At 41.8% G+C, this 72,089-nt stretch overlaps 1 protein-coding gene and 1 long non-coding RNA gene across 2 annotated transcripts; one reads left to right on the top strand and one right to left on the bottom strand.

The window, feature by feature from the left end:
* Window positions 1-19,290: 19,290 nt before the first annotated feature.
* On the bottom strand, window positions 19,291-26,507 carry SEC61G (SEC61 translocon subunit gamma). Its single transcript, XM_007981281.3, has 4 exons — window positions 26,406-26,507; window positions 24,736-24,835; window positions 23,122-23,224; window positions 19,291-19,455 (listed from the first exon to the last, which is right to left on the bottom strand). Exons 2-4 carry the CDS (start codon window positions 24,827-24,829, stop codon window positions 19,446-19,448), a joined length of 207 nt encoding a protein of 68 aa, XP_007979472.1. The 5' UTR covers window positions 24,830-24,835; window positions 26,406-26,507; the 3' UTR covers window positions 19,291-19,445.
* Window positions 26,508-26,560: 53 nt separating this feature from the next.
* On the top strand, window positions 26,561-69,616 carry LOC119620636 (uncharacterized). Its single transcript, XR_005237186.2, has 3 exons — window positions 26,561-26,774; window positions 48,661-48,778; window positions 69,316-69,616. It is a non-coding gene; the product is annotated as an uncharacterized lncRNA (long non-coding RNA).
* The last annotated feature ends 2,473 nt before the right edge of the window (window positions 69,617-72,089 follow it).

Raw genomic sequence — 72,089 nt, 5'->3', positions numbered from 1 at the left:
GCCACCACAGTATCACTTTGTATACTTAACATATTTTATTTTATTTTTGAGATAGAGTTTCACTCTTGCTGCCCAGGCTGGAGTGCAATGGCACCATCTTGGCTCACTGCAACCTCTGCCTCCCGGGTTCAAGAGATTTTCCTGCCTCAGCCTCCTGAGTAGCTGGAATTATGGGCGTCCACCACCACACTTGGCTAATTTTTTGTATGTTTAGTAGAGACGGGGTTTCACCATGTTGGCCAGGCTGGTCTCCAACTCCTGATCTTGGGAGATCCACCCGCCTCAGCCTCCGAGAGGGCAGGAATTACAGGCGTGAGCCACCGCACCAGGCCTACTTAACATACTTTAAATGAATATTCTCTTTATTTATGTTACTTGAAATTTCCTGGCTATGCATTCACAAATTTGGTCAAAATTTATTCTGCGTTTTTGTTATTTTATCTGCTATGTTGCCAGAAATGCAAATACTGTGCACGTTTAATTATGAATCTTTTCTACAACATTGTTAACTATCACAAAGATAGGAATTACATCAATTTATTAACTCTATCCCCATCTTGTATCCCAGAGCTTGATAAATGTTTTACAATGAACAAATAAATATTACCACCCTAGGGTACTTGAGTGCTTCATGAAAGCAGACATCAATTCTTTCTCTTCTTGTAAAAGCACGCCTTTCATCTCATCAAGAAATGAAATCTATTTCCCTTCTCTTGGATCTGGGCCAGTTGTGTGACTTGCCTTGTCCATTAGAAAACAGTGGAAGTGAGGTTCTGGGACTTCCAAGCTTATGTTTTAATATAATTATAACTTCTACTTTCTTGTCCTGGAGCTTGGCTATTTGAATATAAGGAAATCCATACTAGAGTACTAAATGAATGAGACCACATAGAGAGAAGTCCTGTAGAATGAGAGCTCACCTTGGATATTCCAGTCCCAGCCAAGCTTTCTGCATAACAGACTTCAAATATGACCATCAGAGAAACCACCCAACTGAGTCCTAGCCAACCAATGAAATTGTGAGAAATAATAAATTCTTAGTGTTGAGGCAACCAAATTTTGGGGTGGTTTGTTACATAATAATAAATAGCTGACACACTCAGATAATGACCAGTAACTGGCTGTGCCACTGAAAAAGACAACTGGACAATTATCTTAAAATTAACATCATAATTTTTAAGGAAAAAACCCCTAGAAAGTAGAATGACAGTCTTTAAGCTGATGTGACTAAAAGAAAAAATAATTTAAACAATTATGAATGTTTTAAAAATTGATTCTAAAACTCAGATACATTGGTATTTGGAGACTGGTTTATTCTTGGGTTAAAAGGTGCACAAGTAATCATCTTGACTTGTTCAACCAATTTCTGAAAGATTTACTGAATTTGATGCGAGTTTTCTCACACTTACATCACATCTTTGTTTTATACAGTTCAATTTCTTAAGTAGAAGAAAACAATCTATAGATTTCTGGCTGAGGAAACCCACCAAGGGCTTTCCCACATTCTAATCAATTCAGTTCTTTACCTACAGGTCTTTAAACTGGCATTTTAAAATGATACCACTGTAGTACTGATGCCAAACAAAGGCTTCAGCAATGATCATCAAAGATTGTAACTTTTCGTGCTTTTGACATTTCATCGATTCTGACTGGAGATTGTACCAAAAAAGTGAAACAAATTCTAAAGTGTTAACTGATTTTATTACAAGCATAACACATTTCATATTATAGCACAATAATTTTTGTTTTATGATTGTCCAGATCAAGGCAATATAGCTATTTGCATGCATTTCAACAGAAATGCTCACATGATGGGTTAGGTTGCATGGAAGAGAATGAGTTGGGAGGAGGATCACACCAAAATTAAAGCGCATCGTAGCTTTATAGTTGGTAGCTGCTGTTTCTGCAAAGTTTCTAAAAAATGAAGAACTGTTTATGTGATGGATTACGTTTATTGATTTGTGTATGTTGAACCAGCCTTGCATCCCAGGGATGAAGCCCACTTGATCGTGGCGGATAAGTTTTTTGATGTGCTGCTGGCTTCGGTTTGCCAGTATTTTATTGAAGACTTTCGCATCGATGTCATCAGGGATATTGGTCTAGAATTCTTTTTTTGTTGTGTCTCTGCCAGGCTTTGGTATCAGAATGATGCTGGCCTCATAAAATGAGTTAGGGAGGAGTCCCTCTTTTTCTATTGGTTGTAATAGTTTCAGAAGGAATGGCACTAGCTCCTCTTTGTACCTCTGGTAGAATTCGACTGTGAATCCATCTGGTCCTGGACTTTTTTCAGTTGGTAGGCTATTAATTACTGCCTCAATTTCAGAGCCTGTTATTGGTCTATTCAGAGATTCAACTTCTTCCTGGTTTAGTCTTGGGAAGGTGTATGTGTCCAGTAATTTATCCATTTCGTCTAGATTTTCTAGTTTATTTGCATAGAGGTGTTTATAGTATTCTCTGATGGTAGCTTGTATTTCTGTGGGATTGGTGGTGATATCCCCTTTATCATTTTTTATTGCATCTATTTGATTCTTCTCTCTTTTCTTCTTTATTAGTCTTGCTAGCGGTCTATCAATTTTGTTGATCTTTTCAAAAAACCAGCTCCTGGATTCATTGAATTTTTGAAGGTTTTTTTTTTGTATCTCTATCTCCTTCAGTTCTGCTCTGATCTTAGTTATTTTTTGCCTTCTGGTAGCTTTTGAATTGGTTTGCTCTTCCTTCTCTAGTTCCTTTAATTGCGATATTAGGGTGTCGATTTTAGATCTTTCCTGCTTTCTCCTGTGGGCATTTAGTGCTATAAATTTCCCTCTACACACTGCTTAATATGTAGAAAGCTGAAACTGGATCCCTTCTTTACACCTTATACAAAAAGTAATTCAAGATGGATTAAAGACTTAAATGTTAGACATAAAATCATAAAAACCCTAGAAGAAAACCTAGGCAATACCATTCAGGACATAGGCATGGGCAAGGACTTCATGACTAAAACACCAAAAGCAATGGCAACAAAAGCCAAAATAGACAAATGGGATCTAATTAAACTAAAGAACTTCTGCACAGCAAAAGAAACTATCATCAAAGTGAACAGGCAACCTACAGAATGGGACAAAATTTTTGCAATCTACCCATCTGACAAAGGGCTAATATCCAGAATCTAAAAAGAACTTAAACAAATTTACAAGAAAAAAAACTATCCTATCAGAAAGTAGGCAAAGGATATGAACAGACACTTCTCAAAAGAAGACATTTATGTAGCCAACAGACACATGAAAAAATGTTTATCATCGGGCCAGGCACGGTGGCTCACGCCTGTAATCCCAGCACTTTGGGAGGCCGAGGAGGGTGGCTCATGAGGTCAGGAGATCAAGACCATCCTGGCTAACACAGTGAAACCCTGTCTCTACTAAAGATACAAAAAAAATTAGCTGGGCGTGGTGGCAGGCGCCTGTAGTCCCAGCTACTCGGGAGGCTGAAGCAGGAGAATGGCGTGAACCCAGGAGGCGGAGCTTGCAGTGAGCCCAGACCGCGCCACTGCACTCCAGCCTGGGTGACAGAGCGAGACTCCGTCTCAAAAAAAAAAAAAAAAAAAAAAAAAAAGCTTATCATCACTGGTCATCAGAGAAATGCAAATCTAAACCACAATGAGATACCATCTCACACCAGTTAGAATGGAGATCATTAAAAAGTCAGGAAACAGCAGGTGCTGGAGAGGATGTGGAGAAATAGGAACACTTTTACACTGTTGGTGGGACTGTAAACTAGTTCAACCATTATGGAAAACAGTATGGTGATTCCTCAAGGATCTAGAACTAGAAATGCCATTTGACCCAGTGATCCCATTACTGGGTATATACCCAAAGGATTATAAATCATGCTACTATAAAGACACATGCACATGTATGTTTATTGCAGCACTATTCACAATAGCAAAAATTTAGAACCAACACAAATGTCCATCAATGATAGACTGTATTAAGAAAATGTGGCACATATATACCATGGAATACTATGCAGCCATAAAAAACGATGAGTTCACGTCCTTTGCAGGGACATGGATGAAGCTGGAAACCATCATTCTGAGCCAACTATCACAAGGACAGAAAACCAAACACTGCATGTTCTCACTCATAGGTGGGAATTGAACAATCAGAACACTTGGACACAGGGCGGGGAACATCACACATGGGGGCCTGACATGGGGTGGGGGGTAGGGGTAGGGATAGCATCAGGCGAAATACCTAATGTAAATGATGAGTTAGTGGGTGCAGCAAACCAACATGGCACATGTATACCTATATAACAAACCTGCATGTTGTGCACATGTACCCTAGAACTTAAAGTATAATTTAAAAAAAATAAAAAGAAAATGAAGAACTGAAGTTTTCTCTAAACTCAACATTCATTATCTGATTTTGTAGAAATAAAGTATATCTATCATCCATATCATTTGTGTTGATGATTGCTTAAGCATGAAATAAGAGAAAAGAGAGCAGAGGGTCACTGCTCATTGCCACGTACAGGTTAATGAAATCCCTGTCTTCTGTGAGTGCTTTTTGCATGAAGCTGTCTTTTGGTCTTTAAATAGCTCTTCCAACGCAGCTCTTCTGACATTATTCTTCCATTAAATCATCATCAAGGTAATTGTATCCTATTGATGAAAGAATCTATTGATGCTCTATTTCCTTTTTATCAAGTAAAGGTCACGTTAAGTGAAACTCACTGTTAAGCAAATAGCAAATAAATTGATTCCGGTAATGAATGTCTTCATCTGTATACACCACAGAGAGGAAAAAATGAAATTGCAAATATAGATTTAAAATTAGTTTAACATAAATGTAAAAATATGGTAGTCTCTTGAGAAAACATTGCATAAATGAAATTCAGATGGCAGTGGGTTTCAAAGTATGGACAATTTTTCATCACTATAGAAAACTTGTACTGTAAGTCCAGTAAAACACTGATACTTTTCTGTTGGTTTGAACAGTATATTTATACAACACTAAACAATTTAGAAGAATAATGAAGGATTATACAAATTTTCTTTTCTTTACCCATACAGTGTCATAATACTTATTAGGAATTTTATCTGGACTTAATTAACCAACCTTCTATATACACACATACACACACAGTAATTCTTGAAGCTCAGACTTGATTAATTACACTTTCTACCAAATCACGAAAATATCTCTTTCCATAAAATGAAACTATTAGAAACAACCCTAAATTTTGAATAAGGATAAATTTTGAGTCTTCTAAGCAAGTGTGAACCAAGGAATCAATTATTCCAATTCCCTGTTATAGGCACAGGAACATAAAGACAATAGTACTCTTCAGTAAATATTCACAAGCTTCTCATCATATATGCGAATCTTAGAACCACTGCATATATTTCACACAACAAAGAGCCATTGGGAGTGCTGTGAGATGGGCCTGAGAGTTGATGCTGCCATGGGGAAAGGGACTGCATGGACAAAAGGTGTGTTCCGGAGAAACGGATTCAAAGAGGGGCCTGGATTTCTCTCTTGCCAGAATGAAAGCTTTGAGAAACCAAAGATCAGCTGCACAGCACAAATTATGTGAGAAGAGGGGTTTCGATATGAAGACAATGTTAAATGTGCGGTGCTAATGGTAGGAAACTAACTCCACAGAACCCTAGAGAGCGTAGGAATGCCTGATGCCCAAACCATTTTTTCCACAAATGACAATGTGGTCTTCATAACTCTGCATTTGACTCAAGAACCAAAACCATCTGGATGTCTGTATACTCTTTTGAAACCAGACTAATGGTTTCTGACATGCATAGTTATCTGTGCCCCAATTATAAAAAGGTGTGTGATACCATATAACATTAAGATTCTAACATCTACCAAGACCCTTATCTTTCACGGAGGATGTCACCAGTAGTCATAGACCCTACAGAAACACTCAAGGCCCTTAAGCAGCTGCCCAGAGGCAGGCTTTTCTGCTGGGAGTGGCAGCTTACTTTCAATAACATGAAGTTTTAAAGCAAAGGCCTAGTCTAAGTGGGCTTGCATAGTGGGGAGGGGGCTCTTCTCAGCAATCGTTAGGCCCTGATTTAAGAATTTTTAACCAATGTAATTAGAAAGTATGTGTAAACTGGGCATTCAGAGTTGCGGGATTAAAATTAGTTCAAAATTCTAAAAATAAAGACACAAAAATCTGTTATCACACAATGACAAGTGTGGGTAATATTCCACGGTGGAATGAGTAGAAGCTGGGGGTTTTAGGGAGAATGGCAAGCCATGGCAATGAGGAACAAGGCAAACACCTGCCCCACCTCCAATCTTCCGTGTTCTTGTGGGTTTAAGGTAGGGACGGGAACTAGTGGAGAGGGCAGTGTGCTCACTGTACACTTCACACTTCTTATAAAAAAGTGTCCAATCATGTACTCGCAAAGAAAATGGCATTTCCCTCTGTTCCTATCAGAATACTGGTGGGATGGACAGAAACTCTGTCTATCCTTGGACAGCATCCATTCCTAAATTGCCTTACTAGAGCTCTTTAGTTACAAGGAAGGGCAACCCACTCATCCCAGCTCAGGTGAAGGGATCTGTCTATTGTCAGGAAGACTGTCAAGTTACATGGAAACATAGAAAGCAGCAGAAACAGAGGTAGGCTCCACAGGAACTAGGAACTGAGAACTGAAGCCGAACTAGTCTGTCAAAGGCCCTGTTTCCCTGCATCTCCCCACACAAGGCACCGGGACTCACCAGGGAAGGAGAAGAAAGGGTGACAAAGGGCCTGCCCTGGGAGCAGAAAACCACACACACATAAATGAACTCATGTTTACAGAAAGCCATGATGTGGGTTTTCATGAAAGGAACAGAGTTCTAGAGTAGTACACAGGAAAGGACACAATTTCATCCATCAGTCAGGGAAATTCTCCCCAGAGACGTGACTGTTCAACTGAGACCAGAAAAACAGCCAAGGGGAAGAAAGAGAGGAGGCATGGGAGACTGTTTTGCACCACAGAGACTGGAGCAGAAGAAAGCCACAGCGTTGCAGCATGCCAGACGCCCCACAACTGAGACTCACTGACGCGCGTGGACCCTCCACGCAAAAGCTCCTGGGCTGCATGCCTAGGATCCATCTTCTCCGAGAAAACTTAACAAAAATGCCCCCTCCTGAGTTCCTAGTGCCTTCCTTAAACATTAAGTATCACAAAGTACTATTTAGGGTCTCCAATCTTAGGATTGTGTTTTTTTTTCTAGTTAGTTGTTTTTAATATTGTTTTTACTTACAAATCTGTAACTCTACCTATTCAAAAATAATAAAATATTCATTTTAAGTAAACAAAGTGTAGCAGTGAACCAAATTCAGTGTGAAGTAGGCAGTGGCTCTTAGCCCTGTCTGCACATTAGAATCACCTGAGGGAGGTTTTTTGGTTGTTTTTTTAAATTAGAGATTCTCGGGGTACATGTTGTGAAAGAGGTTACATGCGGTGAAAATAAATCTTGGGGCCCCCAAATCACTATGCTAAAGGGATAAGTCAAGCTGGAAACTGCTTAGGGCAAACCTGCCTCCCATTCTATTCAAAGTCACCCCTCTGCTCACTGAGATAGATGAGTATCTATCTGTTTGCCTGCGTTGGAAAGGCTTATCAGAAACTCAAAAGAATGCAACCATTAGTTCCTCTATCACCCATCTGTGACCTGAAGCCCCCTCCCTGCTTCCAGTCTTCCTGTCTTCACTTCAAGTTCTCCTGCCTTTCCAGACTGAACCAATGTACTTCTTCCATATATTGATTGATGGCTCATGCCTCCCTAAAATGTACAAAACTAAGCTGTGTCCCAACCACCTTGGGCACATGTTGTCAGGACCTCCTGAGGCTGTGTCATGGGCACATCCTCAGCCTTGGCAAAATAAACTTTCTAAATTAACTGCGACCTGTCTCAAAAGTTCGGGGTTCACATTTTGGTAACCATGGGGGGATTCTGAGTGGAGATGCCCCTGACCTTTGACAAATCTCACATCGGTGCTTGGTACCAGCATGAGCTAACTTTATGGCTCAAATCAAAAGGACAATTTGCTGATGTCTGAACACAATCCCTCCAGAGAATCCCTGATCTCACAAAATTTGAGATCTAAAGTTTATTTTGCTGTATAACTCCTTTTTTTTTTTTTGAGTTCTGCTTGCTTCCAACCCAAGGAAGACAAGATTTTCCTGCCTCTGTGATGATGGAAGACAAGCAACTCCTTTATAGAGTTTGAGCTATCTTCCAACAGGGAAGATGAGTTGTTTGTTTTTTTTGTTTTTCCCTGCTTCTAAGATGGCAGAGAGCAGTCTACAGCCTGAGACCCATCACTAGTAAGAAACTGGTTTGGGATTCTGTCTTGGAAATTCCCTTCAAATGACTATAGGTAGCATTTAACAACCAGCTTGTGTTAATTTCTGCTTAGAGGGCTCAGAAATCATATAATTTGTGTGATTATGTTCGTTTAGCAGCATTTTGTCCTAGCTGAAATATAGTAAGAAGATTTTTTTTAAAGTTTTTTTTTTTTTAAGCGTCCAGTGGTTAAAATTCAAGATATATGTGTGTGTGTGCGCGCGCATGTGTGCATTTTTGTATTTGAAAGGCCTTCATGGTTTTGTTTTTAAAAGCTAGCTTATTTATTAAAGATTTTACTCTCCTAGGAGTTTGTCTTTCTTTTTGAGCAAAAGTTTTTCTTTTTCTTTTCATTTGTCTGAATTCTGTTTTCACCTTTTTTTTTTCTTTTTGACTAGTTATTGCAACAGAGGGTACTCTTCGGTTTTTAAGAAAGAGTGTAATTTTATGTTTAATTTGGCTCAAAGAAAAATAAAAGTGTCTCCCTCTAGCACCACCAGACCTTTTCTCTCTGTACCTTAAGTGAGGTAAATTCTGCTGTTTGATTTTCACAAACTGAGTTGTTTAAAGTACAAATTTAGGGCTACTTAGCTGACAACTGCCTAGGGTTGTGAAAGAGGTTATCAAGAATCTGAAAGTCTAAGCTAGAGAAAAAAAAAGGGAGGTGACTTTATAAATCTATAAAATGTACTTCCAGGCCAGGCGTGGTGCCTCACGCCTGTAATCCCAGCACTTTGGGAGGCCGAGGTGGGCAGATCATGAGGTCAGGAGATCGAGACCATCCCGGCTAACATGATGAAACCCTGTCTCTACTAAAAATACAAAAAATTAGCTGGGCGTGGTGGCGGGTGCCTGTAGTTCCAGTTACTCGGGAGGCTGAGGCAGGAGAATGGCGTGAACCCAGGAGGCGGAGCTTGCAGTGAGCCGAGATCGCACCACTACACTCCAGCCTGTGAGACAGCAAGATTCCATCTCAAAAAAATAAATAAATAAAATAAATAAATAAATGTACTTCCATTGGCATGCCTAATATGTCTTTATATGTATTTATGTGTTGTATACAAAATGTTTCACTACTAAAAATATATAAAAGAGCTCTAACTGGTTTCAAGAAAAATAAAAGCACTTAAATCAGATACTAAAAAAGGGTGGTCACATGCTTTTTCATGTTTATGCAACAAGTAAAATCTTTTTTCTTTTGAGACGGAGTCTCACTTTTGTCTCCCAGTCTGGAGGGCAATGGCACGATCTCGGCTCACTGCAACCTCCACCTCCCTGGTTCAAGTGATTTTCCTACCTCAGCCTCCTGAGTAGCTGGGATTACAGGCGCCCGCCACCATGCCTGGCTAATTTTTTTGTATTTTCAGTAGAGACAGTGTTTCACCATGTTGGCCAGGCTGGTCTCAAACTCCTGACCTCAGGTTATCTGCCTGCCTCGGGCCCACAAAGTTTTGGGATTACAGGCATGAGCCACCGCTCCCAGCCAAATTTTGTTTTTTTTTGAGACGGAGTCTCACTCTGTTGCCCAGGCTGGAGTGCAGTGGCGTGATCTCGGCTCACTGCAACCTCTGCCTCCTGGGTCCAAGTGACTCTCCTGTCTCAGCCTCCTGAGTAGCTCCAGGCTGGTCTCAAACTCCTGAGCTCAGGTAATCCACCCACCTCAGCCTCCCAAAGTGCAAGGATTACAGGCGTGAGCCACCGCACACGGCCAGTAAATTCTTTAGTAAATACACTAGCTTTAAAATTATTCGTAAAGAAATATTAGAGGTTGGACACGGTGGCTCTTGCCTGTAATCCCAGCAATCTGGGAGGCCAAGATGGGCAGATCACCTGAGTTCAGGAGTTGGAGACCAGCCTGACCAATGTGGTGAAACCCCATCTCTACTAAAAATACAAAAGTTAGCCAGGAGTAGTGGCATATGCCTGTAATCCCAGCTACTTGGGAGGCTGAGGCAGGAGAATCGGTTGAACCCAGGAAGAGGAGGTTGCAGTGAGCCAAGACAGCGCCACTGCACTCCAGCCTAGGTAACAAGAGTGAAACTTAGTCTCAAAAAAAAAAAAAAAAAGAAAAGAAAATTAGAAATATCTTAAGAATTGCCAACATACATTTTTTGTTTTGCATTTATTAATCAAACAATTTCATACTTATCCCTGATAAATACTGTAAGACGTCAAAATTTGTCATAGGGGTTTCAAAACTATAAACCCAGCCCAAAACAGAATGATATTTGCTTGTGTAATTTTTAATAAATAAGACATTGATAGGGGTTTACTGAAAATAGCTGCATCTTGAATTTAGTAAGATTACCATAACTTCTAATCCTGGGGCTTTAGGCAGTCTAGTCCATTGGCAGTAAGGAGGTTTGTTTTGAGAAAGCACTGTTATCTTTGTTTCAAAGCTATAAACTAATTTCTTCCCAAAGTTGGTTCAGGTGATGCCCAGGAATGAACAAGTACAGCGTGGAGGTTAAGAGCAATATGGAGTCAATTAGGGCAAATCTTGTTTCATTCTCAGTTATAATTTTGCAGTGGCAGTTTCATAACTTTAAATTCATGATTATCAGGGTTTTCATAAATAATCTATGTAAACAATTAAATGTAATGAAATAAATACTTATAGATAAACCGGTCATAATTTAGAATATAAAGTTATATTAAGTTAAATAATAGATACTTCATTATTGGGGTATTTTCCAATAAATATATATTGTAGGAAAACGTTCTTGCAAAAAAAAAAAGTGTGTCCTTTTTTAAAAAAAAGTTAAAAATTTTTGTCTAATTCAAAGCTTAAAGGTTATACATAAAACAATGTAAAAGGAACCAGGAAATAAACTCTCTAAATTAACTAACACCTGTCCCAAATTTTCAGGGTTCACAATGTACAGATTTGTTGCACACATATACTGTGTAATGGTGAGGTTTGGGCTTCAAGTGGACCCATCACCCAAATTATAAATGTTGTTCTCTAATTACTACCTAAGCTAAACTTCCATTTAGCTCTTAGACCATTAGACTCTTTGTGGCTGGCAATGTAATACTGCTCACTATGACAACAGGAAGCTTTTGGCTAAAATAATTTTCATTTCATTACAGGGGAGCTTTCTCATGCCCTGTCTTTGCAGTCACCTATGCTTCTTTGTCTTGCATTATGCCTACCTACACTGAGACCAACACCAGACCCTCTCCCTGACATCCACTCTTACGGTGGACCTTTCATTATGATACAAACTGGCTGGAAATTCACTGAAGCATTTTTCAGTACTACCTTCTCTAACATGCAAGGGATTTTAAGATTAATATAGTAACCATTTGTGTTCATTCGCCAATAAATATTTGAACCTCTATCCTGTGTCAGGCACTGTTTTGTTTGTGGAACGCATCCATGGAAACAACAAAGATCTCTGCTTTTGTAGAGTTTACACCCTAAAATTGCCTCTTACAAAGTTAACAGGGATTTTTATAACAACAGTAGTTATAACATACCTGTGTGCCACCCTTTCCACATTTCCACCGCATTGGGGGGGTCCAAGGTCGCCATCCTAGGAGAGCTTATGAGTGTTCTGGTTCTTTACAAAAGTGTGAGAGTTGTCCTCATAGCGCAGGTCACATGGGGGCCAGGAGAGAGTTCAAGCACAAATAGTCAAACGCCTGCCAGGTAACACCAGGCATTATTCTGAGGGCATCCATAGAAGGCCCACACCCCACAGGAGGCAAAGCCACACAGTTTTTCTTCCAGAACAGTTGGTGTTATTCCCTCCACATTCATTCCCTGCAAGGAAATGGTCTACAAATACAGGCTAAGCTCTCCCTGGGTGCTTCCCTGGTGTGGCCCAAGAAGTACTGGCCTCTGTCTAAGAGGGAGCCTCATTCCCCCCCTCACTTCCTACCAGGTCAGACCTCCTTCTCTCCTAGCCCACACCCCAATTCCTATAGGATCCACTGGTTTCTTCCCAAACCCAAGAGCAGGTGAGGATGACAGCGGTCTCTTCCTTCCTCTACACACCTACCTCCTTCTAGTTCTACTGTTATGCCATATACTATCCTGTGCCTTCCTATCCTCAAGATTTACCTTTGATTCTCAAAAGGTCTGTCTTACACGTTGAATAAAACTTGAACTTTGACTTTGTACAGCTCCTTTTACTCACTCCACACTAGTCCCTTCTTCAGCAGGCAATGTATTGCCTCTGACTGATTTGGGAAAAGTAAATTTTCAAGTCATCAGGTAAAAAAGCACAAAGTTGATTGTTTCTTGATACTGTCTTATTGTCACAGCTTCTCTTGAGGCAATGTGCCAAGTCTAGGAAACTTTGAGGAACAAAACATGTATCCATCCTTTGAGACACCACCATATTACCTCTAGTATCTGCCTTTTGGAATCCAATGTATCCTAAAATTTTCCTCTACAATATATGCTCCTCAAGAAAACCTTTCTCACCCCACCCGATACACACAAGCTGGTATAAGTATTACGAATACTCTCACGAATGCCTCCAATGCAGGAGCCAATGGGCTCTCGATAAAACTAAATCTTCTGTCTCCTCTAGCCTTGTTCCTCAAAGTAGCATCAGCATCGCCTGGAAGTCCATGCAAGTTCTATAGAAATGTGAAATCTCAGCCCCCTCCCACACTTCCCGAACTGGGATCTGCAGCAAGACCTTCAGGTGGTTCATCTGCACACTGCAGTGTGGGAAGCTCTGCTCCTAGCACGACCAGCACATGAAGAGCGGGCCTCAGAACCACAGCCCCCTCTGTCCTCCAGTCTCACTGCCTTGCCTCAGTGAATCTCACTATGTTGCCTCACTACACTCAGGAAAAGAAGGGCAAAAACCATCATGCCCTTAATTCCTACTCACTTCAGAAGACCAAGACTCCTGACCATCCCTCATAAGCCGCTCTCTTATTTCTCTTTTTCTGATTCCATCTTTCACCCTTCCTTAAGTCCCGAAATCCTTCCACGCTGCCCTTCAGAATCCATGGTCAGTTATAGAGAATCTCAAACACTTCAACCTCATTTCAGAACATTTCCTTTCCACTTATGCTGTTCCAGCTCCAGCACTGTATAGCCTGTAGCCCTATTCACGGAGACTTCATTCCCTCTCCCATCCTAGTCACAACACTGGGGCTGGAGGGCAGGCAGCTTCTCCTTGTTCCTCAAAGCAACTTCCAGATCATCCTCTTCTCACACCTCCACCCTCCAGTTCTGACACGTGTAGCATCCACTACCCCTCCTAACAGTATTCATCTGAAACAGCACTCACCTCCAGTCATCGTACCCTCACACCATGCCCCGGAAGACTCTGGCTCCTGGCTTGCTGTCCTTCTTTCCAACGCTACTTCTATGGTAATTCACAGTAATTTAATATCCACAAACATAATCCTTCTCAATACAGTGGCCTCCCAGCTTCTTGACTTCCTCACCTCCAAGATTCTTGATTTTCAACCTGCATTAGCTACTGAATCCCATGGTCTTTCCAATGTTATAACTGGTCATTACCAGTAACTACAGGCCCTCCATAATTCGAATCCAAGCATTGTACTTTGCAACCAGCAATTCTACCTTTCCAGTTAATTCTCCTTAGGACCTCAATTTAAACAAACCTGTACCTCTCTGGTACACAGTCTATGTTGCCCCTCACCCACATCTTGCCTTCTACTTCTCACCTAGCTTGAATTCCATGGAACTACTCTATCACTCTCTGACATGTGTCCTCAACCTCACTGTCTCCTCCTGTCATCTCCTCCTTGGAAAGAGTCTGATTCTGTACCCATATGCTCCTTCATCAGCAAGAATGAGTTACTCCCACTGCCACTTGAACCACAGACTCCCTTTCTTCTCACTCCCTCCTTATCAATTTTCCCTCTCAGACCATTCCTAGCACCATAAAAACACACTGCTAGTTCTCTCATATTAAAAATAAATCCCCTCTCAACCTGAATACCCCTTTAACCTACTGCCCTTTACAAAAATCACAGGAGCAGTTTGTCCATACTCCTTAACTCCCCATCATTGTCTTTTGAACCACCCCAGCCAGGCCCTCCAGATTACAACCAACCTCTACATTGCTAAGTCTGTGTCAAACCTCTACCTTTATCTCACACACCCTATCAGCAGCATTTGGTTCACCTGCTCACTGATTCCTGGAAACCCTTTCTTCTGGCTTCACGATTCGCAAATCCGTATCTCTAGCTGAAACATCGCTTTGGAACTCCAGACCAGTACCTCCAACTGCACATTCAACCTCTACTTCACTAACAAGTATTTCAAACCAGCGTTCCCCAAACCAAACTCCTAGCCATTTTCCAACATCTACCCTTCTCCTCATCTTCCCCATTTTAGCAACTGCAATCTCACCAGGCTTTCATTGTTTGTCAGTGATATGTATGTAATTATTCACAAAGGAGAACTATTTTGATGCCTAGTTGATGCTCAGATGCTTTGAGATTGAATTAAACAAATTAAAGTACATTTTCTATTTTTTTTCGAGACAGAGTCTCACTCTCTCGCCCAGGCTGGAGTGCAGTGACACAATCTCGGCTCACTGCAACCTCCGCCTCCCGGTTTCAAGTGATTCTCTTGCCTCAGCCTCCCAAGTAACTAGGACTACAGGTGTGTGCCACCGCGCCCGGCTAATTTTTTGTATTTTTAGTAGAGACAGGGTTTCACTATATTGGCCAGGCTGGTCTCAAACTCCTGACCTTGTGATCCGCCCGTCTCAGCCTCCCAAAGTGCTGGGATTACAGGCATGAGCCACCGTGCCCAGCCACACTTTGTTCTTTTACGCTGGCAGGAGATGACCTATTGTCAGTTAGAATTAATTCCTCAGAGACAAGAGAGGTTCTGAGTAAATAATGCATTGGTACTTGCCTTAAAAAAGAATCAGAAATACAAGATTTTAATTTTACTGACCTCTACCCTGCTCTGCATGGTTGCCCGAGCTAAGCATTTAATGATCTTAGAATGAGAATTGTGCAGTCGTACTTCAGAAGTATTCTTTTCTGAATGAGGCTGTCCACGTTTCTGAGTAGTTACCTGCAGCTAGTTACATGGGAGCATTTTCTACTACAAAAGTCATAATACAACAAGCTAGTGACCTTCAGCTGGGCGTTAGCTGAAAAGATGAGCTGTGTGGCTGGGTAACGTTTCTCAATCTCAAATGATGTTAAGAATCACCATCTAAGAGCATTTGTATAAAGCAAAGAATCCAAGGCTCAACATCTAGACATGCTGATGTGGTAGATCTAAGGTGGGGCAAGTGCCCACGTGAGTCCTGTATTTCAGAAAGGTGGAAAGCACTGGTCTGTGAAGAGGAAACTGGGCAATCCTATAAGCAGCTGACAATAATAATAATAATACACACAAAAGTTACAAATGTTAGGTGAAAATATTCACACAGTAAAAATACTATCATTGAGCATTCCTTCATCCCGAAACACCATAAAGTAAATGAAAACACCTGCCAAAAGAAGACAGGCACAATGTACTAATAGGAGAATGCAGAGCAAGAGTCTCTTACTGGAGGGGTAGAAATTAGCACGACTTCAGAAAATGATGGGCATTACCAAGGCTGAATATGGACATACTTTTGACACTGCAGTTTTACTAAGGTATGAGAACAAATGAAATGCTTGCACAGCTATACCAGAAGACATGTATACCCACATTCTTAGCAGAAAACTTAGAAGAACAATTGTTAAAAGCAAAAAGCTGAAAACAACCCAAATGTCCATCAGTAATAAAATAAATGAAAAAGTTAGAATAATTTCGTAACAGAAAGTTATATACCAGTGCAAATAAATGGACCACAGTTGCTGCAGCTACGTTAGCAGCATGCATGAACCTCAAAAATACTATTTTTAGAGAGAAGGCAAGTCACAGATGAATACGAACGCATGATTCCAATTACATGATGTTAAAAACAGGTGAACAAAAACGTGTTGTTCACATACCCATACATGTGGTACACAACCTGAAAAAAAACGAGATGACTTTGCTTGCAAAGAAGAGAAACTGGGGAACTGCCACAGGAAGTGCATTAGTATGTTTTGCTACAGGTATTTACAAAATAGAAAATGTTTAAGAAATTCCTTCAGGTGATTCATGCATGGTGAAGTTTAGTAAGTACTGTTTCACAGTACGATGTGCCAGTTCTCATATATGCTAGGAGTAGGGCGAATAAGAAAAATCTACTTATTCTTTCCTACTTAAGAAACGCAACTATTGCTTGTGAAGGTTACTCTGCTCTGTCACCAGAGTTCTTGGTCAGCCCTCATTTCATTTGCATGTATACATACAAAATATTCATGTAATACCTTATCCACTCACGTGTCAAGAACCAAGTAAGTCATCAAAATAATCAGCCTAAATGTATGCTATAAACAGGAATTTACAATCATCTTATGTCAAAAAGTATTAATGTTCAGAATCATCTTAACCAACAACATAATACACATTTGCCAGTGGCAAACCTACATTTTAGAATTTCTACCATAAGTGTTTAAAATATACATGTATATAGGTGCATGTATGTAAATATCTATATATACATACATATATGTAAACATATACAAGTATACATGCACTTGCTTATATGTGCACATACAATTTTGGTCTTTAAGCAGCTAATAGCTATAAATGTGACTATATGGTCTCCTTAAGCTTAGAGATGACCAAATTTTCACTGTATTTTTTTTTTTTGAGACAGATGTCTTGCTTTGTGGTCCAGGCAGAGGCATGGTCTTGGCTCACTGCAGCCTCTGCCTCACAGGTTCAAGCGATTCCCCTGTCTCAGCCTCCTGAGTAGCTGGGATTATAGGCACCTGCCACTGTATCCAGCTAATTTTTGTATTTTTAGTACAGATGGGGTTTCACCATCTTGGCCAGGCTGGTCTTGAACTCCTGACCTCGTGAAACACCCACCTCTGCCTCCCAAAGGGTAGGGATACAGGCATAAGCCACCGCACCCGGCCTTTCACTGTATTTTTCTTTTTGAAGACATCAATTAATTCAAGATTGAAACACTGTCAACATTTCATAAGTAGGCAGAAAAATTTGTTACTGTTACTACAAAAACAGACCAGAATCTCTGAACCGCGGACTCCAAAACTGAATACTGTCCAGCCACACTAATAAGACACTTCCCTACCTTACTGAGGATGAAAGAACATTTAAACATGTGTTTTGCTAACAAATTTTTAAAAAATATTAGAAGTAGGGAAATAAAGCTCAATAACTAAACATTGAAAGAACAAATTGAAGCAATGCAATTGCTTGTTTTTAAAAAGGGGGAATAAACTCAAATTTAAATTACTGTTTGTATTTTATTTTTAGAGACAAGATCTCACTCTGTCACCCAGGCTGAGTGTAGTGGTGCAATCATGGCTCACTGCAGCCTCAAACTCCTGGGCACAAGAGATCCTCCCACCTCAGCCTCCCAAACAGCTGGGTCTACAGGTACATGCCACCACGCCAGGCTAACTATTAAATTTTTGTAGAGTTGAGGTCTTGCTATGTTGCCCAAGCCGGTCTTGAACTCCTGGTCCCAAACAATCCTCCTGTGTAAGCCTCCCAAAGTGCTAAGATTACAGATGTAAGCCACTGCACCTGGCTTTAGTTTTTTTTTTAAAAGGGGAAAGAGGATAAGTCTCCTTTTCATTTCAGACTCTTATCAGTGAATTCTTAATAAAATTCAGAACTCCAGTGTTCAAGACAGAGTGACTAATTTAGCATATCTAGAAAAGGATCTCTCAGTTTTAAGTTTTAACCGTAATTCTAGGAAACTTTCAAGTAGCTTCCAAACTATAATAATTTTGACTACCTGTTTAAAATTCCTGAGGTCGGGAGTTTGAGACTAGCCTGACAAATATGGAGCAACCCCGTATCCACTAAAAATACCAAATTAGCCGGGTGTGGCGGCACATGCCTGTAATCTCAGCTACTCGGGAGGCTGAGGCAGGAGAACTGCTTGAACCAGGGAGGCAGAGGTTGCGGTGAGCTGAGATCCTGCCATTGCACTTCAGCCTGGGCAACAAGAGCGAAACTCCATCTCAAAAGAAAAAACAACAACAACAACAATTAAGTGCTTACAGAAAAACTCCTACCCTACCTCAAATTCTAATAGGGAATCACCATACTTTATTTACTGTTTCTTCTTTGACCATAAACACTTATCTGACAGCACATGCTATAACTTGAATGTTTATGTCCCTCAAACACTCATGTTGAAATTCAATCTCCAGATAAGCACAGTGGCTTAGCCGGGTAATCACAGTGCTCTGGGAGCTGAGGTGGGAGGATTGCTTGAGGCCAGGAGTCCGAGACCAGACTGGGCAACATAGTGATACCCTATCTCTACAAAAAATTAGACAGACATGGTGGCATGCACCTGTAGTCCCAGCTACCTGGGAGGCTGAAGCAGGAGGATGGCTTGAGCTCAGGAGTTTGAGATCACAGTGAGCCATGAGCTGGGCGACAGAGCAAGACGCACATATGTACATATATATAAAGAAATTTAATCTCCAATGTAATAGTATTAAGAGGTAGGGCCTTTAAGAGGTGAGGAGGTCACAAGGGCTCTTCTCTCATGAATGGAATGAAGGCCCTTTCCCGTCTATCCCTTTTGCCATGTGAGGACACAACATCTAAGCCACCAGCTTGTAAGCAGAGACCAGGCCCTCACTGGACACCAAACCTGCTGGTACCCTGATCTTGGACTTCCCAGTCTCCAGAACTGTGAGAATAAATTTCTATTATTTATAAATTACCCAGTCTCAGGTATTTTGTAATACTAGCACAAAGGGGCTAAAACAGAAGAGCTCTCAGAAAGTGTAATATTTCACCAGGCTCTTTCATTTCTCTTATAAACTAAATTATTCAGAGAAAGAAACTACTGTTTTCTATCACTGAAATGTGATAAGTATCTATGACAGAAAAAAGAGATATTCATTTACTTTGAAATTACTTTAATTTAGAAATAGAAAACATCTTGAAAGGAAAAAAAACCCACAAAATATACAGGCAAATTTGTATTCTGTGAGCTTCTCACACTCTCACACTTGTTCACCAATCTCTAAGATGAAAAACTCTCTTCCAAAATGTATTCAGCCACCACTGTAAAAGAAAGAAAAATTATTACTTCTGAGTAGAGATATAATTTTAATAATAATAATTATTTGAAATGCAATATGCTATAACTTTAATGGCTCAAGACCAATTATTTGAATCCCACCTAACTCTATCTAAAGATGGCATAAAAGAATGGCACAATGAACTTTAAAATCCTGGACCTGGGCCGGGCGCGGTGGCTCAAGCCTGTAATCCCAGCACTTTGGGAGGCCGAGACGGGCGGATCACAAGGTCAGGAGATCGAGACCATCCTGGCTAACACGGTGAAACCCCGTCTCTACTAAAAAATACAAAAAACTAGCCGGGCGAGGCGGCGGGCACCTGTTAGTCCCAGCTACTCGGGAGGCTGAGGCAGGAGAATGGCATGTACCCGGGAGGCGGAGCTTGCAGTGAGCTGAGATCCGGCCACTGCACTCCAGCCTGGGCGACAGACTGAGACTCCGTCTCAAAAGAAAAAATCCTGGACCTGAAAAGATGATGTGGTTACTGGCAGAGGTCTATGTCTAAACCCACAATGCTCATTCAGGAAATGCCATTTTGGAACAGTCTAGTCTTTCTGAACACAACAAAAAATATCAATTATATGACAGGATGGTTAGCTGAGAAGCTTTTCAATTTGATAACGTCAACACACCAGCAGAAAGTAGACTGCACATGAGCACAAGGTGCTCAAGCACCGCATCTTACCATAATCATTCCAAAATCTGGGTTAGTCATGATGAAAACAAAAATCACGTTTTCTACAGAAGAACTTCTGAGTTTTAAAAGCATAAACATTAAAACTGAATAGTCAGATACACATTTTAGTAATGTTAAAGCAAAATAATTCCATTACCAGAAGAAAATTACATAAAATAGGCCAGGTGCAATAGCTCTCACCTGTAATCTCAACACTCTGGGAGGCTGAGGGAGGCAGGTCACCTGAGGTCAGGAGTTCAAGACCAGCCTGGCCAACATGGTGAAACCCTGTCTCTACTAAAACTACAAAAAAATCAGCCAGGCATGGTGGTGTGCACCTGCAGTCCCAGCTACTCAGGAGGCTGAGGCAGGAGAATCACTTGAACCCGGCAGGTGGAGGCTGCAATAAGCTAAGATTGCACCACTGCACTCCAGCCTGGGAAACAGAGTGAGACTCCACCTCAAAAAAAGAGAGAAAATTATTACATAAAAAACCCCTGAGCATATATACTTTAATGTTTAGCATTTTAAATGCTTGTGCTATTAAACAGTATTGCTATAATTAAAAGGCCAGCAAGTGCTTATTTTAAATTCTAATACTGTGAATATTAATTTTGACTGCTATAATTATAAAGAAAAAGAAGAAAAAAATTGTAACAAAAAAAGATAATTCAACCCAATGAGTATTTCCCTTGCTACCATCTCCAAAATGATGTAAACAATGATTAATCCTCTTTCAAGCAGGGAAAGCAAGATTACTTTCAGTTGTACAGCTATCATGGTATAACATGAGAAAAGAGTAAGTTTTCTGTAGTGTCTCTCACAAAATGTTTTAATTAGCCTTCACATTAAGATTAAAAAATATCTAAAGATAGATTTTTTAACTTCTTAAACATTGAAACCATTTTTTTTAACTAGAAGAAAAGTTTTCTAAGTAACTAGCTTCTGAAAGGTTTCCCGTGTTGCTCTATCACTAGCCATGCAATCCGAGTGGTTACTTAGCCTCCCCATGCCTCAGTTTCCTCATGAAGATTAAATGAGTTGACACACAGAGTCATGGAAAGTTCTCAATGAATGTTAACTATTATTATTGCCACCATCACCATTAGAAAAGGCAAGAACCTGAAGTTGTTCACTTAATTCAACAAACACTTATTCAGTGCTTGTAACAGATACAAGAGCGCTCTGGACTAGACTCTATAGGAGAGACATACAGTATAAATAACAAGGCAGGCCTGTCTCACAACTCATAATCTAATGTGAAGATGGACCTGAGTATAACTCAAGGCAGACAGTGATGTCTGGCAAAAGGGACAAAAATATAGGTTAAGTGAAGGCTGGCGAAAAAATTTCAAAGGTGCTTGTATACCAAAAAATTGGAAAAGGTGGGCTTACATGTTCTTCTGAAAGGTACAACTAAGAACAATGATTATCACAGGAAACTAATTTTGTTATCATTTTAAAGAAACACTTCCTATCAATTAAATATGTCTCATGACAGAATGGGAAGTAAGAAGAGCAGAAGCACTGAGTATGAAAAAGAACGGACCTGACAGAGACTCTGCCACTTCTTTTTACTGATTTCCTCATTCTACTTCAGTATTCTCCCCATGACTCCACAATTCTACAGCTGGCATTTCTCACTGGTAAAATAAAGGGATTTCTGAACTGACAAAGGAGGTATCAGTGACTTGGGCCCATCTAGTTCTAACTACTTCTGATCCTGAATATCACTTTGTGGCAATTTTACCTTAATAACTATGGTACCCTACTTAAGAAATCCCTCTGACAATATACATTGTTATTTGTCATTTAAAAGGCAACCTGTACCAGTACCTGGGATAAAACACCTAGTATTTAGAAGATTTATAGTTTAGAAATTTTTTAAATCATTGCTTCAAACTTCACCACCCCATAAAATCAATTGATATTACTGATTGATATTAGATAGATTTCAATAGCATATGGAAAGTTCTCAATGAATGTTAATTACTACTGCCACCATTACCATCAGAAAAGGCAAAGAACCTGAAGTTGTCCACTTAATTCCACTAACACTTATTCAGTGCTTTTAATGGATACAAGCACTTGAGGTATATCAGTGCTTACCTGATACTATTATCAGGTAATAATAGATTTTATTAGCTCCAAACAGTGGATGAGGCTGAGATTAAATGCATACAAAATCACAAAGTAAGTAAGTACTAAAACCCATACTAAGTCCTTACCCTAAACTGAATTACCTAATTGCTCTAATTGCTCAATGCCACAACATGTCCCAATGACTTGTGATGAATTTAAAAAGCAAAATTATTTGGAAACGAATAAAGTGATCCCAATGTCTCTCAGCCTTTTTTGCCTCCTAATATACTTAAAAGTTATGATATTCTCCCATCAGTATCAATGGCTCATTACAGTAACAACTTTCACTCGCACTCTTACCCAAATTGTTTCTGGGGCCTTACATGACTTAAAGTCATAATCCAAGTAAGAACTGTTATCCCCACTGAGTAAACTGAGCACAGAGAGGTGAGGCAAATTGCCTGATGCTAGGACAGCAACTGTATAACAAGAAAAAGGATTTGGATCTAGGCAATCTGGTCCAGAGTTAGAATTCTATCATAGCAGTGATTTTTGGATGGGAAGCATTTCCTCTGCTCCTTAGAGATTAACAAGGTAACAGCACAACGAGGACTTAGGTTTCAGTGCTGGCTTTGAGACATATGAGTGTCTTTAATACTTTCTTGACTCTGTAAAATTTTATTTATTAAAGAAAATAGTGCTTAGCACACAGAATTTCTGGAAAGATCATTTAAGATCTAAAGGCGCTCAGTCATCAGGTACTCATAAATATCAGTAGACTCCAACAGCACTAAAAAGAGATGCATCTCTGTATTAACGAAATAGCAGGCCATCATCTCAAATGGTTTCAAGTTTCATTCAATCCTAGTCTATATCATAAAGTTTACTTACACAATGATGTTATTAATAGGAATATGGATCAATTTCACAAAGAAGCCAATGAATCCCATTATAGCAAATCCTATTGCTGTTGCCATGGCAATCTTCTGGAATTCTGCATTTAAAAACACGAAATTCACATATTTTTTGCACTGTCACTGAAAGTATGGGGAAAAAACTATCAGCAACATAAATGAACTTAACTAGTATACATTTATCCTGTTAATAGATATATAACTTAAAAATAAAAAGGTGAAACTGTTAATAATAAACAAGTTGTTTGACAGGTTTTAAAATTTCCATGTTTTGTTGATATTTAAGGAAACGTAACAGTGCATGTCTGTGCCAGTGAGTTCATCAACAAGTACTAAAAATATTTTTTCTTCTTAGCAAATGACCAGAAAATACCAAAATAAGGACATGGATGAAAGAAATATACATTATTTTTCTTAAGTTTTAAAATGTAACATTGTGATTTTTATTATAACATATTGATTATACAGGCAGAAACATACCTTTTCTTGGTACATTATAAACAATGGGTCCAGTGCCTTTGCTATTATGATGAAGCCAAAAATAAGGCTTGAAAAATCAAGTTGGGCTGGGCACGGTGGCTCATGCCTATAATATCAGCACTTGGGAGGCCAAGGCGAGCGGATCACCTGAGGTCAGGAGTTTAAGATCGGCCTGGCCAACATGGTGAAACTCTGGCTCCACTAAAAATACAAAAATTAGCCAGGCGTGGTGGCAGGTGCCTCTAATCCCAGCTACTCAGGAGGTTGAAGCAGAATTGCTTGAACTCAGGAGGCGGAGGTTGCAGTGAGCTGAGATCGTGTCACTGCACTCCAGCCTGGGCAACAGAGTGAGACTGTCTGAGTTGAGCACTATTTTATAAAACATTACACTGGTAATGTTACCATTTTATGTTACTTCCTAAGAGAAGCTTTCCCTGATCTCCTGACTTGGTTAGTCCTCCTATTATGTGCTGTCAAACTTCCTTCTAGTTACCTTCCATAATACTTACCACAGCAGTAATTAAAAAACATAATTGCAATAGTTTGTTTATGACAGTCTTCCTCGATAGAGTCTAAGCTCCATGACAGCAAGGACTATTCCCTTTATTACATACTACATTACATACATGTTATATTCTCTATTATATTACCAGCTCCTAACTCAATGAATGAATACAAGTAGACAAATTGAACACATGAATCATGATAAATAACAAAATTAACTTTCTAGTTTGGCAAAAACTAGATTGCTGGTTTCACGTTAAGGTTTTGTTCATTGGGGTGGGAGTTCAGTAGGGAGACTTCAAAGCTTTTCCAAAGAGAAAATATGTAAGATACTAAAAGTCATAAAATATTATTAACTAAAATGTTACCAGGAACATAAAGCTGTGATAAATAACCTTACACCATTTGAAAATACATAAAATAAAAACTTAGACAAGAGTAAAAAATTTAGGAAGAAGTGACAATGTTAAAAAGCCATCGAGCAGTATCAATCAATAAAAATGTTGGCGAAAGTAATGCAATGGCTATTAATCAAGAAGATGTTAATCAAACAAAAGGCTTAGAAAATGCAAAGATTTAATTTTTTTTCTCATAGTCAAGCAATTACCTTTTCTATCAGGTTTAGTGCATCTTTTAACCAGCCGAATGGAGTCCTTTACAAACTGCCGACTTGGCTCAACAAACTGCATTACCTGATCCATGACTGCCTGTTTAAAACAAACAAAGATACTCACTGGTATTGGTTACCATATAATAAGCACTTACTCACTGATACCAAGATGTAAATGAGACCAGTCACTGAATTCACGTCTAACATGGGTCAATTCCACCTCCTAAAATAAAACAAAAAACAAACTCCAAAGCCTAAATTGATATTATTTTTGTAAATTTCAGTTAATTATCAGATCAAAGGCAACAAGAAAAGCACAGATCTTACTCATGATATCTTCACTGACAAAGAACAGCACACGCAATATAAAAAACCTATCTCTATTAAGAGGTTAAAAAATGTTAAGCAATTGATAACACATCCATTCCTTTTCTGACTCTGCAGTCCCATCCATTTCTCATTCTACAGTCCCCTCACGGCTCCTAAGGAACCATCAATCTTGAGATCCAACAATTACTTTCCATATTTTATCTTAAACTATGCAGAAGGCAGTGTCTTGTACAGTGAATGCCAACTATGGTGCTGCAAGAGCCTAGAATGGAGGCAAACGTGAATTTCAACCTTGATTTTTCTAAAACGTGTCAATACAACACACTTTTCTAAAGTACAAAGAATAGCTAAAGCAAGACGCAAATTCTGAGAAGCTACTAGCTGAATTCCAAACTTTTCGATTTGAACACATCTTTTAAGGAAACAGGGCTATATATTTTACTATATATGTTCTTTAGAGGAATCTATTACCCAACAGAAATGTCATCCGATGTTAGCTTTGAGAGCCACTGCTTTAGAAAGTACAGAGATCAAAGTGTTACTTGTATTTTCCTCCATTTCCAGTACTCAGAACAGTGGCCAGGTGGTAGTTCAAATCACTGGCTATGGAATGTAAACCTCTGTAAGCCCCAGTTTCCTCACTTAATGTAGGCTGTGGACAACGAAATGAATTAATGTCAATGAAACCCCAGGACTTCTGCAACGTTCTGGGGGCAAAAACACAGTAATGTCTGTTTTCTCAGTATTTCACTTAACTTTGCTCTTGAAATCCAAAGGGCTTAAACTTTTTGTAATCTTATCATGAAAGAAGCTAAGAATTCTTTATCCAGAAAAATGCACGCTACACACAATACCGCACTCAATGTCAGGGGTAGAGACCCAAAAACCAACTATGATCTCTCGAATTAGATTCTAGACCACTGCTCTCACTTTAAACTACGGGAGCTGCGGCAGGGCCAGAGCTGAGTACAGCCTTTCCCAGACAAGACTCCACACCCGCACAAAGAGCCAACCCCGAAGGTATCGGGCAGCAGGACATCATCTTTGGCTGCAGCACAAAAGACGCCGGGACAGGACGCTAAGCCCTGGAACCCCGCGAGCCGGCGACCCGGCTCGCCGGGAGCCCGCGGCCCTGGGTCTGCCTTCCGGCAGAGGCCGAGTTGGTGGGATGTCGGCGGCCAGACCCCGGCCCCAGACTTGAGCCAGGGGACCACTCATCGCCCGCCCCGCGACGGCCGCCCGGGGAGACACGCCGGCTCGCCCACGCCCGCTGCCCCCGCGAGTCGCAAAGGCGTGGCCGCCGGTTCGCCCGTACCTACTGATGGGAAGAAACTCACCTGCCCAACCGACACCTAAAATGCCAGGGACACGTAGCACTGGAGCGGACAGATGGAGGCCCACCGGAACCGGAATCCGGGTTTCTGCCAACAGCCCGCCCACTCCTCCGTCCTATTGGTTCCTTACGCGAAACCTCAGTGCGCAATCGCAGCGCGACGTGCGTCCCGGCCACGCTTCACGGAAGAGCTGCGTTGCGGAGCTCGTTGTTGGGGCGTTGGTTTTCTTTAGGAGTGGGAGTCTAGCGTCAGCCGTTTTTTTCCCGGCTGGGTCCAGGGTTACCCCACCAGCCCGATCTCAAACCACTGGCATCCACAGCACGAGCCCCAGCGGCCTTGCGCGGTGCTTGCTCTCTGGTAGCGGCTGACTAGGTAAATCCTAAGTTGTGTTTTTTCTTTTCCTGCGGTCCAGCTTGTTGTGTGTCCTTACGGTACATACTTTTTGTATAATGTTGGTCGAAATGAAGCTTATGAGCAATACAACGTTATGGCCTAATTCAAAATAGTATCACCACCCTAAACTTTGACTTTGGCTGTCATTCACGGTAATGAATGCCGCTGTAATTGAGGCCGTACTTTGTCAAACGCTAGGTTTGGTTACGGGAGTGGTCATAATGTACACACAGCTCCCCACTTATCCACAAGGATGCATACCAGGACTCCCCGCCCCCCGGGGCTGAAACCGTCAGTAGAGACGGGGTTTCACCATATTGGCCAGGCTGGGCTTGAACTTGTGACCTCGCGATCCACCCTCCTTGGCCTCCCAAAGTGCTGGGATTACGGACGTGAGCCATCGTGCCCGGCCATATTTCCTTTTAGCAATGGAGCATAACTGGATCTGAGGAACAATATAACTCTGGAACAGCTGATAGAACATTAAGAGGTGTTACAACTCTCAGTGCTTCTTAAACTTCAGTAACTGAAATCTCCTGTTAAGTTTTTTAGTAAATGAAATTTGTAACCCCAGAACCTCCAGATACTGATTCGGTGGGTCAGGGTTAGAGGCCACACACCTCCCTATATGTGACTGTAGGTGGTCCGTACACACTACACATACCTTACCTTAGCCTTAAGAGTCACTTTTAAATTCTGAACGGACTGAGATGCGTTTTACTAGTTCTTCCTCCCTAGGACTTCAGCCCATGTGTCATCTGTTTAGAGGCCTATAGTGACCATCTAAGGCAATCCTGTCTATCTCATGCTCTTTTTTCCTTTTTCACAATACCCTCTTCATTTGCTGCATAGCATTTACTCCTCGGTCTGTCTCCCTACACTGTAAATCCCCTTACTATACCATGAGGTCCAAGTGGGTATAACATATCTGGGTTACTCACAGCACCTAGTAAAGTGTTAAACACAGTAAATGCTCAATAAATAGTTTTCAAAAAAATAATTCATTCCACAAAAAAACGTAAAATCACATGTTGTTGGCAAGTTCACCCCAACCACCAAATGTCTTGAGTTCACAGTATTTTCAGCAAAACACAGAAAATCAAGTAACACATACAGTGGTTCCCCTTATCCAAGAAAATCTGGTTCAAAAAGAGATGTGTACCAGAAGGTAATGTGACAGAGGCCACATTCAAATAAGTTTCATTACAGTGTATTGTTATAATTGTCTACTCACCTGAGTTCGGGAGTTTGCGACCAGCCTGACCCAACATTGAGAAACCCTGTCTCTACTAAAAATGCAAAAATTAGTCCGGCATGGTGGCGCAGGCCTGTAATCCTAGCTACTCGGGAGGCTGAGGCAGGAGAATTGCTTGAACCCGGGAGGTGGAGGCTGCAGTGAGCCGAGGTCACATAACTGCAGTCTAGCCTGGGCAACAGAGCAAGACTCCGTCTTAGCAGATCTGTGCAAAAATACGAATCAACCAGAACTCTAGAACTCTAATTCTTGGTTACGAGGAGTGTAGAATGGCATAAACCTTTGGGAAAAGTTTAGTAGTTTATCATAATATGAAGCATATATATACCAACTGTGGCTCCACAATTTGAATTCCAGGTACTTATTGAAGCTATATGAAACTAAATTCACAAAAAGACTTGTACAGGAATGTTCATAATAACTTTATTGATAACAGAACTAAAAGCAACTGGGTACCATCAATAGAATGAATAAAGATACAGGTATAGTCCCACGACAATAGTACTCCACAGCTAAGGAAAGAAAACTCTCTGCCACAACATTGATGAGTGACAGACATGGTGAGTGAAACAAGCCTACGCTAAAGAAGGCACAGTATGCAATTCCATTTGCAAGAAGTTTTAGACAAAGCAAAAATAATGAATGGTGGAAAAAATCAGAACAGTGTTTGCCTTGAGGTACAGATTGAGAAGGCAGGTGAGGGAACTGGGGAGTGAAAGTAACACTCTGTGATTTACAGGTCTCAGAGTTTCACAGGGGTCTTAGTCAATGTGGGCAGCTATAACAGAATATCATAGAGTGCTGGCTTACACAACAAACATTTATTTCTCACAGTTCTGGAGACTGGAAGTCAGAGATAATGGTCAGGTTCTTGTAAAGGCTTTTCCTGGTTTATAGAGAGCTACTTTCTCCTTCCATTCTCACGTGGCGGGGGGTGGAGGAAGAGAGAAAGAAAGGACCAGCTCTCCTCCTCTCGTAAGAACACTAATCCCAATGTGAGGCTTCTGCCTCCTGACCTTATTACCTCCCAGAAGCCCCTCCTCCAATTTGGAGGCACACAAACATTCCATCCCTAGCAGCAGATCTGTGCCTTTTACCTCAAAACAAAACAAAACAAAACAAAACAAAACAAAACTCAACAAGTATTGAACTCTAAATTATACAATTGTCGATGCATTTAGGAGGGAAATGTACAGGTATCAACTTATTTTGATTTAAAAAAGGGCAGGTTCATGGTTAGAGGAATAATATGTGTTAGAGGAATTATTTGTGATAATGCAAAGACAACAAAATGTTAAACGTAGACTTAGTTGTGGTGTAAGATGTTCATTGAATAATTCTTTCCATTTTTCTGTATGTTTAAAAATGTTTATAAGATGGAAAAAAGTCAATATATAGGTCACCAAATCAAGTTTTAAAAATTTTGACATGAATTGTACTGAGTATAAATTGAATGTAGATATAGCAGAAATTTTAAATTGACCCTCAACTTAAAAATACATGAAATATTAATAACATCATTTGAGATAAGCTGAATTAATATTCCATTTATATTCTTGAATCTCTGCCTGAAGCAAGAAAAAGTTTAAGAAGATCTATGGAGATCCAAGGAGTCCATAGCACCTGTCTTTTTGTTTTGTATTACTTCATTTAGGTATTATGACAAAGTGGAAAGAGCTGTATCTTTTGAAAAATGAAGTTGACACAGTGGTTGAAATTATGAAAGTGTCAACAGTTCTCCAGGAAAATTCAAAGACTGGACCTAGATACAAACATCAAGGGTCTTTTAGACAGGAATGTTTTAAGAGTTAAATGTGATGAGGTCAAATAAAGTTTTCTCCCCTCCTCAAACTCTTTTTGAAAAAACAGGATTTTAAGTACTATTAAAAAAGTTATTCCATCTTACTTAGTTAAAAATGCAATAACCAGAATAGGGCGGTGAAGTTGACGTGGAAGATTTAGATATCACAGAATTAGTTGCCAGTGACTCTATGTTATCAATTACAGTAAGCAGTTTCAATTGACTAGTTCCTCCTGAAACTCACTGTTCCCTTTACTTCATGATCATTTTCTTAAAACAAAAACAAAAACCTTTTCTGAATCTGCCTAATGGACTTCTTTTCCTGCATTGTCCTGTATTAGAGAAGTCTAACTGCTCCAACACACATAGCCACGCTCTGGGCTGGCCAGGTGCTGATTTCTGGCCAGGCCAGTCTCCGCGAATCTGACGCAGGGCTGTGTCCTTTCCACAGAGTAAGTCTCCGCAGATCTGGCACAGGGCCGTGTTCTTTCCACACCTGCAGGGTTTCAGGCTCCCCAGGGTGCAGTGCTGCGTGTTAAGGGTTCTAAGTACATTTCGGGAGAAAACAACCCAATTAAAAAATAAGCAAAAGATCTGAACAGACATTGCATAAAAGAAGATATACAGATGGCAAATAATCATATGAAAAGGTACTCACCATTACCTGTCATCAGGGGATTGCAAACTGAAACAATGAGCTACTATTGCAAGCCTACTTGAATGTCTAAAGTCCAAAATACTACATCAAGTGCTGGCAAGGATGTGGAGCAACAGGAAGTCTCCTTCGTTGCTGGTGGGAATGCCAATGGTACAGCCATTGCGGAAGGCACGTTGGCAGTAAGCTAAACGTAGTCCACCATACTATTGAGCAATTGCACTCCTTGGTATTTAAATAACAGGAAGAGTTATGCTCAGACAAAAACTTACACACAAATGTTTATAGCGGCTTTATTCACAATTGCCAAGACTTGGAGGCAACCAAGATGTCCTTCAGCAGATGAATGAATAAACAAACTGTGATAAACACAAACAATAGAATATACTAAAAGGAAATGAGCTCTCAAGCCATGAAAAGATAGGGAGGAACCTCAGCTTCATACTGCTATGTAAAAGAACCAGTCTGAAAAACTACACACTGTATAATTCCAACTATATGACATTCTGGAAAAGGCAAAACTATAGAGACAGTAACAAGATCAGTGACTGCCAGGTCTTGATGGGGCTGAGGGAGGGTGAGAGAGGGAAGAATAGGTGGAGCGCAGGGAATTTTTAGTGCAGGTGAAACCATTCTGTGTGATGCTACAGTGGTGGATACATGCCATTATGCATTCGTCAAAGCCTAAAGAACTATACAGCGTGAACTCTAGTGTAAACTATGGGCTGTAGTTAATAATAATGTATCAATATTGGTTCATCAGTTGTAACAAATGTTCGCTAGTACTATATTAATAATAAGAAAAACTGCAGGAAGGATGTATAAAGGGTTGTGGTACCTCTCTACTTTCTACTCAATGTTTCTGAAAAACTAAAACCCCTAAAAATAAAGTCTATTAGTAAAAATTAGAAATAAAATATAAGATCCTAGGAGAGGGAGAGAAACTAGAGTCATCTCACTGCTTCCTTTATGCTCTGTCTGAAGCGACACCCAGCACCATCAGACTCCTGCACTCTTTCCCTCCGCTACCAGTCAATCTTTTTTTTTTTTTTTTTTTTTTTTTTTTTTTTTTTTTTGAGGTGGAATTTCACTCTTGTTGCCCAGGCTGGAGTGCAATGACACAATCTCGGCTCACCACAACCTCTGCCCCCCAGGTTCAGCCGATTCTCCTGCCTCAGCCTCCCAAGTAGCTGGGATTACAGGCATGTGCCAACACACCTGGCTAATTTTTGTATTTTTAGTAGAAACGGGGTTTCTGCATGTTGGTCAGGCTAGTCTCAAACTCCCGAACTCAGGTGATCCACCCTCCTCGGCCTCCCAAAGTGCTGGGATTGCGGGCGCAGGCCACCACTCCCAGCCCCAGTCAATCTTTTTGTCAAGATGCTGAGAAGCCCAGTGCCTTTCCCAAGACAAAGCAGTTGACAGAGTCCAGTTTGACCACAAACCTTGTTATAACACGGTGACTTACTTAAACAAGGTAAGGGGTTCTGGCTTCTTTACTACATCCCCTGGAGCTGTATGATGAATTACGATTTATGACGGCATGCAGTCGGTTTTTTACATTATTTGAGATATGGAGGATGTTACGAACTGAACTGTGCCACCCCCAAAATTCACATGTTGATGGCCTAACTCTAAGACCTCAGAATTTGGAGATAAGGTCTTTTCTGTTTTTGTTTGTTTGTTTTTGAGACAGGGTCTTGCCCTGTCACGCAGGCTGTTAGCACTACCTAACACAGATCACTACAGCCTCAACCTCCTGGGCTCAAGTGATCCTCCCACCTCAGCCTCCCCAGTAGCTGGGACCACAGGCATGTGCCACCACGCCCAGCTAATGTTTTTTCTTTTTTTTTTTCTTTTTTTTTTTTTTTGTAGAGACAGGGTTTGGCCACTGGAGATAAGGTCTTTAAAGAGGTTATTAAATTAAAATGAGAGGCTGGGCATGGTGACTCACACTTGTAATCCCAGCACTTTGGGAGGCTAAGGCAGTTGGATCACCTTAGGTCAGGAGTTCAAGATGAGCCTGGCCAACATGGGGAAACCCCATCTATACTAAAAATACAAAAATTAGATGAGCATGGGGTCGTACCGCCTATAATCCCAGGTACTCAGGAGGCTGAGGCAGGAGAATTGTTTGAACCCAGGAGGTGGAGGTTGTAGTGAGCTGAGATCAGGCCACTGCACTCCAGCCTTGGTGACAGAGAGAGACTCCATCGCAAAAAAAAAAAAAAAAAGAAAGAAAGTTAAAATGAGGCCAGAGGTGTAGGCGGCTATAATCCAATATGACTGGTGTTCTTATGGACACAGATGCACAGAAGGAAGGTGATGTGAAGACACCAGGAGAAGATGCACAAATTAAAAAGAGAGGCTTCAGAAGAAATCAGCCTTGCTGGCATCTTGATCTCAGATCTCTCGCTTCCAGAACTGTGAGAGGATAACTCGCTGTTGTTCAAGCTTCCCAGTCTGTGGTATTTTGTTATGGCGGCCCTCACAAACCCACATAGAAGGCGAGCTTTCACTGCTTTTTTTTCCTTCCTATTTCCTAAGAGAAATATTAACAGTTCAAGCGCATGTAATTTTTGGACACACACACACAGTAATCTCATAGGAATATAAAAGTCAGGAAGTATCCTGTCCTATTGCTGCAATGTGGAACTAATCTTTTAGGAAGAGAGCTTTGTGAGTACTCACGTGAGAGAAAGGGATCACAGTTTTGAAACTTCATTTTAATACTTATTTCTTAATCAGTTAAATTTTATTGTCAAGTGGTTTTCTTTAAGGAGCTTAAGGACACGGTTTTTCCTGAGTTTATGCATGCCTGAGTATGCCTGTCTGTATACTTTAGTGATGTGGGTGCATATAAATTTGGGCATCACTTTCTTTTCTTTATAATCTAGTTGAAAGACAAATACTCCATTACATCCTAGCACTCAGTGTTTCAGAGGGGAATTCTGATGCTACCTCAGATTGTCCCATCCTTGTCCCCTTGATGTGATTAAAGCATTCTTTCTCTGCAACTGAGATTCAGTGACAAACAGGATCTCAATGAAAAGTGACATTCTATATCATTTTTTCCCGAGACTGCTCGATTCTTACTTCACTTCAGGGAAATGTTGTGTTCTTGTAATATGTTCTGTTTGATATGTTGGAGTATCTGTTTAAGGCGACTACCCTTTTGTCAGCTTTTCTTTGTTCTTTTTATATTTTCTTAATTGTGTTACCTTAATTACACCTCTGTACGCACCTTGATCAGCTCGTTTTTAAGTGTTTTTTGTACTTAATTAACTCCATTTTTAACTACTGTGTTTCTTGCTATTTTAAATTTATTTTGTGATGTTATTTTGGTTCTCAATTTTTTCCTTAGTGGGACCATCTTCCATCCTGTTTCATTCCATTTTTAGGCGAGTTCACTGATGGAGAAACGTTTTGAAGGGCTCATGCCGTGAGACCTCCCTGGTTGCAGAGAGTGGCCATGGAGGTCTCCTGTCTCCGAGCTGCCTCCTACCAGGCTCCTCATCTGGCTTCTGCATGCAACCACCACCTCTCGATATATTTATCTTTCAGTGGCATATTTGTATAATTTAAATTTAGTAGCTCCTTTAAGAAAATGTATGTTATAAAAGTTTAAAACTCAAAACTGAAGAGAATATAATCTTGTCATGGGGTTTTCTTGCACATTCAGAGCAAGAGGCTCTGCCTTCCACCTCGCTGTCTGCTGTGTGGCCGGGCTTTCCTCAGGGCCCTTGGTACATTTCCCGAGGCCCCTGTGCCCTGTAGAACTCTCGCCTGTAAGCTGTGCTTTGCTTGTGTTTGCTTCAGTGTAGACAAATGGCTAGCCCTCGTTCCAGCTGCTCCTTTGCAAAGGATATGGATTCTGTTTTCTCCTCAGAAGTCTGACCCAGGGACCTATCCAGGACACGGTGACAGTGGGGAGAACCCTGGGTCTCAGGCTCTTCCTCCAGGGCCTCAGCTAACATCCCTCTTGCCCGCGCTGTACATCTTGCTGGAGAGGTTTCTGCTCTTGGATTGTGTTTTGACTTTGGCTGAGCTTCCAGCTCAACCTTTCAGACAACGTTTCTCCAAAGCAGGAACAATTTGTGGAAATTCTCGACATTTTATTCACTCTGTTGTGGGGGCTTAGGGTCCATGATAGGTAGCTATGCCAAGCCACGGCAGAGTGTGCTTTTTCTGTTTTCTTATTTCATTATGGCGGCATGAAGTTGTACACGTTTCCCTGTTGGGTTCTTGCTCTTGCTCTTTTTGCTGCTGTCAATCATTATTGTTGATTACATCAGATGTTGGAGGAGGTGAATTCTGGGTGCCTGTTTTACTTCACAGCCATTGCTATTTTAATAAAAAGATGGGAAATTAAAATATCAGGCCCTGCCATCTTGTGATCCTTTTAACTCAGAAGTCCTTTCTAACTGGAAAACACAGAAATGTCCTTATTATTTCAAGAAGCTATTAGATATGTCCTGTTTTTCTATGCCATTCACTTCCCCTGAATTACTCTCAGAGCTACCCTGTGCTCGTTGGTGCAGCGGGAGTGATCTAACCTTTAAGGGGATAGCTGTTCCAGCTTACCCAGATGACCCCACTAAACAGAGGGTAATGCTAGCCAGGGAGAGAAACCAAAACATTAGAAAAATGAAGGAGCCATCAGGATTATTGTAAAGAGTTCAATTGCCTAGTGTTACAGACAGAAATGGAAGCAAGTGAGGAAAATACATATAGAGGCTTTTGAACCAAGCTTCCTAACTCCCAGGACAGACATTTTTTCCACCATTTTATCTGTGTGCTTTTCTACCATCCCTTACTGGCCCCTGGATGGTTACTTTCTATCTGTTTTTAGAAATGGGAAATTTAATACCTCGTTCTCAGGTTAGTTCAGTTCAATCTAAGAACTGAGTATCAACGAAGGACATAATTTATTCACTGTACAAAAGACCACCCAACTGCAATGCCCAGTTCCCTCAGTTATAACTGGGATTAATTAAGTGGATCTTCATATCTCCTCCCTTTTTATTGTTCATAATGCTTCCCACCTAAGACTGATAGTGCTGTCAAGAGCTCTGTTGAGGCCAGGCACAGTGGCTCAGTTATCCCTGTTATCTCAGTGCTTTGAGAGGCCGAGGCAGGAGGATCAATTGGGGCCAGGAGTTTGAGACCAGCCTGGGCAACATAGTGAGACCCTGTCTCTACAAATAAAATAAAATAAAAATAAAACCTAGTGGGGCCTGGTGGCGTGCTCCTGGATCCTAGCTACTGAGGAGGTTGAGGTGGGAGGATCTGTTGGGCCCAGGAGTTCAAGGCTATAGTGAACTGTGATTCTAGCCTGGGTGACAGAGCAAGACCCTGTCTCTCTGTTAAAAAACAAAAACAAGCAAACAGAAAACAGCTCTGTCCAAGGGGTTGGGAGATCCTCGATGAAGGAGGAGGATAATTGGTTGGGTCTGGAGTGTACAAGGACTTCAGCTTCTAGTCATGGTGGAGAAACTGGAGCAAGACCTGTACTCCCAATACCAAAAATGAGAAAACTGGACAAAATATGTGAAACAACTCTTTCAGACTCTGGGAAACAGGAAATACAAGACTGTGATTCATAAGGGGACAGTAAAAAAATAGAGTCTATCACCTCAGAATTCTGCTTGAAAGGCAGTTTTCAAACCAAAGCCACAAGGTAAGGCGAAAAGATTATATGCAGAGAATGGTAATTATTAGTGACCAGGAAGATAGATAGCTGGAATTTCTAGGGCAGACTAGCATAGAGGAGGGTGCTAAATGGAAAAAGAGCTCTAGAAATCTGCAAAGAGCTCCCATTGAGTCTGTTGAGGAAAACCAATCCTGCCTATGTAAGATGTAACACCATGAGGCTGGGCTGACAATGACCAGGAGCTGTAAGATGAACAATTCGCAGAGGACACAAGGGCTGGGAGACTATGAGTTCTCACTAGCCAGGTGGAGAGTCCTCCCTGACTGTATGGGACATTTTTCAGTAGAAACCTCAGGAGGGTGGCATCTTAGTAACAGGGCTAAATTAGCCATAGCGTAAAAACTTGTGCAAAGAAAGGAAGGAAAAAAATTAAAACTACATACTTGAAATTAAAAATTATGTTTGACATCCACTCAGAATTACAAAACATGCAAGAAAGCAGAGAAATGTGGACTTGTAACCAGGAGAAAACTCAGTCAACAGAGGCAGATGCAGAAATAGCAGAGAGGAAGGACTTAAGTGAATGACTTTAAAAATCATTTGTAAAACTAAGCCCAAGGATTGAAAGAAAATTAAACATCATGAAAAGATCCATAGAAAATGTTTTAACAAGAACCAAACAGAACTTCTAGAGCTGAAAAATATATCTAGAATGAAAAATGTCCACTATAGGTGTAACATCCAGTGAGAACTTCAAAAGAAGAGATCAGTAAATTTGAACACAGCAATAGAAACTATGATAGTAGAAGCACAGAGAGAAAAGAAGACTGAAAATGAGCCCAACATTAGTGATCTGTGGGCAGAAATATATTGGCAAATTTTAACAAATACGTTTATGGAGAAAAAAGCCCCAATCTGTAGCATTGGCCAATTTTCATGATGTAAATATTCCCACCGTGGCTGATTTCAAGGTGCCAATGTGACATCAATGAATACAACATTTTCCAAATTAGACTAATTATAAACTGACATCTCCAATAAGCTCAAAAACCTAAATAAAAGACACAGTAGAAAAAGATAAAAAGCCAAATTTTACAAAGTACACATATATACAGAGGACTAAAGATAAAACCTAGAGCAGATACATCATGGGAAACAATTAAGGGCAGAATCACCTCTTTAAACCACCAGTTGGGGTGGGGAATGAGAGAAGGGGATATGAACCTCAAATTCCATATCCATTGGGAATGTTCTTCAAAACCAAGGAATTATTTCTACATCAGAAAGCTAGAAAAAATGAGTATATTACACCAAAGTAAGTAGAGAGAAGCAAAAAGTAAAGACATAAAATTAATAAAACAAGAGTCAGCAAATCACAACTTTCAGGCAAAAATCTGGCTTCACATCTGTTTTTGTGAATATTTGTATTTGAAAATAGTCCCACTCATTTATTTACTTATTGTTGTCTAGTGCTGCCTTAGAAATCATACGGTCAGCAAATCTAAAATATGTATTAGTTATTTACAGAAAAATTCGCTACCCCTAGAAACAGACAACAGAGATAAATGAATACAACTAAAAGGAGCATTCTTCGAAAAATCAGTCTTGATAAATCTATTGCTAAACTGGTCAGAAAAAAAGAAAAATTTTACATAGAAATTTCCAGTATTAGGGATGAAAGAAAAGACAGTGCTACCAGTCCTACAAACATTAAATGGGTAATAACAGTACAAACAAATTTATGCCATTAAATTTGATAACTTAGAAGCAATGACAAAATTGTACAGCAAAAACTGTTGATAGAAAATCTGAATAGTTCTATATGTATTAAAGAAATTAAATTCATAATTTCCTTCTTACAGCAAAACTCCCAGGCCCAAATGTCTTCACTGGTGAATTTTATCAAACATTTAAAAAAGCACTAATTGTAATAAAACATAATCTCTCTCAGAATATAAAAAGAACCCTTTCCAACTCAGTTTTTGAAGCCAGCATCATGCTGATACCAAAACCAGACAAATACTTTACAGAAAACTTTACACTGATATTCTTCATGAATCTAGACGCAAAAAATCTTTAACAGGATATTAACAAATAGAATCCATCTATGTATAAAAAGGACAATATATTACAATCAGGTGGAATATTTCTTAGAAGTGTCAGGTTGTCTTAATATTTGAAAAACCAAGGCAACTCCTCATATTAATAGGAGGGGAAAATGTTTTTCTCTCCCTTAGGACTAGAAGAAAGAGTGCACTTGACAAAATTTAGCCACATTTATTACAAAAACTTTCATCAAAGCAGGAATAAAAAGAAACTCTCAAGCTTATAGAGGGCACTTTTAAAAATGTGCAGCTAACATCTACCTAATGGCAAAAGACTGAACTTATTTTCTCTAAGAACAGGAACTAAGAACAGCAACAGAGCTGATGCTGGTACAATTACATATCTGTCTGGGGGAAAAAAAAAAAAAAAAACCTTTAGTATTTCCAACATATCATGCACAAAAGTCAACATGAAAAAGATCATGGATGAAAATGCAAAAACTAAAACAATAAAACTTCTAGGAAAAATCGAGGAGAAAATTTTTGTGATCTCAACGTAGGCAAACATTTCTGAGGTAATTATAACTTTTTTTTTTTTTTTTTGAGACGGAGTCTTGTTCTGTCACCCCAGGCAGAAGTGCAGTGGCACGATCTCAGCTCACTGCAATCTCCGCCTCCTGAGTTCATGCCATTCTCCTGCCTCAGCCTCCCGAGTAGTTGGGACTACAGGCGCCCATGGCCACGCCCAGCTAACTTTTTGTATTTTTTAGTAGAGACAGGGTTTCACTGTGCTAGCCAGAATGGTCTCGATCTACTGACCTCATGATCCACCCACCTCGGCCTCCCAAAGTGCTGGGATTACAGGTGTAAGCCACTGTGCCTGGCCAACAAATCTATAACTTTACAAAATGATAAATTAGACTATCAAAATTTAAAATGTTTGCTCTCCAAAGGATACTATTAATAGTATAAGAAGACAAGTCACAAACTAGGGAAAAAAACTACATATATGTGACAAGATACTTTTATAGAGCATCATATATATAAAGAAATCTTATGATTCAATAATTAAAAGATGAATAACCCAATTTTATAAAGGGAGAGAAGCAAATGAATTAAACAGACTTTAACCAAAGAATATATACAAATAGCCAATAGCCACATGCAAAGATGCTCACCATTATTAGCAGGAAAACGCAAATTAAACTCATCATGAGTCACCTCCACACACCCACTAGAATCGATGTTCAAAAGGATGATTATAACAGATATTGACAAGGACATGGCTCATCCGGAGCTCTCACTGATTGCCGTGGGAATAGAAAATGGTATAAATGGTCAGGCACGGTGTCTCACGCCTGTAATCCCAGCACTTTGGGAGGCTGAGGCAGGTGGATCACTTGAGGTCAGGAGTTCAAGATGAGCCCGGCCAACATGATGAAACCCTGTCTCTACCAAAAATACAAACATTAGGCAGGCATGGTGGCAGGGACCTGCAATCCCAGCTACTTGGGAGACTGAGGCAGGAGAATTGCTTGAACCTCGTAGGTGGAGGTTGCAGTGAGGTGAGATGATGCCACTGCACTCCAGCCTAGAAAAAAAAGAAAATGGTATCACTAGGAAATACTTTGGCTGTTTTTTTATAGTTAAACATCTACTTACTCTAAGGCCGAGTAATTTGCTTCTAGGTATTTACCAAGAGAAATGAGAACATTTGTACTCACTTGTTATACACATTTGCTCATAGCAATCTTAATAGTCAAAAACTGGAAGCAACCCAGGTGCCAATCAGCAGGAGACTGGGTCAATAAATTGGGGTATATTCATACAAGAGAATAGTACTGAGAAGCAAAAATGAATAAGATACTGTTAGATTTAACAAAATGAATAGATATCAAAAGCGTTATGTTGAATGGAAAAAGCAAGTATTTACAGAGACACAAAAGAGTATGCGCTATATAATTACTTTTAGATGAAATTCTTAAAAATCAGAACGGATCTTTGCTGACAGAAAGCAGATCAGTGGTTGCCTGGACAAGAGCTGGGGTGAGCTTGCCTGTAAATAGGCACAAGGGTACTTTGGGAGTTGAGGGAAATCGACATCCTGTGTTGAGGTTGACTGGGTGTATACATTCACTAAAACTCCTTGAACTGATATAAAGGTGCAGTTTATTGAATAAAAAATACACCTCACTGCAGTTTTTAAGAAGAGTTTATGTGTATTTATTTTCTCCTGTTTGAGCTTTGAAAAAACATTCCAAAGTTTTTCTATTAGAAAACATTTAGAAGTGCTCAAAGTAGCAAAAGGTTTGCCCAGTTTTATCGGAAGTATGGAGAAAAGACACAAGATGGCAGTGTTACTCAGAGAAAGCAAAAGTGTATGGTGCCTTTCTCAGTAAAGTCTCATTTCACCTGGCAGTTCTTCACGTCATTGACACGATTGTCCTCAGTACTTTCTTCTCCAGGTGCTAATGGGAGTCTTCTCTAATGTACTTAATTACTGTCTACACTCAATAACTACGTCACAGATCCTTAAAACATCTCAAGAGCTTTGAAATAGAGCTTCTGTTTTTCTGTTGTTGTTGCAAATAAAAGTGAAAAATGTAAATAGTTTGCAATCAGTAATCTATTTCGTTATTAGGGAGACTCATGTCTACTGCAGTTTGTTACTCAGTAATGGAAGGCCCTGAGAAGTCCTCTTACCTCTGGGAAGCGCGCTTTGCATCCCAGAGAATCGGATTCGCATTTCAGGCAGTTAGCCACTGGAGGGCAGTGCAGAAGCATGAATGCCCTCACCTGCCCCGGAGGCGGGAAACCCTGCAGCAACTGCGGCTCCTAAGGGAGCCTAGGACCAGGTTATCAGCAGAGGGGAAGGGAAAATGAATCCATTCTGGAAACCATCCGTTTGATTCAGAATGTTTTGTTTAAGAGAGTATTTCTTGGGCTGGGCACAGTGGCTTACGCCTGTAATCCCCGCACTTTGGAGGGCCGAGGTGAGCAGATCACTTGAGGTGAAGAGTTCGAGACCAGCCTTGCCAACGTGGTGAAACCCCTTCTCTACTAAAAATACAAAAATTAGTCGAGTGTGGTGGTGTGGGCCTATAATCCCAGCTACCCGGGAAGCTGAGGCAGGAGAATCACTGTAACCAGAGAGGTGGAGGCTACAGTGAGCCAAAATCATGCCACTGCACTCCAGCCTGGGGAACAGAGCAAGACTGTCTTAAAAAAAAAAAAATTCTTGGTAATGACAAAGTTGTGTCCATCAGACGAACTCTAGAACTCTACAGATAACTGTAGAGCATCGATGTACAGAGCAGCTAAGTGCAGACTGGAGAGAGGGCAGGCAGGGGCCAGCTGAGGGCAGGGTCCTGCAGGGGGAGGAGGCGCCAGGTGAACCTCCCATTTCCACGACTTGTACTCTTGGGGCAGCCCCTGGTCTGTGCCATGTGGATGGCGAAAGCTCACATGGAGAATATCTCACTACCTTGAAGAACCAGAGGACGAAGTTTAGGACAACCACAGTCACTGGCGGCCGGGGGGGTGGGGTTCTGACAAACAGAAGAGCGCGGAGACAGGGAACCTCAGACGGTGAGTAAAGGCTGACTTCCTAGCAGGGCCATGCATGGACCTGACAGGCTTCCCTCGCTAAGGCCCAACCCTGCAGCCCTGATGGCCCCGCTGCCCCACCCAGGTTCCCCACGCTGTGGGGAGATGAGTGGAAGCTGGAAGAGGGCAACCCTGGGCTTACAGCCTGGTTCTGCTCCCAAACACTACTCCTAATGTGTTGAGCTTGTTACCAAAACTCCCTGAATTTTAGTTTGTTTTCCAGAGAAAAGATGAAACCAGACCTCTCTCCTAGGGCTGCTTTTGAGGACTACCAGGGATAACATGTGCAAAGCGCCTGACACAGAGGGCTTCACTCTGTCATTAATTTGCTTCCCACCTCTTGTTTGTGATTTCCCTGGCATCTTGTGACTAACTCTGTTTCTGAGATCAGTTCTAGTGGCAACCTTCCAAGTCAGCTGGGTCTCAGGTCCTGATCTTACCCGTAAACGCAGTGAGTTTGCTTCTCACAAGCTTTGGTTATCTTGTCTGTCTCCCTTTTTGAAATCCAGGTTTGAAGACTATTCGGCCACGCTTTTGCAGTGAGCACCAGCCTGCTAGACCTGCCCAAAGGAGCCCCTGGAGGGCTGCAGCCAGCAAGCTGGAGAGTTATCAATGTTCCAAGAATGTTTCAGAACCACTTGCTTTGTCAAACCTTGGCCTTGTGGACTTCCCATTTACATGAGATTCTCTAGTCTTTGCCCATCTTCATTTCCTATTGCCTCCTATATTTTTTTCTTTTCTTTTTTTTTTTTTCTTTTTTTTGTCAGTGGCAACTTTTACATGATTTTCTGTGACCGTGCACACAAGGACTAAAAGCACTCACTCTCTCTGCATCCAGGACCCATCCTCTCCTCTACCTCTCACTGCAGTCAATGGTCTTTGCTCCTCTGCCCTTCGCTCTTGATGGGCCATGGTGACAGCTTCCTGGCTAGGTTCTCTGTCTTCTTCATTCATGGCCCTGCGTGCCATTTTCCCCGACATCCAAGACTTAAACTTTTAAATACAGTCATCACATCATGTTAACTCTTCACTTTCACTTCTTGCATAGCTGCTTGCTGTAGCTGGAGTCAAATCTACCCTCCAAAGACCCTGGCTCCCTCTGTTGTCCTCACTTGTTGTGCTCCTGGCTCTTTCCGACTACACGCGTGTCAAGCTCCTTCTGTCATTCAGGCCTCCCCACTTGCTAGTCCTGTGCTCTAATATTCTTTCTTCTCCCGGCTGCTGCCTTTTATCAATTCCTGCTTTGGTTTTATCACTGTCTCCTCAAAGAGGTCTTCCCGCTGTCCCAACTGAAGTAGTCCTCACTTAGCCTCAGCCCCTGTGTAAGCCATGGTAACATTTCGTTTCCTTCATCACACTTAGCGCTGTTGAAAATTGTCTTTATTTGTTCCAGCACCACAAAGTTCAGGTGTAAAATAGAGTTTACTGGAGGAAAACAGGCCAAGAAGTAGTGGGGTGCACGATCTCCTTAAGTCGTGTTACTCCTTAGCGCTTAGACAGGATATAGACAGTCTGGTGCATCAGGGCCAAGGCACCAGCGAGGAAGACCAATGTCCCCATGATACTCTGTATATTTATGGTGTGTATTTAAGAGAAGAGGGCAGGGGATATCTGTAGGACCGCACACATTTCCTAGTTGAGAAAGTGGCCCTGTTGGAAGGGAAGGTCCTCCAGAACCTGGCAACCAGACACTGACCCGTCCTCCTATTAGGTTCGGGTAGGGTGCCTACCAAGTGCTCTGCTGAGCTATTACATAAAAGCAGGGAGGAAGTGAGTCCCTGGGGCCATGCTCTTCTGCCTCTCCTCAGTAAAATATAAGCCCCATTAAGAAAGAGACTTTATCTTGTTTACCACTACAGCAGTACCAGGCACATAGAAAGGCAATCAAAAAACATGTATTGCATGAATGGGAGAATAGTAGAATGAGTAATAATAAAATCATGATTCAAAAGTAACTGAAATTCAGAGAGAAAGACCAACTTTACTGGAAATGGTATCTTGCTAGTGACCTGGAGCTGATGGGGAGGAGGTGTCTAATTTACTGCAGCATTGTAACTGCGCACAGAAGGCACAGCAGGAGGGCAGCCACTGATGTGGTTCCAACTCTTAGAGGTTCCTTTCCTGGTTTTAAATACATACCATGGCTGGGCATGGTGGCTCACGCCTGTAATCACAACACTTTGGGAGGCCAAGGCAGGCGGATCACGAGATCAGATCGAGACCAGCCTGGCTGGCACGATGAAACCCTGTCTCTACTAAAAATACAAAAAAAAAAAAAAAAAAAAAAAAAAAAAAAGCCGGGTGTGCCTGTAGTCCCAGTTACTCAGGAGGCTGAGGCAGGAGAATGCCGTGAACCCGGGAGGTGGAGGTTGCAGTGAGCCGAGACCACACCACTGCACTCCAGCCTGGGCGACAGAGCAAGACTCCGTCTCAAAAAAAGAAAGACACCATGTTAGTCCTGTGCCCACAGCTTCATTTACAGAATTACCACTGTCAAACTGACATGTGCTGTCTCTTAAATTACTCTTTGGTGTCAGAAGCAAAGTTTCATGTTTACTTTTGTCAGAGAAAGAGATTGGGATTCTTTGGAAGACATAGGCCAATTGCCTTTCATACCAAGAAAAATCTTTCTCATTCTGACTGTTTTGTTCATCTCAAACCAGCATCACAGACTGCCCTGGATGGGTTTTGGCAACAAGAGTGATAATGAAGTCATTTCCATGGTGATAAGGTCAACGTTGTTAATGCTTACTGCATCACAATCAATTTTTGAAATGCTTCTAAATTAGAAAAGTGAACAAACTTATTAAATGAAGGAAAAGTGTACGATGAGCTAAATGCTGAGGAGAATGACTAATACTACACGTGAAATACTCGTCAGGCACTTGATCACATGCACCTCAGGAGGGTTTCTTATTAGAATACACTTCCCTGAAGATGAAGTCGGTGTTCTGGTTGCTCCCATTTCACAAATACCAACCTTGTAATAGATATTATTGACTTGTAAAATGGACAAAATTTGTTTTCAAAATGTCAATAAAAACTATTCAGTAAGCAAAACAAATCTTTAGAGGTCTCTATGATGGCCCATTAGTGGAATTACTTTACTCCACCAATGTAATACCTGTGTTTCAAGTCTCTTAGGAACTGAAAAAATTACACATAATGGAGAAATTATACCCATTAGGTCACTATGTGTTTCTACAAGTCAAGTAGTCTGTTGCAGTAGCTTTAAAGCAGTTTTCTTAAGCTAATGATTAGTTTAGCACAGTCTTATCCTCTCTGACATTTTACACTCCTGACTACTTTCTTCTTATAATTCTCCTTAGTGCCATCTTTCCCCATTTTGATGCTGCTCTCTTCCTGCTCCCTGTCGGGGCTTTCAAGTGATGTTTCTTTCTTTGATCACCTCCTGAACATCAATGGTAGTTGCCAATCAATCCATTCTCCTCCTGACACTTTTTTTTAACCTCATCTGATCACATAGATTCAAATTTCACTTAAATATAGGCTTTCAGTCAAACTTCTCAATAACGTTTGTAGCTATATCTAAAAATGGACTCATCTCCACCCAACAGCCCCCCAAGTTCCTGACACTCAACTCACCCACAGCTCCTCCGTCCCCACCACCAACTCCAGGTGCTTCCTTGATGTCCACATTGGGATGGACGTGATTCACTTTCCAATGCTAAGTGTGGGAACCTTTCTGCATCCCACCCTTTCACTCACTACGGTTCTCTGAATCCAGCCATCAACCCAGCAGCCTGCAGTTCCTTAGAATATTTTCTCTTTTCCTTCCTATATATCTTATTCCAATCAGAACCACTGTAAAGCTCATGCCTGGTCTCCCTAAGCTCAGAAGGTACTCAGCTTCCAGCTGGGAGAAGTAGGCCCAAGCCTCTTCGACGAGACGAGGTGGGACCTCTTCAGTATTAATATGGCTCTACATTCATTATACTTACATTACAGAGAGTTTATCAGGAAGAAATACAATTTATGCTAATAAATATTTCTTCTATATAAAACATGTATAAGAATTTGAGAATGAAAACCGTGGAAGGGAAAGATACTAATGCTGACCTTCAGAAGGCATGGGAGTGGGTGAGAAACCAAGATTACAGTGACCTGGGTCTGGATTTCAGCTCCTCCATTTGTTTGACTGGGGCAAGATATTTTAGTTTGGGTTTCTTTGTAAAATGAAGAACACTTCAGTCAAAGATACGTTTTGACAGTTAAATTATGTTGCATATGAAGTATACATTCCCAAAACTTGCACATGGTAGATTCTCATCAAATCATAATTATTATAACTTAGAAGCACAAGACTTTCATACTTGAAAAGTAAAATATCAGTAATAGTTTAAAATAACGGTTTAAGTAAACAATAATAGAAACGCCATGAAGAATCCACCCTGTCTGCCAGGGAACAGTGCTGACAGTCATTCCTCAAGGAGCCCAGATTGTCTGGAGCGGAAAGAAATTACAGACAGGAAACCCCTACCTAGACACAGCAGCACCACACACCAAATATTCTCTGACTCCTCTGCTCCTGAAAAAGAAGATTTTGCTGCACAAAGCACAAAAAAAAAGAAAAAAAAAGTTTTATAGATTATTATGGTCTTTAAATAAGATTAGGGCCAGGCACGGTGGCTCACACCTATAATTCCAGCACTTTGGGAGGCTGAGGCGGGCAGATCACAAGGTCAGGAGTTCAAGACCAGCCTGAACAACATGGTGAAACCCATTTCTACTAAAAATACAAAAAATTAGCTGGGCATTGTCATGCGTGCCTGTAATCCCAGCTGCTCAGGAAGCTGAGGCAGGAGAATTGCTTGAATCCGGGAGGCGAAAGTTGCAGTGAGCCGAGATCACACCACTGCACTCCAGACTGGGCGACAGAGCGAGACTCTGTCTCACAGGAAAAAAATTTAAAAATAAGAATATTCTAAGACTCACCTCTCACCTATGCCCAGGGACTTCTAGGTTTGAAAGCATTTCCACCACTACTGATAATGTAAGGGGGGCACTGGGGAAAGTATAGCTGCATAATCCTTCCCTGCAGGTGCCACTCCCTAACCTCCAGGCTCTCCTGGGTGTGGACTTGTTGGGGGAGATGATTGGAAATTGGTTGGGGGAGATGATTGCACACAATGGTAAGAGAGAAACTTGGCTAGGTCTATTAGAGGTCCTTTATTTAGTTCAACATTTCATGTACTAAAGAGGAAACCCAAGTCCAGACTGGCTGAGTTGGAAAAGTCACCGAGCTACTGGAAGCAGAGCCAGGCCTAGATCTCCTAGTCCAAAACTTCTTTTCTCCCACACCACAGCTGCTGCTTTACATTACCAGGGTTTTGGAATTTTACTCATTCAAATGCAAATGTTTTGTGTGCTTCTTTAATGGGACATTTTTTTGTTTTACTTTACTAAGTAAAGTACTGAGTGAATGAGAGTGGATTGGAGGTGTTGAAATCGTCAACCTCTTTTAAAGCATTGTTATTTTTCCTTTGTTTCTCTTTATGATGTGAAACACTTACTCCTTTTTCTTCCCAGCTTGAATTGGAGACAGCAGCACAGATGACTTTCTTGTTCTAGTGGATGATGGAAGTAGTGAGGATGCGATTAACGAAATCAATGGCTCATGGGAAAGCCTTCCCATTTCCAATCTCACCCCTACTTCAGGATATGGTCCAGTGAATCCGTTGCTATGAAACAGTGCTGCAGCTGGGCTCAGTGGGGGTCTGGGTGGTCTCACAAAAGCTAGCAATAGTTGCAACTTTGAGAAATTAGAGGTGTTACGGGCTGTCCAATATCACATCACTGGGATAAGTCATCATCGTGTGACTTCATAAAGTCTGCCATTGACCCATTGATCAATTAGTTATTGAAGTCATACTATATTCCAGGTATTGTATTAGGTTCCGGGGATATACTGTCTTTGCTCCATAGTCCACATGGACCAATCAGTGAGTGATCGTGATGTGATGTGGTGGATGCTGTGATGGAGAAAGACGAAGTGAAAATATTCACGCACCAGAGTGCCACCTAACCCATCTTCCGAGGTCAGGGAAGGCTTTTTGGAAGAGATGATATTTAAACAGAGACCTTAAGAATAAAATAGGTGGCACAGGTGAAAAGGTGGAATAGAGGATGTTCCTATCAGAAGAAGCTGTATTGTATGTCAAAGGCTCAGAGGCATCAGAGAACAGGCAGAACACAGGGAAGTACAAGTGCATAGTGTGCCAAGAGCACAGGATACAGGTGCAAGATTGGGAGGAGGAGGTGTCCACGGATGGGATGGACGTGCTGCAGGGCCTCCAAGGCCGTACACAGCCTCTCCTTGTCTGCCACAGGACTTTGCATGTGACCACTGCACCTCCAGGAAGGCCAGGTGCACCTCGCTTCCCATGCACCCGGCCTCATGGCCTTTGGGGGTTGTCGTGTGGAATGGAGATGACATGAGTGGTGCCTGTGAGGTCAGGGAATGGAGTATACATGTCGCCACTCAGAATGGGGCTCCTGGGTGGTAGAGGGAGTGTAGTTTTCTGCAGTGTCTTTGAGCAAGGACAAGATGGCAACAGAGGAGTAGCTGCAACTAATAGAAAGATTTCAGCTAGCAATAGCTTAAAGAAGGTAGGAGTCTCTTTTCCTTGCATGTGAAGGCAGCCTGCATACAGGCAGCTTGGGCCCTTTGTGACAGCCACACAGCATCCTCTGAGAGGGCGACTCGCCTCCCAGGTTTCTGAAGCCTCGTTCTCTGCATGTGGCTTCAACCCCGGGACTGCATAAACTTGAGCCATCCCATCTGCATTCTAGCATGGAGCTGGGCTGGACAGGTAGCAGCCCTTTCCAGGTTAGTCAGGATCTTTGATTTTGGAGCACAAGGCTTCTGCATGCTACTGACTGGGTCCCAGCCTCTTTCCCTCTGTGGCACCGTGGTGAATGGGAATTTCCACCACTGCCTCCATTAGGTAACTATGGTGAGCCTGGAAATTGCTTAATATTATTTCCACTGCTGAGGTCTGTTTTTGTCTTTTTAAAAATTATTCTTTATTTTTAACATTTTATTTTTAAATAATTTTGGGGCCGGGCGCGGTGGCTCACGCCTGTAATCCCAGCACTTTGGGAGGCCGAGGCGGGCGGATCACAAGGTCAGGAGATCGAGACCATCCTTGCTAACACGGTGAAACCCCGTCTCTACTAAAAATACAAAAAAAAAAAAAATTAGCTGGGTGTGATAGTGGGCGCCTGTAGTCCCAGCTACTCGGGAGGCTGAGGCAGGAGAATGGCGTGAACCCTGGAGGCGGAGCTTGCAGTGAGCCGAGATCGCGCCACTGCACTCCAGCCTGGGCGACAGAGACACACTCCATCTCAAATAAATAAATAAATAAATTTGGACAACAAAAAAATTACAAAAGTACTACAAAAAATTCCCATATACCCTTTCGTACCTTCCCAAAATGTTGCTATCCTAAATAACTGTAGTATAATCATCAAAGTCGGGAACTCAAATTGCTAGAATACTAGAAATGCATCCACACACCTTGTTCAACTTGCAGTGCCCCACTAATGTCCTTTGTCAGGATCCAGACCAGGACCACAAGTGGCATTTAGTTGTCATGTCTCAGTCTCCCACAACATGACTATTGTGCCTTCTAAAGGCATCGTATCAGCATGTGTGTGATCTTACACTTTGATGCCTTGGTTAAGGTAGTATATGGCAGGTTTCTCGACCATAACATTTACTATTTTTCCCGTTGCAATTATAAAGTGTCTTGTAGAGAGCTACACTGAAACTAAGCAAATGTCCTGTTTCTCATTATACTTCCCTCCCACCCAGCTGGTTTTAACACCTGTTGATAACTTTTGCCTGCAATAGCTGTTCCTGTGGTATTTGTCAAATAGTGATTTTGTTGTGGTCTTTTAAAGTGCCATCATGGGCACACAATCCACAGCTGGGTTTGAGAATTTCTGGAAGTTAACTCTTGTCAGATCACTATCCCCTGTGGTTGGTCCCTGGTTATTCAAGGCCTGCTATGCTGTCATGGGCCCCTGCAAGGCTTCCCTGTGAAAGCCAGCCCCAGGCAAAAGCACTGTTCCAGGCTCCACTTTCTGCTTATTCTTCACCTGCTGCTTCTGCTCTTCTTTCTTTTTTGGATCCAGACTCTGGGGATTATTCCTGGAACAAATCTAGATCTGAGGTTGGGCTTTGTTTACATCTTTTTGGTGCAGCACCCCATCGTCTCTCCTCTTGGGTTTATTAATCCTGACCTCCTCCCCTAACACAGTCCTCTGAAGTTGGAGTCTATCCTAACACAGTCCTCTGAAGTTGGAGTCTATCACAGCCTTCATCATGCAGGTCATAAATGGAGGTCCATCTCTTCAAATCTCTGTGCATTTGTGGAGGTGTTCTCTAACGTCCCTTTGGAAGACTAACAGCCAATATTGGACAAATTATTCATGTACTTGGGAATTTGTGGACATAGTCAAATTGAATAAGTGATTATTTTGTCATTAAAAACTAAACTATGCTCACCCCTGATTATCCACCAAGGGATGACTGGAGTTGAGGAGAGGGGTGGTAGGGGCAAGTCCCACAGAAAAGTAGGTCAAAATCTCCTTGGAGAACTAGACATACCATTTTTATGTTCATCAGAAGTATGCATTGGTCAAAAAGACTGAGAAACTGTCTTAGCACGAAGTAGACCACTTTAAAGATCTAGATGTGAGTATAATTGAGAGACAGGATTGGGGTGAAGGAGTCAAGCTAGTCTCAGCAATTGCAGCATAGAACAGGAGGAATGCAATAATAACAATGAGATCTTTACTGAGTCCTTACTATGCCCCAAGCACTCTGCAAACACTAACTCATTTAACCTCCACAGTAACCTACAGCAGTAGGTACAATTGCTGTTCTCATTTTAGAGCTGTTGGTTCAGAGTGACGAGATAATCAAACGGCACTCAGGCAGTTACTTGGGGAGCCAATACTGCAGCCCAAAGCATCTGACTCTAGCACTCACATGCCTGACTAGGAATGAAACCAAAATGAGGTTTCACTGTGATCTGGGGGTACGTGGTTTGTAAGGGTGCCTGCACCCATGCCTGTCACGGAGCACACTTCCCATTGGGAACATCCCTGTCGACACTGTTTGGCCACCATGGCACCCTCTGGCCTTCTGCCCACAGCAGGAACAGACCGTGGCCTCCTTGTGATGGTGGGTCTTACTTTGGCTATTGCATCACTGCTCACTTGCCCTCATGTCACCTAACCAGTAAGTCCACATGTGGGATCCCAGTCCCTATTACACACACATCCACTCAGCACAGGAAGTGCATGGCATGACGTGACTCATGATCAGAGGGAGAGGGAATTGTGCTCAGCTGGTGAAGGCAAAGAAAGAACAAATAGAGGCTGCGATCACCAAGAAGAGAAGAGGAAGGACCAAGGCTGGTAATTGGTTAATAAGCACTGAGATGACCTTGCTTCTTGTTAAAATATTGAGATGTTTCCGACTGCTTGGGAAGTGGCCACTGCTCCAAGCCCACCACCTTCCTAGTGCCCTGTCACTGTCCCCCTTTCCAGCAGCTACAGAATTCAGAATGGTTTAATTCAGAATGGTTAGGTCCTAACCACTTGAATATTTTAAGTATCACCCCAGAAGAGAACTAATACTGAACATTTGGCAAAAGTACAGACTTTATCTACTTTTCATTGCCTTACTCCAGAGTGCAATTTCTATGGCGCGCAATCCCTCTTCCTGTCGAAATGCTCTTCCCCTTGGCAGCTTTTATCCTGCAACGCAGATGCTGAAGATTGTGCTTTCACTCCCCTTCCTTGGGAAAAGCCCAGCAGAGAGGACTTCCAACCAAACTGCCCTTAGCCATTCAGCATGGCCTTGCTGCCGAGAAGTTCACCTTCTTGGCAACTGTGGGCTATACTGCCCCAGCATGGACCCACGGCAGAAGAGGGCCCTCATGCACTCTGCACCCCTGCCAGACTTCTGTGACATTAATGGCTCAGATAGCAAAGAAACCCAGTTCAGCCAACGAACTACTTAAAAGGCGGTTACAATCAAGGCCTAAGATGTGATAATTTGATACACATATTCATTGTGTAATAATTTTCACATTAGCACATCCATGGCCCCCAGTAGCTACCGTGTGTGTGTGTGTGTGTGTGTGTGTGTGTGTGTGTGGTTAGGACATGGACAGTCTGTCAGATTCAAAACCAAGAACAACTCTTCTCCAGTGTTCCTTCCTCCAGTCCCCAGTCTCTGCACCCTAGAGCAAACCCACCTCCTGTGAGTAACACAAATTAACTTTAGTGTTAGTTAGAGAATTCGGTGTTTAGGAAATGGTCTTTGAGCCTCAGACTCAGTCTAGACGTTTTTCAGCCTGTGCCTCATCTGGGTGCCTTGCCATCCTGGTTTCAGTGAGACCTGGAGCCGGCTCAGCTTTCTTTCCTGCCCATGCCATCTGCTTCATGCTCTCATACTTTTCTTATAAAACAATGTTTTAAACTCTTAAATAAAATTGTAGGAAAAAAGTCATCCATAACCCTAACTCACGAAGTAATTACTCTACATTTTAGTCTATTATTTTCATGTCTGTCATCATATAAATAATTATACCCATAGCCTTAAATTTTTCTCTCAAATATTTTATTGTACAATTTCATATTTTTAAATTACTATTTTAATAGCTAAATATGTCATTTAGCTACTATGTCCTAATTTCCTTAACCATTTCCTTATTGTTACTTTTTAAAAAAATTATTTTACAGTTACAGATGATGTTACAATCAATACTTCAATGGACTTCACTTTTTTTCCTTTCCACTGTTTGCTTAGAATAAATCCTTTGGAGTTAGAATACTGGTCCAAGTCATATAAACATTTTCATAGCCTTTTAACTTTCCATGAGGGCTGTATTTGTTTATACCACTTGCCTCATTACATGTCTGCATTCTACTTGTATGTCTTACCCAATCTTCTTCTCTAATTTTTATATTATCCTTTATTTTACTTAGAAAAATTTATATTTTTATGTAATTGTATCTGTTATTTTTCTCTTGTATCTTATATTGCTTTAATTCTTAGAATGTTATCAACACTTTAAAGTTCACCTTTTTGCTGGCCCATCTATAATTTCCTTCATATCTTGTTGTTTTATATACTTGGAAACTTCTGAATGTAGTTGTATGTTTATTTCTTTTCCACAACGCTGTATCATTAACCTAATATCATTTATGATGTTTTGCTGTTTTTGCAAGGTTATATTAATCCTACACTAATCTAGGTCAATTTCTGGGCTCTCTACGCATTTGCATTCATATGTTTTTATATTTTTCATTTATAATTCTTTGCTTTCAACATGATGCTGTAGTATGTTTTGATATCAGGTACAGATACTTATCCCTTGTTATTATTTTTCTAAAAACATTCTCGTATAAGAGGCAATCTTCACTTCCATGCTATTTGAGTACTCTGTGCTCTTGGCCACACCCTAAGCTAAGCCAGCACCGTGATTATCCCACCTCTGAAATAATAAACTTAAATTTCACTAAACTGCACAGTCTTTCTCTTCGCCTTCCCCAGTCTTTTATTCCAGGTCACCCTGCACTTTGCACCACTGGGATCTATTACCCTAGCTCCTCACTTCACTCCTCATCACCCCGGCAGAGCAAAATGATCAGTCATTTTAGGATAATCCCATCAGCATTTCACATTTCACAATTTCTTGCCTATCCACCAAAGCTACATCACCCATTTCCAACTCTGGAGGACCCTGTCTGTCCAGGCTCAGTTTCTTCCCTCAGCTGCCTGGTGCAGCCTCACAGAAATCAAGGGCCCCTGTCGCATTACAGTAGTTTCTCTGGTTGCGCACGCAGGATTTGCGTCAGGGTGGTAGAAGACTGGAATTGGGAAATCCAAATATGCTGCATTCTCCCATCTACGATGTTGTTATAGTGAGTGTTAAAAATTCTGGAACAGATTTTAAAACACGTCAGTCACCAACTAAGAGACTAAAAAGTTACCCTAGGAACACAGCATGGCATGTAAGAGCAAATTTCCATTTTTACCAGTAGCATTCATTTAAATAGGAAATAGGAAACTATAGAAGGAAATATGTGTGTGTGTGTGTGCGCGTGCGCACGCGAGCATGTGTGTGTGTGTGTGTGTGTGTGTGTGTGGAAGGGGTAAAACGGAAACACAGGGACAGAGACAGAAACAGTTGAGAATTCCTCAAAAAACCCGATCTGCTGGAGTTTGTATACATTATCTTTTCCAAGCTTGAAAAAAGTTCTTCACGGAAGTAATGACCCCGGACTTGCAGAAGAGAGCGCTAAAGCTCAGAAAGTAAAGTCAGCTCTCAAGAAGACTTCGCTAGTAACTGGTCAGGTAGGATCCTACTCAGATCTGCGTGCTCCACCTGCTGTCACAGGCTTCCATGATGCAGTGAATCAAACAGTATTGTCACTGCATACCTCATTACGATGCCACGCTGTCTCAGCTCCACGACAGAGGTTATTGGCCATTGTGTTCAATGACACCTAGCAATGCCTGCTTCCTACCAGTTACTTAACCAATAGTTGTTGAGTAAATTGCTCCATTCACTTATATTTATGGCATATGGATGAATAAAGAGCATGCTCACCAAATATTTGGCTAGCAAGTACTCATGTATGTACAAAAGAACAGCCACGTGTCAGGCAACAGAATCAGGGTCAGAAACTCTCCTGCTGGGGCAGCAAGCAATGCAGTGGGACAGGCTGCCTCAAAGCCTCCTTTTGGGTTCAAACCTGACAGGAGAATGCAGTAGAAGAGATTGGGAAGAGTACTTTCGATTTTGTTTGGGGGTTGGTTTTTTTTGGGTTTTGGCTATTTTTAAAAATTAACACCTTGCGTTGGTGTGGTACCTTTGTTACAACAAACCAACCAATGTTAGTACACTCCTATTAGCCAACATCTGTAATTTAAATTAGGGTTTACCCTTTTGCTATATAGTTGTATAATTTGTGTTGTACAGTTTACTGAGTTTTCACATATGCTAATATCACTCATCCATTATCTAGCATCATACAGAATATTTTCACTGCCCTAAAAATCCCCTGTGCTTAACGTATGTATGGTCCTCCCTGTAGCTCTCAACACCTGGAAACCACTGATCTTTTTACTGTTTTTATAGGTTTGGTTTTTTTTTTTTTCAGAGTGCTATACAGTAAGAATCATATAGTATGGAGTCTTTTCAAGCTGACTTCTTTTACTTAGCCATATGCATTTAAGGTTCCTCCATGTCTTTTTGTAGCGTGAGAGCTTTTTTGAAACCAATGGATAATATTTTGTTGTCTGAGTGTACTGCAGTTTGCTTATTCATTCAACTATTAAAGGTCATTTTGGTTGCTCTCAATTTTTAAGTTATGAATTCAGTTTCTAGTCAGCAGAGAACACATGAGTGTCACTCTCTGGTACTATGCTGTTTCTAGAGCTCTATAGATGTGAGCCTACCACATGCTATAGCAGGAGAGATGTCTGCACACGGTGGGCCTGCACTTCTCTGCAGACTTCAGGCTGGCTCTCTGATGTTTTTCATGATTGTTTATTGAGGAATATAATGTTAAATTCTAAGCCCAAATATTTTCTGATAGACTGGCACATTCAAGGACAAAAAAGCAACAAAGACAGTTGAAGGACTCAAAATCCTGTCCTTTGAGGAAACACGGAGGAAGAGAGAATTCGGAGATGCTGCCAACCATCTGCAGCCACCTTAAAGGCAGTCACCCGAAAGAGGGCCAGCCTTGCTCTGCAGGACCATGGAGGATAGAAGTAGGAGCAGTGGGTGAAAGGAGCCTTGGTGCTGTTCCAGGGTTTGAGAGGACATTGAGGATTCCCACGCATTTTGTTGCAGACATTTCCCCATCTCAGTCATCAAAGAGCAGGAGAGAGTTGCCACCTGACCATCAAGTCTCAAAATATTGCAGCCCTGATAAGTTCTTACAGATACACACAGGAACTTGATTCAGAAATGTGTCATTCAAGAACATTTCTGAGACAATCTTGAAATTGAGTCCAGTAACCCACACAGCCCAATTCTGTTATCTCAGATGTCACCAGATGCCCTTGAAGGTGATTGAGGTTGCTTTTGTGAAGTTGGAGTTTAGAACCCTTAAGTGAGCACATCCGCTCTCGCATGGGGTATGGTGGCACCTGGAGAAGGCAGACATTGCTTTCCTCTGGTGCTCGTGAGTTTTCATGTTCAACACGTTTTGTGTTCTCTCCACCTGAGTTCAGAATTCTTCCTGCAGTTCTCATCTGAAACCACAGCCATTGGTGGCCTCACAGTGCTTTTCACTGAGTGATGTGAGGACCCTGTAGGTCTTTTTCCCTTTGGAGCCGAGGCATCTGGTGTACCCCCTGTTTCAAGCAGTTCTCGCCCCACGGAGGGAGACCCTCTTCTGGGGTCTTAGTGCCACACAGACGCCCGGCCAGGGCCCAGCGCGTACAGCAGCTCCAGGGAGAATGCTGGCTCTTTTCGGGAACTGAGCTGCTTGGATCCTTAATATCATGCCTGAATCTCCCTTCATTTTCTGAGACCCAAGTTAGCTGGTATTTTCCTTGACTGAAATTCTTAAAATCATTTTGATCCAGTGCCTGCCACCCACCCCCTGCCTCTTGTTTCTCAGCATTTCTATAGAAACAGACGTCCAGATGTTAAAATCCTACTGTCCTAGAAATGGCTGTTCTCACTGGAAGACATCAGAGCCCTGTCCTTTGTTGTCCAATGCCCATTGCAATCTCCCTGTGGCTCAAACTGGGCTCTGGACAAGGAGATCCTTTTCCACAGGCAAGAGCAGCACCCCTGGGACATGCATCATCTTCATGAATTCAGCCTGGGCTTCTCACGCCAGAGTCCTAAAAGCAATTTTGACTCCAACCTATATTTCTTTTGGCTTCAAGGAAGAACTGTATAAATTTCAATTTGGCTACGCAGGTCAGGAAAGTAAATGTCATTACAGGCCTTTATGTAAGATCAGACTCCACATTTGACACCTTTTCTGTCAGAAGAAAGTACATGGAAATACCAAGTCATACTTATAGTGCAATCAGTTTAATTAGTTTGTACACACTAGTAAAATATCAAACATTGGCAGAGTCACATCTTCTGACTGTGCCTCTTACCGTGAATGCATTACATTGTTGCCGTAGAGTTTCATGTTAAAACACTATTTCATCATGTCACACTCCAAAACTCTTTATTTGTTCAACCAGTTGTGCCAAAACAATTGAGGAAGAGAAAAGCAGACTACAAACCCAAAGCCAAACCTTTGTGCTGAGGTGGGATCGATGGCCATTTTAATTCTGCACTACTCTGTATTTTCTTAAAATTTCCCTCAGTGGTAGATTAAGGAGCCTAAGGAAAAGTTACTGTGCAAAGAACTTGAAGAGACAGAAGGAGTTCCAGAAATTTTCCTAATCGTAAACTGGTAAGCCCAACAACAGTCAAACCGAGAGCCAAGTCAGGAATGCAATTTCATTCATAATTGCCACAAAAAGAATAAAATACCCAGGAATACAGCTAACTAGGGAGGTGAAAGATCTCTACAATGAAATTTACAAAACACTGCTCAAAGAAATCAGAGATGATGTAAACAAATATAAAATCATTCCATGCTCTTGGATAGGAAGAATCAATATCATTAAAATGGCCATACTGCCCAAAGCAATTTACAGATTCAATGCTATTTCTGTTAAATTACCAATGACATTCTTCACAGAACTAGCAAAACTTATTTTTAAAATTCATATAGAACCAAAAAAGAGCCCAAATAGCCAAGGACTTTTTTTTTTTTTTAATTAAAAAGTAAACTTTAATACTGAAAATGCAAACTTGGGGAAGGCAGAAAGACCACATACAAGGCTGTCACTTCACACTTGGAGGGTTGCACAGTGGCAGGGCAGAGGCACTCCTCACTTCCCAGATAGAGGTGCTCCTCACTTCCCAGAGACTGGGGCTGCCTGGCAGAGGAACTCCTCACTTCCCAGACAGTGCGGGGGCCAGGCAGAAGCGTTCCTCACTTCCCAGAAGGTGGGGCAGTGGGGCAGAGGCCCTCCTCACTTCCCACACTGGGCGTTGGTGGAGCAGAGGAACTCCTCACTTCCCAGACAGTGCGGAGGCCGGGCAGAGGCGCTCCTCACTTCCCAGACGGTGCAGTGACCGGGCAGAGGCGCTCCAACTTCCCAGACAGTGGCCCTGGACAGAAGCGCACCTCACTTCCTAGATGGGGCAGCGGCTGGGCAGAAGCCCTCCTCTCTTTCCAGATGGGCAGCAGCTGGGCAGAGGGGCTCCTCATTTCCTAGTAGCCAAGGAAATCTTAAGAAAACAAACAAACAAAACTGGAGGCATCATGCTACCCGACTTCAGACTATACTACACGACTACAGTAACCAAAACAACATGGTACTAGTACAAAAGCAGATACACCAATGGAAAAGAATAGAGAACCCAGAAATAAGGCTGCACACCTACAACCATCTGATCTTCAACAAACCTGACAAAAAACAAGCCATGGGGAAAGGACTCTGTATTCAATACATGGTGCTGGGATAACTGGCTAGCCATATGCAGAAGATTGAAACTAGACCCATTTCTTATGCCATATACAAAAATCAATTCCAGATGGATTAAAGACTTAAAGGTAAAACCCCAAAGTAGAAAAACTCTGAAAGATAACCTAGGCAATACTATCCTGGACATAGGAACAGGCAAATATTTCATGATGAAGATGCCACAAGCAATTGAAACAAAATTAAAAGTTGGTAAATGGGACCTCTTTCATAGTTTAACTAAAGAGCTTTTGCACCGCAAAGGAAACTGTCAACAGAGTAAACAGACAACCTACAGAATAGAAGAAAATTTTTGCAAACTATGCATCCAACAAAGGTCTAATATCCAGCATCATCTATAGGGAACTTAAACAAATTTACAAGAAGAAAAAAAACACCCCCATTAAAAAGTAGACAAAGGACATGAACAGACACTTTTCAAAAGAGGATATACATGTGGTCAATAAGCATATGAAAAAAGCTCAATGTCACAGATCATTTGAGAAATGCAAATCAAAACCACAAAGAGATACCATCTAACACCAGTAAGAATGGCTATTACTAAAAAGTCAAAAAATAATGGATGCTGGCAAGGTTGTGGAGAAAAAGGAATGCTTATACATATTGGTGGGAGTGTAAGTTAGTTCAACCATTGTGGAAGATGGTGTGGCAATTCCTCAAAGACCAAAAAACAGAACTACCATTCAACCCAGTAATCCCATTACTGGGTATATACTCAAAGGAATATAAATCGTTGTATCATAAAGACACATACATGCGTATGTTCAGTGCTGCACTGTTCACAATCGCAAGACATGGAATCAACCTAAATGGTAGACTGGATAAAGAAAATGTGGTACATATATACCATGGAATACTATGCAGCTATAAAAAGGAACAAGATCATGTTCTTTGCAGGAACAAGATCATGTTCTTTGCAGGAACAAGGATGGAGCTGGAGGCCATTATCCCTAGCAAATTAATACAGGAACAGAAAACCAAATACCAAATGTTCTCACTTGTAAGTGGGACCTAAATAATGAGGAAATGGTCCCACATTATTTCCTGTGGGACCATTTGGAAATAATGGGGGGATAGGAGAGTCATCAAATCCATTCAATTTGATACATATTATTTGGCCTTAATTCCAGAAACCATGCAAAAGGCTGGGCCCAGAGGTGAGTGGGAGCCCAGCACACACGCATCCTCCTCAGAGGGACTCTTGGATTTAGTGAGTCCCAGAAGTAAGAAGAGGAGGTCCTCTCAATGCAATGAAAGATACAGAGGTTGGTCGGACGTGGTGGCTCATGCCTGTAATCCCAGCACTTTGGGAGGCCAAGGAGGGCAGATCACCTGAGTTCGGGAGTTTGAGACCAGCCTGACCAACACGGTGAAACCCCATCTCTACTAAAAATACAAAATTAGCTGAGTGTGGTGGCACATGCCTGTAAACTCAGCTACTTGGGAGGCTGAAGCAGGAGAATCACTCGAACCCAGGAGGCAGAGGTTACAGTGAGCTGAGATCATGCCATTGCACTCCAATCTGGGCAACAAGAGTGAAAATCCATCTTGGAAGGAAGGAAAGGAGGGAGGGAGGGAGGGAGGGAGGTTTAAGAGGTTACCTTGTTTGGGGGCCATTAAATAGAGCACAATGCTGGTCACAGAATTCCCAAGGGCGGCAGATTTAGCGTCAGGGGCCTCTTTGAGACTGATCCTCTCTCTGGCAAATGTGCATACACAAAGATAATACATGCTGTAAACAATTTCTGGGTTTTGCAGATGTTGAAGAGATCCTGTTGGGAGCATCTAAGTTTGTATTTGCAGGCCACCTACTGGGCAATCCTGTTGACACAATATCCCTGCTTTCCAAGAACCAGGGTTGGTACTTTGCAAATTAAGATGTTTATGATGCGAGTGCTTGGTCACAACTTTGGAACCATGTGATAGCTACTTTCATACAAATCTAATTAAAAATGGATTAAGATCACTTTAATACTAGAGGAACCTTAAGAGATGGATGAGTTTGGCCTCTTTTCCTCCTCAGGCAGACATGTTTTGTCAAGCCATCACAGATGGATGTGCATTTTCTTCCCGAGAACACTTTGAAGCCAGGAAGGCCATGCTGCAATATTTTCCTCCAAATGCTTTTATTGAATGAAATATTTTCTGTTGTATTTGAAGCCACTTGTTCTTCCTTGATTCTTTGTAAACACTGAGAAATACTGATTAGGGTTTCCAGAAAAAAAGTATTATTTTCCACTTATCAATTGACTCTGGTGTGTATTTTGCGGATAAAAACTAGAGTAACAACAATAATAGGAATTTTGTCAATATGGGTAAATCATGTTCCCCAACAGCAGTATCCCCAGCTGATGAGTGGGTGGGCGACCCTGGCCTGCGTTTCTTTCCTCTTTTGCAATGTTTGTCCTGCCATCTCCACCTTGCATTGATATTTTTAATATTTTGACTGTAGAGTGCATTTCCTTATGCATGTCCTTTAAAAATGATGCAGGATAATTTCTAGAAATTTTAATTATTCACAGTCAGAAAAGCATTGATGTGTATCCTTTAAAGTAGTGGTAAGCCTAATTCTTGATGTTTCTTTTAAAAATGTAAATAGCTTAATTCTATAATCAATGAGTCCACAAATGTTTGCAGACATTCTGCTATACACAAGGCAGCATGTTCTTGAAATACCAAAATATTAAATGCACCATAAAAATTCTCTCTTTAGATTACTCTTTGAGCAATCTGGGTATTACATGATTAAACAGTAATTTCCTGAGCTACTTCTGCATGGTTCTTTAATAAAGAAGAGGAGTTATTTACTGGTGTAACCTGAGACTCACCAGGGCATAGAGAAAGCAGAGGGTCTGTTTTCAGCCTCATCTCTGAGCAGAACATCATTTTCTCATCAGTCCTGGATTAAGCAGCTTGTGGTGCCAACCCCCTGGGCCACCAAACTGTTCGTGGGCAATAGTCCATAATCATGGAAAGCTGGTAAGATGTTTGTGTAGCGTGATCATCACAAGTCTTTCAGGACGTTCTGATGTCATTGAAAAAAACACTTTGCTAGACCATCAATGTGAACATGCTTGAGTGACACCTGGTCACTATTCTGTCTGTAGGGAGGCAGGGCTGTTCCCAAAGGCTCCTGTTTTAGAGAAAGACAAGAACGACTGACAGGGACCACCTTTCTCCCTTCTGTCTCAGGCAGCACCCAGCCTTCTCCTCTAGAGAAGCACTGGACCAAGACAAAGAATCCCCATTTCAAGGGATGCCAAATGACCACTCTGCCCTGTATTAGACCTGGGTGAGCACTTATTTTAAAGTTTGTTCATTGGTAATGATATCCGGTTAAAGTGATCCCATTGTCTAGGGAAGGCAGGGCCAAGGACGCATGTCCCTGCTGAGGTCTGTCTCAAAAAGGACGTGTTGGGCCAGAGAATATTCTTTTACACACATGCATCAAGAAAGGGGCTGTATTTGAATCGATAGAAGTAGAATTAAATTTTCTCATAGAAGCAGTGTTGTGGTATTAGGATATGGACTTGGCCAGTGGTATCACATAAAGTAGCTCCAGTAGACATGTATTTACTCTTTCATTTACTCTAGGCACTAGGTTATATCTCAAGTGCTTTTCATAAACAAGGTTATTAAGGACACATGCCAAAACATTGTTCTGGAAACTTTTTGTTTTGTTTATTCCAGAATTATGCAAGGCAGAGTGGCATTTCAAAAGCTCTATTTTTCCCAGTTTTTCACAGCTGATTATTTTCTTTAAAAGCTGCAGTTCTACCTCCATCTTCAACAGAGGCATATGCCCAAGTCTTGCCATTGCTACGTGGTGTCCTGACCGCCAAGGAGATGGAGCTCACAATTGCATAGGAATATGTATTTCCAATCTTCTTTGTGCTAACTTCCTTGCCTCCATCAGTGCACTGGGTTTCACAGATGTTGAAGAAATCCTGTTGGCAGCCTCTAAGTTTGTATTTGCAGGATGCCTAAAATCACAAGATATTATGTGCTGGGACATCAAAAAAGATATCAGCTGCTAGCTCCAGAATAATCAGACTGCTCTCACAAGTGCAAATATGGGTTATTGTCACTGCAATGTGGGTACCTCAAAGACCTTCCAAGACAGAGACCATTGTCTATGTATCTTGCTATCTCCAGGCCTAATGCAGAGCTTGGCATCAAGCTGGTGTCCCACCAATTAATGTCTATAAAATGAACACATGAACTATTAACCCAGAGAAGATCTGGATAGTTTGCCTCATCAAGGCCTGTATGTCTTGACCAAGACTGGCCAGGGCAACACAGGCTTCAGGGGAGAACCAGTCAAAAGGAGGCATGGCCAGCTCTAGGCAGGCACCGTGTATCAATGTGGGGACTAACCACTGAAATGCCAGTCAAGACACAAGAAGGGACCCAGGCCAAAAACTGCCCAAGGTTAGCAGAAGGGCAAGGGAAGGAAACATCAGGAGGACAGAAGTATTGTGGGCAGAGAAAGGCAGTGTGCTACTATTGCTAATTTTGACACAGTGCCCGTGGGCCCCCAACAGGACAAAGGCAGCTATGTGGGGTTCCCTGTCCCATGCACACTGAGGGTGGGAGAGAGTGTGAGAACACTTCACAACCCAGGCTGCGCCAGAGCGCTGAACACCACAGAGCTACAGACACTTTAGCTTCTGATGATTCACTTTCTTCCCTCACAGGTCCAAACTCACTTTTAGAAAAACAGTGAACCATGGGACTGTACTGACAGAAGAACAACGAATGCCCACTGCGAGCCCTGCCCATCTGTGACGTGATGGCCAACGCAGTTAGGGAGAGGTAGCTCTCATCTCAGACTCGTTCACATCGAGCTGGTCATGACTGGAAAGTTTACACATATTGGCAAATATGCACGTTTTAAACTATCCTCCCTTTGGTGAGTTTCTGAATTATTGAGGGAACATTTCAGGACAGAACTTCTCCCCAACCCAGGCCTTTTCTCACATGCAAAGGCAGATGCAAGGGCATAAGTCACCACCTTGGGATGAAGGTCTGCAAAGTCATTCATTTATGCCCAGGAATCGGAAATCTCAAGACTCTAGGCTGTTTCCCCAGTCACCCTTTGCACTCTGAACTTGGCTTACTCCCCGCCTAGTGAAGTTCACTCTTCTGAACTTCACTCACATTTGAGTCTAAGAACTAAGACCCAAGAGGTGGTCCCAACCTCAAAGAAAATTTTTCAATTTTCTTTCAGAAGAGGAGTTAAGCCAATTAGACGGTGACGTGTTGTGTAACCGAGCTCATAAAACATGAAATGGCTTGAATTAAGATAACGTGGGATAAATGGCTAGAAGACTTTTTAACATTCTTAATTTGGCTCTATGGGGTGGAACACATTAACGACTTCAGAAACATTTTTGGTGAGCAAGATAGAATGGAGTTGTTGTTCATGTATCAAGCAACTTAGTGTTTGGGAGAGAACCCCAGATAAAAGGAAAATTATCATGGGATAAAGGTAATGAAATAAGTATTAGAAAGCTCTTAGCCATGAAACAGCTAAGGACAATTTACAGAAGTTGGAGAGGTAAAAGATGAGGAGGAAGGAGGGAAATACCTTTGACAAACACAGCCAATTAAGTACCGTGACTCTAAGTCACAGCACACTCTGTCAGGTCTGGCCTGGCCTCGAGTCCTTCCGCACCCACATTGAACCCAGCCACTCCCCTCACTCCCCACCGTCCTGCCTCTCCTCACACAGCCCAATAGAATCTAGTGGTGTGTGTGCTCAGGTCAGGCTTCTCTCTTCCAACCCTGGTAACTGATGACCAGCTTGGGAAAAGGATTAATACAGAGCATGGCGGAATTGCGCCACTGAAAATGCATGTTATCAGCATTCAGCTGGCCTCACTTTATTCTCCTAATTGTCTTTGGTGAGAATTTTCTTTTTTTTTTCTTTTTAAATTTGTTTTTAAATTAAGAATTGTATCTATTTAAGACTTTTGTTTTTCTCCTCAAGCCACCCCTCATCTGTGCTAGCAGGCCACTCTGCCTCCTACTTCTTCAAGGAAGTTGAGGACAGCAGCCCCCATCACCCCAAATGCCTGTGCCTGAACTTTAGAGGTATCCCTATAGCTTTTCCGTAGCTTCCTTTCTTTTTCTTGGCTCAGACCTTAAATTCTTGGCTCCCTGCTTATCTCCTCCACACACTCCCCTTAATTAATGTCATGAGCACTTTTTGGATTCTTTGCCCACTTCCTCTGAGTCTCCAATCCTGCGCTCCAGTTACGCCCTTCCCCAGGCTACAGAGACAAGGACCTAAATGCCTCCGGGGCATCATCAGTATTCCTCTGGTGTCTCCAGTGACATCATCACCTACCTCTTTAGCTATAGCCTCTACCTTTTCTGTACTTTGCTGTGGCTGGTGGGGACTATCACCAATTATCAAAACCCAGAAGTTCTGTATTTTCCATCACCTTCTCTACCCTTGGAGGCCTTGCCAATTTCCCTTCATAAATATTTCTTCAGCCTGCTCTGCTTTTCCCCGTCTACTCCTACTGCTTCAGTCCAAACCCTCACTTGCACCTAAATAACTCAGTAGCCTCCAAAATCATCTCTAGTCTCAAGTCTTGTCCTTCTTAAATCTGTCCTCCACACTGGGGTCCGGGCACTCACCTTTAAATGGAAATTTGTCTGGCCTAGTCCCTTTTAGTGCCTTGCCATGGCCCACATAAGAAATCCAGGGCCAGGCACGGTGGCTCATGCCTGTAATCCCAGCACTTTGGGAGGCTGACAGGGGGTGAATCACATGAGGTCAGGAGCTCAAGATCAGCCTGACCAACATGGAGAAACCCCGTCTCTACTAAAAATACAAAATTAGCTGGGCTTGGAGGCATGCACCTGTAATTCCAGCTACTCAGGAGACTGAAGCAGGAGAATCAGTTGAACCTGGGAGGCAGGGGTTGCAGTGAGCCAAGATCACACCATTGGACTCTAGCCTGGGCAACAAGAGTGAATCTTAAAAAAAAAAAAAAAAAAAAAAAAAGAAAGAAAGAAAGAAAAAAAAGAAAGAAAGAAATCCAAGTATGCTACCAGCACATACAGGGTCCTCCCTCTCCAACCTGCCATTGTCAGCTGTGCCTTGCACATCATGATCCAGCAACACAGAACTGCCCATGGTCCTCCACTTGCTGTGCCATTTCTGACCACCTTACAATTTTTTTGTCCTCCCTGTCTGGCCAACTCCTATTTTGACAACAAAAATATCATTTTCCCCAGGACTCCGTTCCCAATTCTACAGACCGTATGAAGTTCCCCTTTGCCTTTCCATGATGCTTTTTGTTAATGAACTTTTAAGAGTTCCTTTTGTTGGGTGCAGTGTGTCGAGCCTGTAATCCCAGCACTTTGGGAGGCTGAGGTGGGAGGATCACGAGGTCAGGAGATCAAGACCAGTCTGACCAACATGGTGAAACCCCGTCTCTACTAAAAATACAAAAATTAGCCAGGTGTGGTGGCATGTGCCTGTAATCCCAACTACTCAGGAGGCTGAGGCAGGAGAATCGCTTGAACCCGGGAGGCAGAGGTTGCAGTGAGCCGAGATCACGCCACCGCACTCCAGCCTGGGCGACAGAGCGAGACTCTGTCTCAAAAAACAAAAACAGAAAAAGAGTTCCTTTTATTGTGTTTCATCCGAATGAATTAGTACACAGTTGATTTTCTCCACTTCTGATGACTAGCCAACTCTGCACATCAGTAAGCTAGCCTGCCAACATGAGAACGTCATGTGCATTCGGTAACTCCGCATTTCATGGGATCCTTACGTGCATTACTCACATGAAATCTCACTGACCTGGATTGTAACAACCTTTCCACATGTCTTCCTCAGCAGTCCCTCAGTCCCGGGAGAGTGGTAAATATGTCTCATTCATTTACATATTCTAGTATCTGACAGTGTGGCTTTTTCAAAACATTGTTCCAAAATAATTTGTTGAATTAATGAAATACTATCTCTCCTCCATTTCAGCGTAATATCCTTCTGTCTTTATGGCAAGGATTGCTAATTTCAAGCTTTTAGCCCAGTTGTTTGGTAGTCAAGGAATATAAAACTGTTCCCTCGTGGAACAAAAATAGTAATATCCACAAACCCTGTTTTTCCATCCACCTCCTATATGTAAATAAACCTAACATCTTTAAAAGGGATGTCGTGACTTGAGAGGTCTCCACCTGAAACTGGGACTTGACTTTGGTTTTATTGGCTCTGCTAGGCTGTGGGCTGAATATAAATCCATGCCTAGTCCTTTGAATGCACTTATTATTTCTTTACAAATGCAATTTGTAGTGGACTTCCTGAAAATATTTTAGAACAGGATATAGCCTCTTTTTTTTTTTTTTTTAACATTTTCTTTAAAATATCCAAGGAAATGTAAAAAGCAGAGAGAAAACTCAGGGCAGCTCTGGCAGCAAAGATCAGAACCATCAGAGGCCAGCATCAGGGAAGGCTATGGTAAGAGGTAGCGTTTGCAGTCAAAGTCTGATTCTTCATCAGCCGCAGCGCAACGCCTTCCCAAGCAGCTGCCGGCTGGCTCAGGGCCACGCTCCAGGCTGGGTCTTCTCCAGTCCTTTCGTTCACACCTGGACTTGTACGTTTTGCTTCAGTTTATTACTGCGTCTTTGCTTTGCACCTAAACAAAAACTACTTATTTCCCCCCCCCCCCCCCAGAGTAAGTTTGGACCATTCCCTCAGGCATTACTTGGTATGTAGAAATTTCTGCCTGGAATAAACTTACTTGAATGACGATGCTAACCCTTCTGGCATTTGCCCTTGGATTGTAACTCAAGGCCCCTGTGCCCTTCACTAAGTCTCCGATGCATCTCTCTTGCTCAGATAATTATTCTACATCTTCTTCTGAGTCTTCAGGCCTGGCATCCTTCTTGACATTCTGATATTTGCAAATCTATCTTAGTCACTCCTTTATGTTATTGGCTGCAACTTTCCTGTGAGTACTGGCTTTTTGATGCCTGGGTCAATTAGATCAGCATAATTTGTGAGATAAATGGAAAAATTCCTACATGTGCTCTTGTGTCAATATTTTCTCTCTGTGAAAAATCACGCTTTGCTCTTAGCCCCTTGGATTTTTACCATAGCACAGTATGGCTGAGTCAGGGGAGCATATTTCCGTGTTTCACTGACTCACATCTCAGCTGAGGAGCTACCCGCTAGGCTGGCACCTTCCCTCACTACCTACCGGGCCTTCCGCTGGATTTGGTGGGTGCACTCCTGAGTGGCTTGCTGAGTCAGAACTAGTTGGAAGGTGACTAGGACTTCCGACAAGGTTGCTGACAACTTTCTCTTCTAATTACATGTAAGCAATTTCCTGGCCTGCTTCTTTTTGCTGCCTGTCCACTAGATGTCCTTTGAAAGCATGGTAACCAGACATGGAAAGGTTTTCTGACATAGAAGGAGACCAAACGTTGGCTAGCTAATTCTTAGGCTGAAATTATTACTGTAATTTGAAATAATAATTATAAAAACATGCAGGATGGGAACCTTTAATAATCCAATCAAATTCAGAGACCGAAACATGTTACCAGGCAGCTTTAAATAATGTTCCTGGTACAGTATGCTGTTGCATTCTGGATAGCATCTCTTACCCCTCTGAGCCGTGTAATCATCCTGTAATAATTCTCCACCTTTTACACTCCTCCTCCTGGAATGAGGCATGGTGGTGTAAACAGGCTTTCTGAATTTAAACAACAACCCTGATTTGCAGCATTTGCTGATTTCTGTGGTGTAAAGATTCCGGCCACAGCTGATTTCAAGCTATAAACAGTTTAGCAACTTCCTCATAGAATTCCTGTGCATTTAACAATTGGTGCTTGGAGCCCGCAGGAGCTGCCTCCAGGATAACCCTGGGTGTAGAGCCCAACCTGAGACGCCCATCACCTCTCTTAAGCTCAGCTGAGGGTTTGCCAAGGTCCATGTGAAAGATGCGGCCAGCTGGACTTTCTGGGTCCAGTGGGGACTTGGGGAACTTTCCTGTCTTACAAGAGGATTGTAAAACTCACCAATCAGTGCTCTGTCAAATGCACCTATCAACAGGATTCTAAAAGTTGTCAATTGTGAGGAGGATTGAAAAAATGGCACTCTGATAGGCTAGAAATGGAACATGGGTGGGGACAATAAGGGATTAAAAACTGGCCACCCCAGCCAGCAGCAGCGACCCACTCAGATCCCCTTCCACGCTGTGGAGGCTTTGTCCTTTCATTCTTCACAATAAACCTTGCTACCGCTCACTTCTTGGGTCCATGCCATCTTTTAAGAGCTGTAACACTCACCATGAAGGTCCATGGCTTCATTCTTGAAGTCAGCGAGACCATGAACCCACCAGCAGGAACCAACTCCAGACACACGTGGTCTCTTCAGAAACAAACTGGTCTCAGCAATGAGCATTGCCAGGGAACTTTCTATATAATTTGAATGTAACAATATGTCACAACATCAACAGGCTTTCCAATTTGTGCAATAGGCTTTACATTTTCTGTAATTTTTTTTTTTTTACGTTTATAGAATTGAGAAAGCCTATATTTTCCAGATAGGAAAATGTACAAAGAATAGGTATTTTGCTTTTGTATCAGTGCTGCGTGGAATATTCCACTTCAGTTAAAACAGCTGTTGTTTGGGCAGAATATCAACGTGTGGCACACACAGGCTAAACAACCCAGTAGAGACTGCATTCTTTAAGAGGAGCTGCTTACCTGGCAGTGCCTGCTGGGAGCTTTCCAAGCTGGGGTTCCCCTCACTGGGAGCATCCTGCCAGTGCAGACAGATGTATATAACCTGGGATGTGTTTTTTTGTTGTTTGTTTTTGTTTGTTTGTTTTCTTGTTTTTGTTTTTTCTCTTGACCTAGTCAGAAGACTGAACATTTTGTAACTGTTCATAGGAAGTCATCATCTTTGTGTATGCACTTGCTGAAAGATCCACTGAATAGCAGCCTTCGTGAACATTACCCGTGGACTTGTGCTCCTACAAAACGCACTGTTTTCCTCACTGCGAGGTGGGTCTCTCACACCGCGATAGACTGTCTGTGATCTCGGAGCACTTCTTCCCTGGACCTTCCCTGTCACACTGACGGTGTGAGCATGTAGGGCAGGGGTGGGAGTGAACATGTTAATCTCTTTTGAATAAATTGATTTTGAAGTAGATGTCTCCAAAAAAGTTTGTCACAAGACTTTCTGGATAGTGACATTAATTCTCCCCACCGACAGTAGTAGTTTGGAGTATTGCTTATAAGCAGTGTGGTTTACTTAATAGTTTTATTCCCAATGCATTGCGGGTCACACATCTTCAATGTATAAAGTGTTTGTGTAGGGGATAATTAAAGTAAAACAGAGAGCCATCCCTTCCTCCCAACCCGCCTCCAGTGATTCCAGAGAGAATGCAGCAGGTCATAAGTACAGAACCATGCTCTGCACCTGAAATAAACAAATAAAGTAAGACAGACACAGGAGATGATTCAATCCCAATTTAGGTGTTGGGGACAGAAGGGCTGACCGTCCAGTGGATTTGGGGAGGAGCGTTCAGGATTTCACTGCTGAGAATGCTGACCACGAAACATCCACAGGAGCTGCCAAGCAGACAGTTGGATGTATGGGTCTCCAGGTCAGAAGAGGGTAGGCTTCCGTTCATGGACAGCAGCAGGCAAATGGAATTTACAGCCATCAGAGATGGGGACAGCACCAAGCATGTGACTGTAGACAGAGAAGAAGAAGAGTGAGGACTGAGCCTGGGGATCTTCCAATGTTACCCAGTAACTCACTTTACTCAATGCATCACACATTCAGGTATTTGAGGTATATTTTTAAGGGTCTTCTGAGAGGTTGGAGAAAATCTAATGCTATTCAAAGCCAACTGGAGTCTACTGAAATTCTCTGAAAAGTTTTGAAGTCAAACTGTTTCTTCTATCAATCTCCTTGATTTCAACAAGGTTTTCTTAAATTTTTAAAGCAAATTCCAGCATTTTTTGCACAAAATTAAAATTAAAGGGTGTTGCCTGTGAGCGCCTTAAAGAGTCTCTTTGATAAGTCTGCATATTGGCTTATTGCTCAAGAGACCTAAATTGGGCTCCCACATTTTTATAACATACTGTCAACTGTATAGTCACACTGTCTGTTTCATGTTGTCGCTCGTTAGAAACGGACTATCTGCACTGAGCAGAAAGTACCAGTAACTATTCTCTTCTGCGGCAGTCGCCCATGATGCATTGCGTGGTGAGCTGTCGCCCACAGGTTTCTGCCAGGTATCTCTCTGCCCTGCTTCCTCTGGGCTCGTACTGAAGTTGGGGGACACCCAATCATCAGAAACCTTGAGGTGGAGGAGGGTAAAGTGCTCAGGAAAATCGTCAACCAATGGAAAAGAAAATGCAGTGAATTAATTCCCTGGGGCTGGGTGCTGTGGCTCACTCCAGGAATCCTGGCACTTTGGGAGGCTGAGGCAGGAGGAACACTTGAGGCCAAGTGTTTGAGATCAGCCTGGCCAACATGGTGAGACCCTCACTGTCTCTGCAAAAAATGATAATAAAAAATAAGTGCCCAGACACCTTTGTCTAGTGAGAAATTTCTGTGTGAATGGGGTCCCGGTGAACAGAGACCTAGTTGTGCACCCAGGAACAAGCTCATGAACATACCCTATTTTGACTTTCCTCCCTTCTGTCTTACTTTTCTAGCCACTTTCTTTGGTACCAGTCCCAAATAAAGTATCTGCCCAGGTATCTAAGGAAAGATATTCCTATTAAATAGCACAGGCTCAACTTTATTTTGAACTCTCTATAAGGATATTACCATATAGGTAGTGTGGAAGATTATCAGATGAAAAGATCTTGTATTACTGTACTAGTTTCAGGCCTTTGCAGTGGCTATTTGCTCCACCCTAAATGTTCTTTCTCTAGATGGTTCACTCCCTTGCATCCCTCACAATGGAAATTCAAATGTCACCCTCCGATGAGGCCTGGCCAGGCCATCCTGGAGACCAGCGCACCTCACCCTATGTCACTTCTCTTGTAATTTTTCTTCGTAGCATCATCTGGCATCCTATATGTTTTATTAGTTGTTTGCCTACAGAATGCAAAAGGACAGGAGTTTTACCTATTTTGTGCATCAATATATTCACCTTTGCCCACAATAGACTTGGTACAAATAGGCACTCAAATATTTGTCAAAGCAAAATTTATAGGGCAATATTTGTCTAAAGGATATGGCCAGAAACATGCTTTTTTTCCTTCAAGATATCTTTTTAAATCTTCCAGTAAGCATTATACATTTATTGTGGCATCTTTTTGTGTTGGCTAAATTTAATACTCAGTTACAGCAATTTTTTTGAGACAGGGTCTCACTATGTTGCCCAGGCTGGCACAGTGGTGCAATCTCGGCTCACCACAACTTCTGCCTCCTGGACTCAAACTATCCTCCCATATCAGCCTACTGTGTATCTGGGACTGCAGGCATGCACCCCACAGCTAGCTAATTTTTTATTTATTTTTTGTAGAGACAATGTCTCACTATGACTAGGCTGGTCTCAAACTCCTGGACTCAAGCAATCCACCTGCCTTGGCCTCCCAAAATGCCGGGATTACAGGCGTGAACCACCATGCCCGGTCATTTATAGCAATTTTCTTATCACTTGGTT

The sequence above is a fragment of the Chlorocebus sabaeus genome, chromosome 21 (genome assembly GCF_047675955.1).
Source record: "Chlorocebus sabaeus isolate Y175 chromosome 21, mChlSab1.0.hap1, whole genome shotgun sequence".
Classification (NCBI taxonomy): domain Eukaryota; kingdom Metazoa; phylum Chordata; class Mammalia; order Primates; family Cercopithecidae; genus Chlorocebus; species Chlorocebus sabaeus.
Note: the sequence above shows the minus strand (reverse complement) of the source record. Positions and strands in the feature narration are given on the sequence as shown.

Excerpts from the sequence above, each read along its gene's own strand:
- SEC61G (XM_007981281.3), bottom strand. The coding sequence starts at position 24,829 with ATGGATCAGGTAATGCAGTTTGTTGAGCCAAGTCGGCAGTTTGTAAAG. Across the intron at positions 23,225-24,735 it reads CACTAAACCTGATAGAAAAG|AATTCCAGAAGATTGCCATG; the intron begins GTAATTGCTTGA and ends TTTTAAATGCAG.